The 72089-nt window shown below is 42.3% G+C and overlaps 1 protein-coding gene across 3 annotated transcripts; it reads left to right on the top strand.

The window, feature by feature from the left end:
* The first annotated feature begins 13883 nt into the window (after positions 1–13883).
* Positions 13884–69809, top strand: Znf451 (zinc finger protein 451). Of its 3 annotated transcripts, XM_052192845.1 has the most exons (15): positions 13884–14116; positions 14639–14722; positions 23162–23242; positions 41516–41638; positions 43867–43978; positions 44585–44735; positions 45475–45601; positions 47667–47820; positions 48797–48944; positions 50167–51752; positions 55454–55594; positions 57505–57635; positions 58264–58450; positions 62208–62273; positions 69069–69809. In XM_052192845.1, exons 1-15 carry the CDS (start codon positions 14096–14098, stop codon positions 69113–69115), a joined length of 3159 nt encoding a protein of 1052 aa, XP_052048805.1. In that variant the 5' UTR covers positions 13884–14095; the 3' UTR covers positions 69116–69809. The 3 variants fall into 3 exon arrangements, with proteins under 3 accessions (XP_052048805.1, XP_052048806.1, XP_052048807.1); XM_052192846.1 differs by lacking the exon at positions 58264–58450; XM_052192847.1 differs by lacking the exons at positions 41516–41638; positions 43867–43978; positions 44585–44735; ... (7 more) ...; positions 62208–62273; positions 69069–69809 and adding an exon at positions 24946–37614.
* The last annotated feature ends 2280 nt before the right edge of the window (positions 69810–72089 follow it).

Here is a 72089-nt window from a genome sequence, read left to right as displayed (position 1 = left end):
AATGACATAGTTATAACTTAGGGAATATGTTTTAGTGGCTAATTCAACCCGTGAGAATCCTCATGATAGGAGGAGAGAGCCCTTTCCCATTGGAGTCTCTAGACCTCCATATGTGCATCATAGTACACAAACAATATACAAACACAAAACAAAAGATTACATAGTTACCTTTATGAGTGCTGTGGTTTTGTACATAGACTGAGTTGATACTTTAATGTATGCCTGGTTTACTAGCAACATATTGTATTTTTGTTTTGTTTTGTTTTGTTTTTTTAAGATTTATTTATTATATGTAAGTAACACTGTAGCTCTCTTCAGACACACCAGAAGAGGGCGTCAGATCACTTTACGGATGGTTGTGAGCCACCATGTGGTTGCTGGGATTTGAACTCAGTACCTTTGGAAGAGCAGTCAGTGCTCTTAACCGCTGAGCCATCTCTCCAGCCCAACACATTGCATTTTTATCTACATGAGAAAATGTCTCTATAATTCTTGAAAGGAGTTTTGTCGAGGGTTGACTTTGTTTGTCTTCAATGGAGTCCCAAGTGGCCCAGGCCGGTGTAGATTCACAACAAATTTGAGGCTGGCTTTGAACTCATTATCTTCCCAACTCATTTCCAAATTCTGGGATTGCTGGCATGAGCCACCATACCTGGTTTAGGATTTAGATACATGATTTAAAAAAAAAAAAACATTAGGTTTATTTGTTTTTATTTTATGGTATTTGAGTGTTCATTTGCATGTATGTATGTATGTATGCACACCGTGTACATGCCTGGTGTCTCTGGAGATCACAAGAGAATGTCAGATACCCCAGAAGTGGAGTTATAGATGGTTATAAACCACTATGTGGATGCTGGAAACCAAACCCAAGTCCTTCACAAGAGCAATGAGTGCTCCCAACCACTGAGCCTTAGGATCATGATTCTTGGTTCCACTTGTGTTTTACTTTCTAAAAGTTATAATTACTCATATTTGTCAGAACACCATCCAAGAATAGAATGATGTGAGGAGAGTTCTTAGTGCTTGTGAGAACACACCAAGACAGTTGGAAGTTGCCATTCAAGCTTTCAAGGGAGGGAAACAGCCAATAGCCATACAGAGTTGCCACACCTCTGAACCACAAAATGTCCCAATAACCCCATTTACACAGTACTAATGGCATTCTTTTCTTGGTAGTAACCAACAGCTGTCTAAAAAGACAGTTCAACAGTAGGGGAATCTAGTCAACTTCCTAGGACAAAGGAAGTCATCAGTCTTAGAAGAGATTGCTCCCATTGCTGCCCCTTTACTAAACCAGCATAATTCACAACTGCATTCTGAATATTTATGCTTACACCCATAGTTTCCTGGCTGGTTTTATGTGTCAACTTGACACAGGCTGGAGTTATCACAGAGAAAAGAGCTTCAGTTGGGGAAGTGCCTCCACTAGATCCAGCTGTGGGGCATTTTCTCAATTAGAGGTCAAGTGGGAAGGGCCCCTTGTGGGTGGTGCCATCCCTAGGTAGTCTTGAGTTCTATAAGAGAGCAGGCTGAGCAAGCCAGGGGAAGCAAGCCAGTAAGAAACACCCCTCCATGGCCTCTGTGTTAGCTCCTGCTTCCTGACCTGCTTGAGTACCAGTCCTGACTTCCTTTGGTGATGAACAGCAATGTGGAAGTGTAAGCTGAATAAACCCTTTCCTCCCCAACTTGCTTCTTGGTCATGATGTTTGTGCAGGAATAGAAACTCTAAGACACATAGTTAAACCCATGAGTATAGCTCACACTCTCAATCAAAGAAAACTACAACAGATAAAGACCATTACAGAGAAACCACAACTGGCCAAAATATATAGCACACCCGATCTTCTGTTGTCCACTCACAACCAATATATCTACAACATGGCTCTAGCACCCAAGGCCAAGGGAACATCATGTAAGATGGGGTAGAAAGTTGTAAGAGTCGGAAATCCAGGGAATCTGTGAGACTGTATCCATGGAAATAACAGGGAAACTTCACCTAGGGCACACCAACAATATGGCAGCCTAGACAAGACCTGAGAAATTACAGCACCAATAGACATACTAACATGGAAGGGGGAGATCTCTCAAAACCCCACCCATAGAAGAAGAGCTACCTTCAATTAAGGCATGCTGACAGCAGCACAAATAGTTGTGTGCAGGGATGAGCCCCTTAATTTGCTATCCAATTCCAAGTGGTCAGCCTGCCCGCACGCACATACACACTAAGCACTAAGCAAACAAACAAGGTATATTTCTATATTCAGCTGTCTATGTAACAGTAACAAAGAAAGCGATCATAATCTCAAGAGGGATTGGGGTAGGGTGGGGGTGTATACAAGTGTATAGGAGGGGTTGGGGAGGATAAAGGAAAAAGGTGGAGTTAAAAATAAAACAAAGAGTTAAAAAATTATTTGGTGACAGAAATAAAGTAGAACCTGGTCTTACGGGGACCTTAGCACCATTTGGCTCCAAGACCCCTTCTTCATGTCTGATCTATTTCAATACAAATGCTCTGGGTCCATTCCATCAACTCTGGCCAAACAATGAGTGTCTTGTCCAGTCTACAGTACTGGGCATGCTCTCTTTTCTCCTCTTTGACCCTCCTACTCGAAAACAAGCAATTTACTCTCGGTCCCAGCTCTTCTTTTGTGTCTGAGAGAGTGATTACTGGGTTAGCATGCACAGATTTGCTCTTGCTGTATCTGTGTCTCTTCTGCTTTTGCCTGCACTGATACAGTTTTACTATTCAAGGTCGCTGGAAGGTTACATTCTGCAACTCCCCAAGTCAGGAAAAGCCAGAATAAAAATCTATTTTTAAAAAAAAAAAAAGGCATTTTGAAGAAATTCAAGCAAAAATAAAATCTGCCTGGAGTGGCAATAGATGGAACCTGGTAATTAATAATGCATGGTTGGGTAATCTTAATTTCTTATACTAGTTTGTAATTTGGACTTAGTTTTATTTCAAATAATTTGATATTTGTTGCTTTGTCATGACATTATGAAATTATGTCATGAAGGAAATGAAATAAAGGGGAATTAGCAAGTAGGAAAATTTTTAAGAGGATATATATTTGGTGGGGAATGTTGCAATATGAGACTTTTTGAGATAAGAATTATGTGTGGCAAAATAAGGTTTTATCCTAGGGTAAAATGATTAGGTTTTTCCAACACAAAAAAGGAAAGGTGAAGGCCAAATCAGGATGCTTAAGTGCATTGCAGAAAGTACAAATAAGGCATAAAAGGGTTGTAGAGAATGAAGTTAAGAGATTATATGCGTATACATACACTATATACACACATATAATAGTTATAAGTATTTATGTATATAATATATTAAATTTTATTAAAATTCCTAAAGTCAAAATTCAGTGCACAGATATAAACCTAGAATAAAATCCTCTGTTAAAAATAACAGGTTTATTATCCACTCCACTGCTTCCTGGAGGCCTTGAGGTAATCCTGTGAGCCTGATCTCCAGTAGAAACCCCCAAAGAGCCAGTCTTCCTGCCTATCCACCAGTTTCCACAACCACCATACTACCAAGGGAACACATAGCATCCCGTGGGCCAGGCCTCGCATAGAGATCCCCTCAGAGATGATTAATCATCCATCAGCCACTCTAACCACTATCCTGCCCCTGGGGACTGTGTGGGGTCCTGTGAACCAGACCCCAAGTAGGAACTCCTAGAGCCAATATACTCACTCACCAGCCATCCCATTAACCAGGATACTAGGAAAGAACATGGTATTCTGTACTTCCAGTGGTGGTTAGAAGATTTCAGCCTGATTTCTACCCAACTCACATCTACTAGAAGATGCTATGGTGTCCTATGCCCCACCTCCAATGATCCCTATCCACTCTCACTGTAACCACAGCCCCTGACACCCAAGGACCAGTTTGTAGAAACCTGGGAGCCCTCCACAGATTTCTAATGATTGGAGCAAGCATCTTCTAGCCTCAGAAAGCTTGCATCTGGACTCAGAAGTTACATCTATTCATAGCTGATCTGAAACCACTTCTGAAATCCCATTTACACATCAACAGAGAGTTGCCCCAAGACATATTAAGCATGATAATAATATTAATATTAAGCATGATTCAGCTGGCCACTCAATTAACAAATAACAGCAAAGATACAAACATCTGCTCAAAAAAGGTGAGACTAGATATCTATATGAAGGCATACCACCAATGACCCAACTCCAGATGCTTAGGTCATATAGCAAAAGTGCAATGTGAGTAACCTAAACAATATTATCCTCCAAGACTAGTAACTTGTAATATTCAATGGGAAAAGTCACTTAGTTGATGTACAAGACAATGACTTCAAAATAGCATATATAAATATTAAATATTTTCAAGGAACTCAAAGAAAATGTTCCAGAGTACAGTATATAAAGAAGTATACAAACAATTGAATAAAATAAAACAAATTCAAGATGTGAAAATAGATTTTAATAAAGAGACAGAATTGTTGAAGAAAAACTGAACTGAAACAAAATTAAAAAATCTAGGAAATCTAGAATAATCTAGGAAATAAAATATAATACTCAGAAAAGTCTCAATTGACTGAATCGAGTGGAAGAGAAAATATCAAGTTTTGAAGACAAGATAGAGGAACTGGATCACCTCATCAGAGAAAATGTAAAATCAAAAAAGCAAACAAATAACAAAACAGAACTGTAATGTACGAGAACTCTAGAACACCATAAAAAACTATGGATCATAACCATTGAAGCAGGAGAAGAGACTGTGGTCAAGTGCACAGAAATATTTTCAACAACATTATAAAAGAGAACTTCCCTAATCTAAAGAATGACATGTCTATCAAGTTTCAAGAAGCATAGAGAACACCAGATAGACTAGGCCAAAAAAGAAATACACTACATCACAAATTAATCAAAACACTAATGTACAGAACAAAGGAAGGATATTGAAAGTGGCAGAAAAGTCGCATATAAAGGCAAGTCCATGAGAACAGCATCTGACTTTTTCAATGGAGACTTTCAAAAAAAAAAAAAAAAAAACAGAAGGGCCCTGATGTTTTCCAAGTTCTTAAAAGCTAGAGATACTAAGCCAAACTATTATATCTAACAAAACTGTCAACAGTTGCAGTTGAAGGAGGAAGAAAAACAATAAAAACAGATTTAAGAACTTTATACTACTAAGCCAGTTCTATAGAGGATACTAGAAGGAATACTTCAGTCTGAAGAGAAGTTTTTTTTTAAAGATTTATTTATTTATTATATGTAAGTACACCGTAGTTGTCTTCAGACACTCCAGAAGAGGGGTCAGATCTCATTACGGATGGTTGTGAGCCACCATGTGGTTGCTGGGATTTGAACTCAGGACCTTCAGGAGAGCAGTCAGTGTTCTTAATCACTGAGCCATCTCACCAGCCCTTAAGAGAAGTTTTAACACTCCCACACCAGCACAGAGAATACCTAAAATTGCAGAACAGTAATGCAAAAGAGGTATAAGAAAATACCACCACCACAACAAAATAACAGTATGGTAGTTTATAAGAATTGCCCCAATAGATTCATGTTTGAATGCTGAGTCTGCAGTTGATGGAACTATTTGAGAAGGAGTAAGAGAGGTGGCTGTGCTGGAAGATGTCTGACCTTGATGGAGGAGATGTGTCACAGGGGGTAGGCTTTAAGGTTTCAGAAGCCCAATACTATTCCATTTGCTCTCTGCCTCTTAGTTTTTGTCTTAACATGTAAGCTCTCGGCTACTGCTCTAGGGCCATGGCTGCCTACCGTCATGCTCTTGGCCTGCGATGATGGTTATGAACTTATTCTCTGAAACTGTAAGTAAGCCCCCCAATTAAGTGCTTTGTTGTATAAATTGCTTTGGTCGTGGTGTCTCTTCACAGCAAATAGAAAAGTAACTAAGACAACCAATAACTAATGTACATTGTTCAATAACTATTCTCAATATTGATGGTCTCAATTCTCCAATAAAGACACATATACCGATAGCTTGGGTTAAAAATGGAATCCATCACTTTGGTGCCTCCATGAAAGACATTTCACCATCAAAAATAGATACTACCTTAGAGTAAAAGAACGAGAAAAAGATGTCTTTCTAGGAAATGGAATTAAGACACTGAGAAAATTCATATGATAAGAACTTACTTTAAAAACCTGTATTCTACAAAATTGAAAAATAAAAAAAGAAATGAATGGATTTATGGCTCTCTATGACCTTCCAAAGAAAAATCAAGCCAAACTAAATAATATTAGTAGATCCATAATAATCAATGAGCTATGCCAGGTGGTGGTGGTGGCGGCGCACGCCTTTAATCCCAGCACTTGGGAGGCAGAGGCAGGCGGATTTCTGAGTTCGAGGGTAGCCTGGTCTACAGAGTGAGTTCCAGGACAGCCAGGACTATACAGAGAAACCCTGTCTCAAAAAACAAAACAAAACAAAATAATAATCAATGACATAGAAACCATAATTTAAAATCTTCTAGATAAAAACACCTCAGACCAGATGGATAAAGAAATGAATTCAAGTAGACCTTCAAAGAAGTACTAAACCCAACACTCCTCAAATTATTCCATAAAACAGAAGAGGAGGGAACAATTCCAAATTCTTTTTGAAGCCAGTATTACCATGATACCAAGATCAGACAAAGATCCAACAAATAAAATAATATGAAATTATGAGACAATTTCTCTAATGAACACCCCCCATGTTGGGAACCAGAGAGCTTGGCTCAACACCCCCAGCTGAGCTGTTTGCACAAGTTTCTTGAGAGCAAAACATCCTGTGGCTTAGCTTGATTCCTGCCTTCCTGCCCGGTGTGGTACGGACTTCCCAGGTGCCTGACCTATGACTATAATTGTTTTTTTCCTGTTCCCTTCCCTGGCCTCTAGTATATATATTGCTGGTCTCTCAGTAAAGCTTTGGCATGCTCTTTGCAGAATGACCCATGTCTGTGCTTTTTGTTAATCCCCCAGGCCTATGCCCGATACTCGGTGCATGTGCCATGGCAGGCGGGTGCTGTCACCCCCCAGTATCATGCTAATTGCAGAAGAACTTAAAGCATTTCTACTAAAATTGTAAACAAAGCACAGGTGTCTACTCACCCCACTCCTATCCTTACCTACAGCAACAAGGAGATAAAGAAGAGATATTTAACAAAGGAAGAACTCAAAGCCTCCTTATTTGATGTTTTGATTCTATATGATGATTCTATACATAAAAGACCCTAAAGACTCTACCTGAAAACTCCTACAGCTGATAAACACGCTCAGCAAGTAGCAAGATTCAAAATGAATACAAAAAAATCAGTAGCCTTCCTATGTGTTAACAACAAACACTCTAAGCCGGGCAGTGGTGGTGCACGCCTGTAATCCCAGCACTCTGGGAGGCAGAGGCAGGCAGATTTCTGAGTTTGAAGCCAGCCTGGTCTACCGAGTGAGTTCCAGGACAGCCAGGGCTATACAGAGAAACCCTGTCTCAAAAAAAACCAAATCCAAAACCAACAACAAACACTCTGAGAAAGAAATCATGCAAACAGTCCATAAATAATTGCCTCAGAAAAAATCTTGGAACAAATCTGATCAAGGAATTTAAAGTCTTGTGAAACTTTAAGACACTGAAGAATGAAATTGACAAAGATATCAGAGATGGAAAGACCTGTGCTCATAGAATCATGATTCATAGTGTGAAAGTCTGCAGACACCAAACCCAGACACTACTGCTGATGCCAAGAAGTCCTTACTGACAGGAGCCCAGTATAGCTGTCTCCTAAGAGGTTCTGACAGAGCCTGATCAATACCTTGGACTGAGCTCTCAGACCCTAGTGGGGAAGTTAGGGCAAGGACTATAGGAGCTAAAGGGGTTTGCAACCTCATAGGAAGAACAACAATATCAACCAACCAGACCCACCCCCCAGAGTGCCCAGAGACTAAAACACCAACCAAAGAGTACACAGAGGTGGGAGTGTGGTGGAGCATGGCTCCAGCTGGATATGTAGCAGAGGATTGCCTTATCTGGCATCACTGGGAGGGGAGCAACTTGGTCCTGTGGAGACTTGATGACCCAGGATAGGTGAACACTAGGCTGCTGAGGCAGAAGTAGGTGGGCAGGTGGGGGGCACTCTCTTAGAGGCAAGGGGGAGGGAGGAAGAGATAGGGGGCTTGTGGAGGAGAAACTGGGAAGGGGCATAACATTTGAAATGTAAATAAATATAATGACCAATAGGAAAAAAACCTTAAACTGAGTTAAAAAACAAATATGTTTAATCAAGATAATTATGTTTTCATTGAAATTTGTTAGGTTTTTATCTACTAAGGAAAAATGAATCAGGATTTATTTATAAGCCTATTAATTTGTCTAAATGTGACATAAAAGTTAAAACTAATAGACTGGGCACTTTTTCTGGGCACTCAACAAAGCTGGAGACACAAGTCAGTGAGGACAGGGTCAAAACAACAGCCAAAATGTTGGTCTTTGCCCACTAATGTGACCCTGAATCCAGAGGACAATGGGATCGTTCTAAATGTGTTCTGTAATAATGGTTAATAAATTAACCAGATAATACAATTCTTAATAAAAACCTCTTAACTAAGCTGGGCATGGTGGTGCATGACTTTAATCCTAGCACTCAAGAGGCAGAGGCAGAGAGATCACTGTGAATTCAAGACCAGCTTGGTCTACAAAGGGAGTTCCAGGACAGAGGGCTATTTTAAGAGAAACCATGTCTTGAAAAACAAAACAAAGCAAAAAACTCCAGAACCTAATAATAATAATAATAATAATAATCAATAATAATAATAATAACTACTCTCTGTACTGGCTGGTTTTGTGTGTCAACTTGACACAGGATGGAGTTATCACAGAGAAAGGAGCTTCAGTTGAGAAATGCCTCCATGAGATCCAGCTGTGGGGCATTTTCTCAGTTAGTGATCAAGTGGGGAGGGCCCCTTGTGGGTGGTGCCATCCCTGGGCTGGTGGTCCTGGGTTCTATAAGAGAGCAGGCTGAGCAAACCAGGGGAAAAAGCCAGTAAGTAGCATCCCTCCATGGCCTCTGCATCAGCTCCTGCTTCCTGACCTGCTTGAGTTCCAGTCCTGACTTCCTTTAGTGATGAACAGCAATGTGGAAGTGTAAGCTCAATAAACCCTTTCCTCCCCAACTTGCTTCTTGGTCATGACGTTTGTGCAGGAATAGAAACCCTGACTAACACACCTTCCTAACTAGAGTGGCCATGGAGACACCAGAAACAGCCATTGAAGGAAAAATGTTCTCTGTCATTCCTGAAAGAAGCCATAGTCAGCAAGGCTGACCTGTGTATGTAAATATCTGGCAAGGTTAAAAATAAAGGAACCAAGGAGCGCCCCATGAATTTCTAAGAGTCTTGGCTGACCTTAGTGGTCAAAGGGTTGAAAATGGGTGATTTTTTTTTTTTTTACAGCCTCTAGGATCTTGAACATCTGACAAAAAAGAACCTAAAAATAAAATAATAATAGTATAAAACAAAACTCTACTAACTACTACCTAGATTACTACTACTATTATTACTACTACTACCTAGATTACTACTGACCTGATTTAGCTCGGGGACATGGAACAACCAAGGACCTGTGAGACAGTCAATTAGGTGACCAGCTTTGGTGACTTTAAAATGCCAATCCACACAATTCCTGTCTTCACCTGTACAGGATATAATTCTATTTTCCAAAAAACTCCTCTCAGGAAAATACACAAGAGCCACATTGTGCCACATTGGGGCAACAAATGGGTCACGTTTCTACTTCCTCTTCAACTCCACAAGTCAACTCCTTAGTACATCTATAAACCCCTTAATGGTAAAGAGCCACCATTGCTTGTGCCCCACCAATCAATTGCTTTCCTAATGATGGTAACAATCTCTTCTGCAAAACAACTCCATCACCAGCAGGTCTGTCATACCCATCCCCAGGCTCAACCTATACTGCTTGTACAGTAGCCGCCATCTTTGAAACATATGTCGTAAGTACCCCTGCAAGTCTCAGCCTCCACTGATCTTATGCAAAACAGTCTCCCATCTAGATTCTCTCCTGCCTCATGAAGACACCTTGAAAAAAAAAAGTCCCCTGTCCTCCTTATGGTGTAATCAGTTTCTGCCTTCTTTCTGTATCCCCTGGTGAGCCTACTTTCCCCTCACTCCAGGCTTGCTGGTGTTCGCCTGTTCTCATCTCTAGATCGACAATCATTTAGACGTGCCTGGCATAGTTGTGACTCCTAATCCCTGTAGGAAAACTTATCTTGTTCTACACATTCCAACCTTACCTCCTTAAATCAATAAGCAGGTTCATTTTTGGCACAATAAAAGAAACTCAACCTCAAATCATCAGGCAGACTGTATATCGGCTTGCCTCTCTCGGACTGGATCCTGGGACATTGTGATGTGTTTTCTGACCCACCAAGGCATTCAGTAAGGTATGCACAGCAGCATTCCATTATCAAATAAATATAGAATATATAGATAATCAAATAGATTATCAAATAGGTATATATAGAATTGGGCTCGAGTAGGCCTTGAAGGCACAAGCAAGTTATGTGAAGAAGTGGGTCTAGTGCCAATGCTTTCTGTTCCTGTTAATGATGCCAAGTATACAACCTCATGGGGTGTGTCTATGACTGGTTAACTGGGGAAGAGAAGACTAGGGCCTAGTTTACTGATGGTCCTGCCTGTTATTCAGGCCCCACCCAGAAGTGGACAGTTGCAGCATTACAACCCACTTCTGGGACAACCCTGAAAAACACCAGTGAAGGTTATACTCATAGTGCGCAGAACTTTGGGCAGTACATGTGGTCATATGCTTTGTTTAGAGAAGGAGAAATGGCCAGATGTGTGATTGTTTAGTGATTTCTGGGATATAGTCACTGATGCGCTGGATGGTCAGGGACTTGGAAAGAGCATGATTGGAAAAGTAGTGAGAAAGACATCCGGGGAAGAAGTATGTGGACAGTTCTCTCCAAATGGGCAGAGGATGTGGAGACATTGGTGTCCCGTGTAAATGTCAGTCATCAAAAGGTGACTTTAGCCAAGGATGATCTCAGTTATCAAATAGAGCCCTGTTCTGAGGACAGTTAGCTTCTTTCTGCAGCCATCTCTGCCATTACCCCATGTTGCCCTGGTGGCAAGCTGGGGATTATGCATGGGGTCTCTAATATGGACTTGCGGTCACCAAGGCTGATCGGGCTACTAGGTCTTCCTTCCACCAGTAGAGAGTGACAGAGGCACAGACCTAGCACCATCCCCAGGTGGCATTTCCTTGGTGGCAGGCTGACTTCATCAGACCACTTCCTCCATGGAAAGGAAAACACTCTATCCTTAGTGGAGTAGATGCTTATTCTGGTTACGGATTTGTCTTTCTTGCAAGTTAGGTTTCTGCCAAAACTACCATCTAGGGTCTTACAGATGTCTTATCCACTGCCATGGTGTTACACAGTGTAACAATTTAAATTATCCCATATTTATACCAATAAAGACATGGGAAGCATAAAACCTGCTAGCTCAGAGAGGTAACTTTATTTTTTGAACTATATTCAAAACATTTATTTACAAGCCCGATTCTACAATTAAACTGCTGGCTCTTCAGAAATCCTTCTATCTGTGTCATTCTTCCTAGTCAGTCTACCTTTTTCTTCAGCTCCTCCAAACCCAAGAGAGCTAGCTCTCTTTCCTAGAATACCAGTTTACCTGTGTCCTGCCAGCTGTTTCTCTGTTGTTCCTGCAAACCCAATCTCTGACCCAGGAGGTGAGGAGGGGGATGGGGAGGGAGAGGGCTCTATCAGAGGTCCAATTGCTTATATAAAGTCTCTAGCTCCTCCCCTAAACCCTATATTCAAGCACTGTCAGTAAGTGCTGGACCATTTCCCCTTCAGGGGGGTGGGGCAGTTCAAGGCTATCCAGCTGACTTTGCCTCAGGCCAGAGAGCAAAGACCTCCCCTGAGCAATTTGCCTTAAAACAGGCAGGAACTCTGCATTCTTTAGCATTCTTTTTTGTTTTGTTTTGTTTTTCGAGACAGGGTTTCTCTGTGTAGCCCTGGCTGTCCGGGAACCCACTCTGTAGACCGGGCTGGCCTCGAACTCAGAAATCCGCCTGAGTGCTGAGATTACAGGTGTGTGCCACCAACGGCCAGGCTATTCTTTAGCACTCTTATCTAAGGAGGCTTTTAGGGACACGCCCAAACTGCCGCTCTTCAGGACTCACCTAACTGCAACTGACAGGAAATAACATATTTAAGCTTTTATAAGGTGCTAGCAATTAGCTTTTCTATGTACAATTATTAAATACCCTGTAACAACGTAGTATTGGCTTCTAACCAAGAAACTCACTTCACAGCCAGAGAAGTGTGACAATGGGCCCACAATCTTAGAATCCGATGGTCTTATAATATTCTACGCTATCTTGGAAGAACACAGAGCCACAGTAGCCAGGAGGGCTGGAATAAGGTTTCCCAGAGAGCAGATACTTGCTTTGAACCAGCATCCAATATGCACTGCAGTATCTCTCATAGCAAGCAATGGGTCCAGGAATCAAGGGGTGGAAACAGGAATAGTTCCATTCACTATCACCCTAGTGACTTACTAGGGCAATTTTTGCTTTTTGTCCCACAAGTTTGCCTAGCCTAGAAGTTTTGGTTACAGATGAAGAGAGCTCCCTCCTGGAGCCTCAACAAACAATTCACAGAGGCTCAGATTTCCCTCTGGCCACAGCTTTGGGTTTCTGATGCCCTTCAACTTCCTCTGGCAATCTGGATCAATAACCCCACCCAACTGTTATTTTTAGAAGTTCGGTTTTATTTTTAAAGATCTATTTATTATATGTAAGTACACTGTAGCTGTCTTCAGACACACCAGAAGAGGTCATCAGATCTCATTACAGATGGTTGTGAGCCACCATGTGGTTGCTGGGACTTGAACTCCAGACCTCTGGAAGTGCAGTCAGTGCTCTTAACCGCGGAGCCATCTCTCCAGCCAGGCAGGAACTGGAGAATATCTTGAAAAGTTACATTATTTTACCACTGTTCTAGGATTTCGTGATGAAAGGAAGTCAGGCTTTAGCAGCTTTTACTTTTCTGATGAACCCTGGAGTCCAGCTTTACCCCTTGGTCCTCTCTCTGGTCCTTTAGCAGAGACTGAATACTTCCTTGCACTGGGAGATAGACAGAAGACATGTGAGAGATTGAATAGCTCAAGGGCGTTAGGTCTTGGACTTCATCTAAATCTACCGTCCTTCCTTCCTTCCCTAAGGCCTGAAACAAAGACCACTAGTTTTGCTTTCATAGCAATATAACCACTAAAGGTCTGAAAGGGTTAACTGACATTACCAGGTCTGTTTTCCAGTGGTTTTCTTGCGCCCACACCTCTGTGTCCTACTGTCCAAGTAATTAACCTATCAACTCAACCTAGCCTGAAAAGACTAGCAGCAGCCCTCTGGGACCTAATCAGTAACGCTTTAGTTTACAGGAAACATGTGCAGTCTGGTAACCTGTGGACAACAAGGAAGCCACTTTGTGAGGTTTCTGCAAGAATTAATGACCTCTCAGGAACGCCATATATACACTCTTGCCCCTGCCACCATTGCCAAGATCTAACTGGGAGGAAAAAGTCTTCCATGTTTTCATCCGCTTCGCTTGTTGCCAGTGGAGCTCTTTCCCTGTCAGCGTCTCTCAAGCTAAAGGCGTCAGCGGAATGAGATTTCGCGAGGACTCAAAACTACATCGAGATCCTCACTACCTTCTCCCGCCATCTTCCGGAGAAGCAGGTGAGCGCTGAGCTCCAGGTCTTCGCCAGTTTTCTCCACCACGCGGTCCTCGGCATCGAGGCGCGCGGAAACTACAACTCCCAGAATCCCTTGCGGGGCGGGAGGAAGGCGGGGAGCGTACAAAGCGGCGCTGGAAGCTAGCGGCAGTGAGGCCGCGCCTGGGGTCCGGCAGCTCGGCGTTCCCGCGGCCTGAGGCGTCAGCTGCGTGGGCGCTCACGCAGGGCGGGTCGCACGGCGCCAGGCTAGAGGCAAGTCGTGGCGGCGGCGTCGGGAACAGCAGCGGCGGCGGGAGCGTGGTGCTGACAGGCCGTGGGAGAAATGGGAGACCCAGGGCCGGAGGTGAGTGGTGGCGGACCGGGCCTTGGCTCCACCGAGCTCGACCCCGAAGGGTTCGGTTTGTCTTCTCAGCTTCGGACCTCAGCCGGGCCGCGGCCTCGGGCGAGTGCGGGGCCTGCGGGCCTGGTGCACGTCTGCGTGGAGTCCTCAACAATGGCGGTCCGGCCGCCCCCAGCCCCTGGCCGCTCCAGCTGCCGCCGCAGCAGCAGCCCGAGGGTGAGAGGGGATTGGAGGCAGGCTGGCCTTGTATTTGTAGCCTGCATCCCCGATCCTGGAGGTTTAGAGCCTACATCCTGCACCTAGAGGAGGCGGGGAGGGGAATTATGGCAGCTCGACTGGGAGGCTAGGTCCCTGCGGCTCCAATACGCCCTAGCAAACCCGGCCTCCTCCTTGCTGGGTTTGAGCTTAATCCTGCTGCTTCCCCCTCTGGGGCTTTTGTCTTAACTCGTTCCTTTTGGGGAGAATTTCTTCCAGCGATCGATCGCGTGACTGAATAGATAAGCGTGTTTTGGCTTTTGTTTATAGATAATAGAATCTGTCCCACCAGCTGGGCCGGAGGCTTCAGAGTCAACCGCGGATGAAAACGAAGATGACATTCAGTTTGTTAGTGTAAGTAGAGACTGACAATCGCTGTTCGCCGGAGTGAAAGTGTGGTAAGCCTTTGTATGATTAAGCTCCGCCGGGCAGGCAGTCATCACTCAACAGATAGTCTTGAATGGCCGCACACTAATGCAGGGGACCTTTACCTGAAGGGATACCTCAGTTCTTGCCTGAAGGGAATACCTGAACGAATGCCGCAGGCATTAGAACTGTTTGCACTCCCTGCAGGAGCACCTCCCAGGGCTTAGCTTAACGTCTGTACACAAATGAAGACACACAGGGCTAGTTAATGCCAGGAGTTAGGAAGTAAGGCTTGGAAAGAACGTTGTTTCTTAGTGTGATGTATCTAATAGCTGAGGATTTCCCTAACTTCTGAGGTCATCCTGTTACCGCATAGAACAATTGTTGGTCACAATGAGGAGGCCTGTGTCACCTGGAGCACTGCTATGTTTTTCTAAGTTTGCTCTGTCGGGGGCAGTAGTTCTCCCCGCACTGAGTGGAACCTGTAAGATCAGGGCCCCCTCCAGATCCGTTGAATCAGAAATCCAGGCTGGAGATCCGTTGAATCAGAATCCAGACTGGAGCCTAGGTATTATTATTTTGAAATACAATGAGAGACATTGGAATCTCCCAGCTAGTCCTAAAGTGATGGTGAGAGGGAAGAGAAACAGCTTTGGGTGGTTTTCACTAATAGTGGCTAAGTTTGTGTATCAGTTCTTCTTAAGTAGTATGTAGCATCCCTGCTTTTTAAAGCTTTCCTGAAATGCTGTAGCTAGCTGAGCTTGGCATTAAAGCTTTTATTGGTCAGCCCATGTGAGTTCATTGAGGTTGGGACCAACTGTAGGCTAGTGCTTATTGAAGAGCATCTTCCCCAACGTTGAGCCATTTGGGTGTGGTGTGTTAGTGGGGTTGGGAAGGGAGTCCTTTATAAAATCATCTTCTTGGCAGTTTTCCCATTGGAGTCTTGTCTTTTTCATTTTGAACTTTGAGGATCTAGAGTTAGACTTGGTGATACAGTGTATCTTGACCCTTTCTTCCTAATAGAATAGAGTGTTTTAGAGAAAGGAGAATGTTGGTAGTTAGTACCCTCTAAGAAACAGGTATGTTAAAGGTTTTTATGACTCCTTAAGACAGTTATTTTGGATTGTTCATGAATCACGTGTATATTTGAAAAACAGAATATTGACCTTGATGTTTCATGCAGACAGTAGGAATAACTCTTAATCATTATGCAATGTAGCCTTTTGAGAAACTGATAGAATATGGAGAGAATAAGATTCAAAAATTTGGTTGTATAGCTTGTGAAATAAAATACCACAATAATTTGTAACCAAGTTAATTCAGGTGTCTGTTGATCTGAGTTTTAAAAGTAATATTTAAATTTTATTTTAAGCATAAAGGTAGGTCTATCTTTTCATCAAGAATGTATAATCTATAAAACTGCCTATGTGTAAGGGCTATCACTTAAAGATAATTAGTGATAGCTTACTTTTAAGATATATTTAGAGTCCTAGCACTGGGGAGGTTATGGTAGAAGGATCCTGATTGGAAGGCAGGCTGAGCTTCACTTGGGAAGTTCTAGACCTGCTGTGTTCTATATAGTGAAACCTTATCCAATGAACAACACTGCTGTGCCAGTGCAGCAAACATCCTGAGACAGAAGCTTGTGCTCTTTGTAACGCATTCTGTCCCTCTGGTAGTTCCTGTCTAGTCAGGATGAAAACCTGGTTTCTGCTCGAGTTGGCCAGATACAAGCTACAGTATAATATAACTTCTTGGTTTACTTGGTTCTGATTGTTAGCTTATAATTTATAACAAAATTATTTGTATAACAGAGTTATGCAAGAGTAAACTACCATTGGACAAGAGATTTTCTGTATCTCACAAATGTAGGCTGAAGCCAGACAGCATGCTGAGAGGAGTAATATAGATAGAATCCTTTTAATTTTCATTGGAATATGCAGCGAAATCCATAGTTCATAGGGGCCCTAGATTTTTGCAAGGGTAATAAATTTAAGGTGGATTTATATGTATGACTGTTTTACCTATATGTATGTATACATAAGATACATAGGTGTATATCACACGCATGCCTGGTGCTCAATGGAGACCCAAACAGGGTCCCTGATCCCCCAAGAATGGTTATAAATGGCTGTGAGCCACAGTGTGGTTGTTAGGGCCCATATGTGACCCACCAGGTGGATTCTAGAAACACAATCTAGGTTTTCTGTAAGAGCAACAAGCGGTCTTAAATGTTAAACCATCTCTCCAGTCCTCTCAAAGTGATACATTTTTATAGTTATTTATTTTATGGTTGGTTTTTATTGTCAACATAAACTAGAGTCACCTAGGAAGAAGGAACCTCAGTTGGGGAATTGTCTAGATTGGATTGGCCTGTGGGCTTTTCTCTAGGGCATTCTTTTGATTGCTGATTGGTGTAGAAGGCCCAGTCCAGTCTGAGGATAAAAAGCTAGTGTGTGAGCCAGAGAGAGCGCACGTGCGGATGCCCGGTAAGCAGTGGTCCTTCTCCCTTCCTGCTTTGACTCCCTCAGCTGGGCTGTGACCTAGAAGTATAAGATGAACTAAACCCTTTCCTCTCCAAATTGATTTTGGTGATGATGTTTCAAATTATAGCAACAGGACGGCAAATTAGGACAGTGGCTAAATCAAGAAAGAAAACAACGTAGCACAGATAAGAACTCTGCCTCTTAATTACATTTTCTGTTTAGTAATGTGCACCCTTTATTCAACATGTGTCTCATGTTTTCTTTTGAAATGGAACATTTTTTATTACAATTTTTTACTTCCAAAATTTTTTGAGCTAAGTAACTGCTAACAGTGTGTAGTTCACAATGGCACTTTAGATATAAAGGCATGCAAACTGGTGGGAGCCTATCATCTAACCTGAGTACCTGTGTTGAATATTAATAATTCTCACTGCAGTGAAAGGATGCATGTAGAAGCATCATTGAAAAGATAATATGTTTAACTTACTTGTGTGCACGTGTGTGTGCATGTTACTTTGTCATGTGCATAGGTGCAGAGTCCAGAAAAAGGGGTGTTTACACTCTCGGAGCTGGATTTACAGGTGGTATTGAGTCACTAACGTGGGTGCTGGGAGCTGAACTCGAGACCCCTGGAAGAACAGTATAAGTTCTTAGCCATTGAGCCGTCTCTCCAGTTGACCAAAAGCATCTTTTTTTTTTTTTTTTTTTTTTTTTTTTGGTTTTTCGAGACAGGGTTTCTCTGTGTAGCTCTGGTTGTCCTATAGACCAGGCTGGCCTCGAACTCAGAAATCCACCTGCCTCTGCCTCCCAAGTGCTGGGATTACAGGCGTGCGCCACCACTGCCCAGCCAAAAGCATCTTTTAACTAGTTTTCTTAGCTACGTATAAATAATTCATGAAGCAGCAATATTGAAGATTATTATGTGTGAAGCCATGCGTTCTTAATGTTAGACCTACATACTTGATTGAAAGACATCCTATCCTTAGGTGTTTTGGTGCAGCAAGGAGATTGGAGGAGTAGGAAAATGACTCCAATAGGAATTTGTTTTTATAAAAGCAAAGGAAAATAAATGGATGAATGGTCTAGGGAAATGGCTTAGTGAGTGATGGCACTTGACCAAAATTCTGTCCTTGGAACCCAAAATCCCAGTGTGTGGGAGGCAGAGGCAGGCGGATTTCTGAATCCGAGGCCAGCCTGATCTTCTCTACAGAGTTCCAGGACAGCCAAGGCTACACAGAGAAATCCTTTAGCAAGTTAATAAATGAAACAGGTGTGATGGGAAGCGACGCTCACAGGGCAAGGAACCTGTGCAGCAGCAGAGACGAGAGCCTGCAGAGGTGAGAGGTGCTGGGTGCTCCCTCTGACTGCCGCCTGCTCACACAGGGCCCAACAGGCGAGGACCTTGTAGTTTATTAGTGTATGGTAGCTGGTTGTCTGAATTGAGTTTTGGGGGGTAGGGCTTGACTTTAGGGTCCTCTATTTACTAGTCCGCTTCTGTATCCCCAGATATTTGAGTGTTTAAAATGGCATTTTGAACGGAAAGAAAAGAAAGGTGAAAGAGAGGTGAAAGAACTGCAGTCCGTGTGACTTTGGGGAAGGAGGGGCTTTCAAGGTGGGAGAAAGATGTGACGCAGATCTCAGAATGTGGTAATTTGAACCAAAGAATAGGCCGTTGGAAATCATTGAAAGTTTTGAACTCTGGCAGGGCTGTGCAAGATCCCCCCTGGCTTTTTTCTTTGAAGTAAAACACTTGTGAGTGGTATTTTAATGTATTTACATCTTTTTCTAAATAAAAAGGTTGGAGGTTTTCATTTTTAGAATTGGCATTTTAATTAAAGGAATGCAAATGGTTTATCACATTAAAAGCATATATTCTAAAACTTAGACTATTCCCCCGTGTTTCTAAATGTGCTCTGCATGAGCCTCTGCGGCTGAATGGTAATGGCACTTGGGGCATTTTGAGTTGAATCCTTTGTTATTGTGTAAGAGGAGATGAGGCTGATTCACTAGTTGGTGTGTAAGGGGAGGATCATGTGTCTTTGTACTTAATGCACATATGGTGGTCATTATACATACAGTGGTAAAATGTTAGAGGAAGGAGATCATTGTTTTCATGTTTGTATTATGAACATTACTTCTTGGGGAATTGGTAATCCACTTGATTGGGCAGCATTATGAAATATTCATAAATCAGGCAATAGTAGGTTTTTTGTTAATGATTTTTGGTTTTTACTGAATGAAGGACCACATTAACTTGAAAAGTTAAGTAATAAGCAAGTGTCTTTAAAAATTTGATTAATACTTTGAAGTACCTCTGAATTATAGTGACTGCACAAGCAGTTATGTGTGTGCCTCTCAGTCTTATTGTCTGTAAACTAGTGTGACTCAGTGATTGAGAATCTCTGAGAAGCAGTTAAGGAAATGGGAAGCCTCAGTAGAGAGCCTGGGGTGCGGCTCAGTGAATGCCATCGGTTGGGAGTAGAACAAGGGGGGGATTCCTCAAATTCAGTATGGTAGCAGAGTTACAAGTAAGGAAAGTTGGTCTTGGTGAGGGCCTGAAATCCAAGCCCTTGGGGTGATTGACAGTAGTTATTGCTATAAACAATACACAGAGAATTCCTGGTCAGTCTGGTCATGGTAGGGAGTGAGATCCTATCTTAAGACAAAGACCAAGCCAGGATATTGTGGTTCATACCTGTAATCAGCCCTCAAGAGACTGAGGCAGGAGGATTAATGCATTCTGTATCTGCAGTGAATACTTGTTGAGCGTGCACTCTGTGTGTGTTCCTTTGGCATGCTCATAAGTATTTTTCCTCTCATTTTCTAATGCCCTCTGTATCAATTACTTTCTCACTGCTGTGGCCAAATACTTCGGAAAGAAGCAGCTTCCAGAATGAAGGTTTTATTTTAGCTCACAGTTCACAATTGAGAGGAAAACATGGTGGCAGAAATGGAGAAGTTGGTCTGTATCCACAGGCAGGAAGCAGAGTTGGTATTCCGCTCCTTTTACCAGCCCATGGACTACTGATGCTCAGAGGAGGGGTGGGGCTTCTCAGTCCTGTCAGTAAAAAAAAAAAAAAAAATCAACATTTGTATCACACTTTTCTTGTATCATTCTGTTACTTTTAAGTCAGTAAAAAATAAGTAAATAAATAAATCTCACCTTTATTTTGTTTTTTTCTCTTCTGGTTATTCACCTTTGTCCTAATTACTATAAATCATATGAGATTATTTTTATAATTCAGCAGCAGTTGCATGTCAGTGAAGTGATTGAGTAGTAAAGTTCTAGTAATCTGGTTTTATCTGTTTCCATTCATGGCCATCCTATATATATTTATTTCTATTTTAAAAATTGTTAAATTTATGTTTAAGCTAGCATTTTGCTAGGGCTGGTCTTGGTAACTCTTGCCTCTGCCTCCTGAATGCTAGGATTATAGATGTATACTACCACGCTTACCATGTTAGCGTTAAGTCTGTTTATTTCCCTAGTACTAGGGCTTGGCCCTCAGGGCCTTGTGCGGGTTGAACACTACCACTAGGCTACACTACCAGTCTTTGCAGGCTGCTCTCTAGTCCTGGCCTGAACTTGTCTTACAGGCCTGTACTGCTCACAGTCAGTTTTTTACTTTTTGTTTCTTTTTTCTCTTGAGATGGTTCTGTAGTATCAAGCTGGCTTGCCGGTACCTAAATATTGTAACTTGGCTAGCCTAGAACTAACTATCCTGCCTCTCCAGGACTGGGATTATAGATGTATGCCAAGACCAGCTTCCATTTTCATTACTCATTTATGGAAATTCTGGCCCTGCCTCGTGTACTTCTGATTACTTGGGGACTTTTTTGATTTACTATTTCGTGTGTAGACTTAAATTTCTAAAGGCCAGGCTAGATGACACACCACTGTAATGCCTGTGGTCTCCGTACTGGGGGTGGGGGGGGTGCCGCAGAGGGCCACTGTGACCTTGAGGACAGAATGGGGTGCATAAAGTTCCAGGCCAGCCCAGGCTACATAGACCATATGTTAGAAACGGAGAACCAGCAAAGTGAAATACAATAATACCTCTTAACAAGTTTCTAAGTAACGTTGAGGAATCCGAGTTATGATTACACCAATAGTAAAAGCAGTTACATTTTCATCTTTTCTAGTTCTTGACTGTGTGATGGGACAGTATCAGAACCAAGGGTAGGTTTTAGTTTTAAAGAAGATGGATGCTACTTGTGGCTGGCTCTGTGGACCACCTGATTTTTGCTATTCTTTCTTTTTCTTTTTTCCTCTTGAACTTTCATCTTAACAGCTTGAACAAAAGTCCCAGTTCCTTTAATACATTTCATGGTCTCAGATTTTTGCTCACTGGTTTCATCTTGATGTCTGGCTCACTATCCAGAAGGATGGTAGTTTCTGGTTTGTTAAAACCTAAGAGAGAAAGCAGGGCAGTGGTGCTGTAATCCCAGCACTCTGGGAGGCAGAGGCAGGTGGATTTCTGAGTTCAAGGCTAGCCTGGTCTACAGAGTGAGCTCCAGGACAACCAGGGCTATACAGAGAAACCCTGTCTCAAAAAAACCAAAAAAAAAAAAAAAAAAAAAAAAACCTTAGAGAGGCTATCTGGAAGAAGAGAATCAGGAACTAGCTGATCTGTCTCTAACAGCTGTCCTTCTCCATTCTAGGAAACCTTAACATCAGTGGTGTTTTCTCAGTTGTCCCTGGCCTACTTTGTTTCCAGTACACTGGATTTTACATTAAGACAAGGGCTCACTTGGTACCCAGCCTGGCCTTGAACATCTTTGCTAACCCCCAGTGCTGACAACATAGGCACATTTCAGTCATATCTTACTTAGATTTTAGGGGGAGTTTTTATTATTGTTTCTGGTTTCTGTTTTTACTTTGCTCTTTCTGCCCTTTTTTTTACTGTATAGTTTATGTACTCACTAAACACATTAGCATTTTTCCTTGAAATATCTTTACGGATTGTACTTGTAGGTAACTTACTGTCTGTCTAGTCTTGGTGCACAGTGCTTTTGCCCACATGCAGCAGTAGCCTTTGGGGTGGGGTGGGGTGAGCGTCTACTCTCCGATCTCACGCCTAAATGTTACAGGCCTGCATGTCCAGTTGTTGGCCAGGCACCTTTGTATACCACTGGTGCTTAATACAAGTATATTTTTAGTTACTTGAGCTTCTTTGATTCCTTGGTTGTTTGGTTTTGGTTCTTTGGGATAAGATCGTTGTGCCTAGAGTGTCTCGGGCGCGCTTCTCTCTGATTACCGCAGTGCTGGCTGGGCTTTGCCGTGTGTCTACTCATACATCTGCATAGTCTTCTATGGCTTTCCTATAGTCAGAAGTCATTCTTGTCATGTTATTAATTTTCCTTTGCCTGTAGAATGAGATCTGAGCTTTTAAGCCTGATGTAAGACTAGGAAGAAGATTGAGAATAATTTGGGTTTGATGTTTTACTCTCGAAGCTAAGTTGCTGGTCAGAGATCTCCAAGTTTTGATCTGTAACTCAGGTGTGCACAGATTTGGATGTCTTAATAAACTGTTGATACATCGTTGTTGAAGTGAACTGGGTCATAGTATCTGTGGCCCTAGGGGCTGTAATTTAACTTTTTTTCTCTTTTTAAAGATTTTGTCTTACTTTGCAGGCCAGAGTGGTCTGGTCCGTGCTGTGCAATAGCTAACCCAGCTGGTCTTGAACTTGTAGTCCACCTGCCTCAGCTACTAAACTGTTGAGCACACAACACGCACCACCATGCTTGATTCAGGCAGCTTCTTAAAAACCATATGCATTCTAAATAGTGTTCTTTATCTGTGATGGTTTGTGTTTGTGTTTCTCCTGCTGTTTATGTGTCTGCCTTCTTAGATCCAGTCCCAACAGAATACACTGCTTAAAATGACAGTTTGCTTTAAATGATGCTCATGATATGCATTTCCTCAATTTTTTTTTGTAGGAAGGACCCTTAAGACCCGTTCTTGAATATATCGATCTAGTCAGCAGTGATGATGAAGAGCCTAGTACCTCTTACAGTGAAGTAAGTACATCCTGTTTGATTTCATCTTTTTCTGTGGTGTCAGTGAAGAGGCCTGTAGTGTCTGAAGAGCGAGGAGAGCAGTAATGGCGTGTTTTAGAGCACAGCTGCTCTACAGAATGCTCGCTGCTCTTCAGGATGGGCCAGCGCAAGGAGCGCCACGAGTCTTTTGCCTCTAGCAGTTTTTACTTAACTTTTGTAGGAAACTATAAACACTGGAAAGTAATAACTGATTTAAGGGAATATAATAAAAAGTGCAAGCGTTTTGTTTACCCCACCTTCCCTTTCCTGTAATCATCCAGTACCTATAGAACTGATTTTTTTTTTTTTAATACTTTTTGAATTATGTGGCCATAGAAAATGATGATTCTTGGGAGAAAGTGTGTGTGAAGATACTTTAGGAAAAGGAGTGTGGAGCCTTAGCTGAGCAGTGGCTCCAGTCTTCCTTCCTTTTGGCCTTTTCTCTCCTCCGTTCTTAGACCCGGTGCATGTGACTTGCTATGTAGGACTGACTTGAACATCAGTGCCTTACCGTGGGAGTTGAATTCCTTGAGCCCCTTGTGGCAGGGTTGGTTTCCATTTGTTCCTGACTTACCCCACGTTTCTGCTGATGGGCTTTTCTTGACAGATCAGAGAACTCCTGGCTCTTGCTCATGGTGCCCAGGAGCCTTCTTGTTCCAGGCTTTGGGACTTGAGACTTGGGTGTGTGATTAGTGTACCTCGGCTTGAGGCTTACCCTTCACTGTCTAGCTCAGGGCCATGCTAGCTCATTTTGTTTTTGCAGTTCAAAAGAGATCAAGTCCTACCTCACAGGGTTGTTGTGAGGATGAAATAAAGTAACAAATATGGAAATTCATTAACAACAAAGTATAAAGTAGATAGGTACAATTGGAAGTTTATTCATGGATAGTTAATAATGATTTTTAAAGAAATTTAAAATGGCCCCAACTGAAGGAGTTTTAAAAGGGTTTTTTTTTTTCCATTTCTGTAGGACTTTGTTCAAGTTTTCTCTGCCATTATTTTCTTCCATTTGCTGCCCTTTCTATATTGAGTAGGTCTTTTCTTTTGTTAGTTGTTATTACAGTAGCTTCACCTTAGCATCTTCCTGTAGCCTGACATCAGGCAGCAGACTAGGATAGTACTACTTTAAACTGAGGTTTGTTTGTGTGGCATGAATGTGCGCGCGTGTGCGTGCATGCAAGTGTATATGCAGGTACACATGTGTGCGAGCATGTGAGGGCCACAGGCTGACTCAGCGCTTTTGAGTTGTTCTTTAGTGAGTTTGTGGATTTGCTTGTGGGTCCCCCCTCTAAGCCCCCAGTGCTAGAATTACAGATTGGCAGCTGTGTGCCGAGCTTTTATGTGGGGACTGAGGATCTAAACCCAGGCCTTGATATTTGCGCGACAACACTTTGCATACTGAATCATCTCTCTAGCCCCCAAAGAATCTTATTTTTAATCATAATTTTTTTAAGAGTCCAACATTAATATGTATAGTTTCTATGGGGTTGAGGGTAATAAATCCTGTGTGTTTGACTTCTCTTATCTTTGGCCGGTCTATAGTGGATTGTTTCTGCCATTCTTATGTGTAATAATATAAAGATTGAATTCTACTTACTGGACATGCATCTCTGCACTTGAAAGTTAACATATTAAAAGCATATTTCTTTTCTTCCTCGGTTTTCTTGTTCATGTGGATAACCCAGAGAATGCCTGAATCTAAAGTATCATCCTCTGAGAACCATCGCCCAGAGATGTGCTCTAGCTGCAGTGTTCCTCTTCCCATGGGAGACAGCAGCTCCTCCTCTGGGAGTTGTGCCAACAGTCCGCAAAGGATAGTTTCTCAACCTTCTTCTGTTGAGAACCCTTTGGAGAACCAGAAAAATGATCACAATAATTCCAATGTTAGTGTCTCTGAAAAAGAGACACTTAAATCACAAAGTAATCAGACTCTGCCTTCGGCATCACTTCTGGTCCCCCAGGAGTCTTTGGCTGTTTCTGAGGTCAAAGAGGATTTACCTAGCACGATGTCTTCAACTTCACAGAGTGGACAGGATGCCATCCTGTATCTTCAGACACAAGTGGCTGAGATGTCCCGAGTCATACGTGATCTACAGTCCAGGAGTTGTTTTAGATTTCATCATTCTAGGCCAAGCGAGAGCTCGTCAGTTCCTTGGGATATCTCCAGCTCTAAGGAGGACAATTTATCTACAGTTGAAGAGGAGGCTGACTGCAAATCTCCATCAGCTGATGACAAAGGGCAGCCAACTGACCCCATGCAGTCTAGTTTCACGGGTCTTTTGAAGAGAATGGAACAAAGGGGTGTTATAAAGAGGGTGACGATCCAGTCTGAAGCCGAAACCTGTGAGGGCAAGCCTGATTGGATGACTGCTAAAAAACGCTTGGTTCCTCCGCTGCATCCACTTTTGAGAATTGCTACCACTGAAGTTTTTAAAGACCCTGCTGATTGTCATCCTTCTTCCTTCATGGGACATAGGGTTTATCCTGTGGCCAAGGACACATCTCCTTTCCAGCCAAATCCACCAGCTGAGGGACCCATCATAGATGTATTAGAACATAGCAAAAGAGGGAACACAACATCTCCTTTAGACTCTACCTCAAAAGAAATGGAGGTCATGGGTTGCAGGTTCTACCATGCTGCTTCCATTGCAGCCCGGGCTGCTAGCTACATGGCCTATATGACTCAGTATCAACGTAAACTCTGGGAAGACATGGAAGACCTGGTTCATGACCCAGAGTTTGATCGTGGGAAAGCAAGATGTATAATATCTGATGGCATGGATGCAGGACTTTGGCAGCTCTGTACCACTAGGGACATAATGGACTCTGTAGTCAGAGTTATGGCCATGGCAGTAGACTATAGAAGACAGGCCTGGCTTCGACTAACATCTCTTACAAAGAAAACCCAGGAGAAGATCTTACACTTGCCCTTTGATGGTACATCTCTTTTTGGACAAGATGTGAATGCTATTGTTGCAGAAGACAATAGTATTAAAGAAAATGAATATAAGGATCACAATAAATACTATACTCAGCATCGGTACTTTTATAGTCATGATCAGAAAGCACATTATCACAACAGAGGGTACTCCAAAGGGGATTGGTACAAACCCCGGAATCACCCCTATAGATACAGAAAAAAAGGAGACTCCCCAGAACGACATGGGTATAAGAACTAATGCTCTGACTCTGGATATTTAGCAGATTAGCCTTCCAAGATCCTATTTTACCTGTTCTTCCCAGGTTGAAGGTCATCTCAAAAAACAAGGAGAACATGTCTGGAATAATAACACCTTATGTTTGAGTTCTAGACATTCAGAATGAAGTATATATAAAAAGACTTAAGCTTTATTGGCCAAATGGAGACTTTGTTCTAAGGAGTGTTGGATAGAGGTTTACACAGTATTTTTGGTCCAAACTAAGTCCAGAGAAGTGTACTCAGGAATCTTCTGGAATTAAAAGAAAATACATAGATTGATGATGCCCCAGGAAACTCTTGTTGGTAAACTGAGGACTAGCAGAGTTTTGGATCTGTAAACAATTTGCTACTAGATGAGTGTGTCCTAAGACTGAAGTGTAAAGCCTTCATCGTTGCTTCTGGAACTTCAGGCTTCAGCTTGATGGGTCATCAACAAACAATAGCTCTGTTACATACAGTGCCGATGCTAAGATGATCAGCTCACCATAGCCCATACTATTACCAAGCTCTGTGAGACTTCAGAATTAGTCTTGAAGCTATGTGTCTGCTGGAATTCATTAAAAATTTTGCCAAATCCAGTGTACTTATAACTGAGGTGATTAAATGTCACAGGTCTACTTTTGGACTCAATATGGAAAAAAATATGAAAAAAAAATATCTGTAACATCACTGTAGAAAAGACAAACTGTCTTCATCCTGGCTATGATGGGCTACCACACTATCAGTACTCCTAATGCTGCATGTGAGGTAGCCTCAGTGCCATCAGTTCTACTAGTCTTTGAGTTACCAAGCTCTCACATGAACCACCCGTGAGACTCAGGCATAGAAGCCTCTCTAATGTGGGCCTTTCAGTGAGATGGCCTTAAGCCTGTCTTCTAAGCAGTTGGTTCTTTTGAGCTTGATAATGTGTTACATTCTTAGAATAGACAAATGCATCATCGTGGCCCTGGAAATACAGGATATTATTTCTATCATCCAGGCATGCAAATGTGAACTCATTAAGAGCAAGAATTTCAAACATGCCTGACAATCTCATCTCTCTTGAAATAAAGGGGGATCCTATTAGTCTAGACTTCATTGTGAATCCTTGAGATATAAAGTGTGACTGGGTGTTTTCAAGATACATCGCTGTTTCTGGATATCTAGATAATAATACCTTTTATTGGCGTTCTTAAAAGGCTGGAATCAAGACTTCAGTGACATGTTCTTGGTTAAGTGGTTAATTTGTCATGTAATCTAATCGGACTCAATCTGAGATGACTTAACATTTTGTTCCCAATAATTCCATCTTTTTGGAGCTGGCAGCAGATACCTCAATTATATTAATGTCCCACAGTATCATCTCTTTAATCTCAAGGCAATGGCTGTATGATAAACCAGCCCCTATGTCCCTGTCTTCACAGCATGACTTAAAGTAGAGAAAATGTCAAGTTTGAGGAGGTGTGAACACTCAACCTAATGTAACTTGGCAGCCAAAATAGAATTTTTAACGGATGTAATTCTGTGACCTCTTGGTCACAAATTGGTCAAACAATCTGCTTTTTCTTAATTTTTAATCTGCTTGATTAAAATGTTTTAGGTATACTATTAATGGAATATAGCACTGTCTTAAGGGTTTATGTGGTTTCTGTTTATCATAGTGGTTGACCTTTTCTGTGATGCTCACCCTTTGTAATTCACTAGAAAACTTCCTACTTTCATACCCACATTCAGCAGCCTACTTACCTTACATTTCTTCTGTTTTGTTTTTGAGACAGGTCTTAGCACATACACCCAGCAGGCCTGGAACTTGATAGATAAGTAGACCAGGCTGGCCTTGAACCCATAGAGATGCTTGTCTCTGCCTCCTGAGTGCTGGAAGTAAAGGCATGTGCTACTAGACCAGACTGTTGCTTTTCATCTGTGCCATATAGATCGAAGGCACGAGTTTCCCGCCTTGGAAGGTGTTACTTTGTCAGATAATTTTAGGGTCTGTATTAGTCCTGTTTGTTTTATTTGTAGACCAAACCTGAACTAGTTTTTAATCAAGATCATTTAGCAAATTTAACTAAATTGTATCTAGAGTTAATATTTACTTAATAAGTTAATATTGTCCACAAAATTTTACTTTGTCTTTCTTAGGTTCCTACCAGGGGTCTCTAAAATGTCTCTCAGACAAAGTCCAGAAAAACAGACTTTTGTAGCTTGTATTCAGTGCTGTACAAAGGGTAGACTTTAGCCCATAACTAGCAGTGCTCTTTCCTCTGAGGGCAGGGTAGCTACCCAGACTTTACTGGGGCAAGTTGGCCTGTGGCTTTGTACAGCTTGTTTGCTCTGCATTCTGCCCTGAATTAGATGATACTATGATGCTTGGAGACGTGTTCTCGGAAACTGTTTTGACACGTCCACCTAATTTATTCATACCAATCCCTGCTTCATAGTAAATGGCAACAGAAAAGCACATAAAATTTAGCACTTTAATAATTTTGACATTATTGTACAGCTCTTAAGTATTTTCAGGACAGCACTACTCTCGTCTTAGTTGTTTATGTTGTTCATTAATGAAGTAAAAGTAACATTGCTTGACCACTAATTGATGAACCCAAGCAACTCCAAAGAATTGTGTTTTTCTGAAAGTGAAAAATGTCGGGAAATCACCAAATTGGTGATCAAACAGACCACCTAATAGAAGTGCTTGGCACTGAGTCGGTGTGGGCAATTGCGGTAGTGTAGGAATGCTTAGCTCTAGTTGACTCGGTAATACTCCAGTATCCTTTTCCTGTTGCTCTCTCTCTCTTTTTACTCTGGCATATTGGAACGATGACGGTGTAAATGTCAAAGGTGGTCCTTGATCTAGGGAGACACTCCAGTAGACGCCCCGTAGAAGATAGTGAGATTTACCCAGATGCATATTTAGATTGTGTCTGCCCTATGCAGAGCCTGCATCAGAATTCCTGTTAGGTTGACTTTTGAGTGAGACACTTGCTTTTCTAGATACCTTGAAGAGTTAATTTAATGATTTAGTTTCCTTTCATTCAAAATGTTGTTTCTTGACTAGATATAAAATGTATTTGGAGATAATATGATTTTTTGTAGTTATTATATATAGAGAAATACTATTTCCGTTTATTGTTATATAAAGTGCCTTTTTAAATTTTATTCTTATGTTTAAGACCTAACCTATGATGTGGTATTTATGTGACTTCTGTACAGTAATTTACTCTTAGTTTATTATCTTTATTATCTGTACAATTGCACTATTTAAATGTACTCCTTCTGAATGCTAACTTGTCTTTTTTGTAACACTGTTACTAATTTCAGAAGGTATAGAAGAAATTTCCCTCTTAACATCACAGAAGTTCTTTTTAGGTTTTAGTGGTTGGTTCTGTTTTCTAGACTTAAAAGCAGCTCTTCTTTTTCTTTGCATGTTGTAGATTTTTCTGACTGACTCATCTGTCTCGCATCTAACCTTGTTCATAGCCATAGCAACACTACTTATATCTGCTACATGGATGTGTTTCCTGGGACAAAAGAAGCAAGGACATTAAAAGAGTGAAGTTGTTGGCACTGTATATTTATAAATTGTAGTCTGTGGCAGCTTCCTTATCAGTATAATCACTCCCCCCCCCCCCTTTAAAACTGGCAGCTTCTTTATCAGTATAATTGCATTTATTTACTTAGCCTTCAAAATGCCATTTTGAGGACAGCATATACTCTTTCAGCCTACTTTACTGCATTATACCTAAGTGACCTGACTGTAGTGTCCTTAAGGGCCTGATACATCCAGGATATATACCTCTCAGGTATTGTAAGCAAGGAGGTTGAAAAGACAGAGTCCAGAATTCCCTCTCGCTGTAGAATTGGATACTGATAAGGGTGAACGTAGAGGCTAGCAACACATTCATTGTTCTTGAAGTTCATTGGGATTCTGCTGAAGGCTTGAAATTGTGGGTTAGATCTCTTTACAAGTAGAAGATTGCAATAACAAAACCCTTTTTCTTTAATGTGAGGCATATTTTTGCCCCAGTCTTTGTACTGTCTAGTTCCTGTTTTTTGGAATTTACCCTTATGTACTTAATGTTGGTGGCTAGACCGATACCTGATTGTCACTGTGGGCACATCTTATGCATGTCATTCAATTGGCCAGATTGGTTCTGTATGGTTTTTAGTGGATATAAAAACTAGTCAGTCCTTCTCACTTAAATTTTAAAGGAGGAAGTTACCAGTAAGTAAATGTTGATTACTGTATTGAATGCAAATCTTTCTTTTCATATTTAACAAGTTTTATAAACCATGAAAATGTATGGCGTTTCCCTTCCTGAATGATTTTTGAGAATGCTGTTTTATTAAATCCTTTTTCTCTTATTACTGGAGCCCCATTTTTGTACTCCTGTGTCATTATTTATTTTACTTTATTATAATGCACTTTTGTAACGTTTAGAACATTGAGATCTTACTACTGGAGCCTGTGTTCATTTCCTGTAGGATATAGAGGTGGTCTCAGTTCAGTGTGTCTTGAGTGGGCTTTTATGTAGCCGCCCCAGCTGCCCCAGACATGGTTTTCATGTCTCCCCTGGGGCCAGGCATTTCAGGGGTGTGGCATCATGCTAGGCCTTTAGTCCTGCCCTCTTGGTGGTGATTTTGATCTGTCTTTCCCGAGAACCTCTTTCCAAAAGGAAGTCTGGTTTTCTTTTAATCTTGCTGATGTTGATATTTTTAACTCTACCATTATACACTTAACAGAAATATTATGTGTGTGTTTTTCTGTACAGTACAGTACTTGGGGGGGAGGATATATGTCTGCGTATAGTGTGTGTACATAGCATGTGGAGACCAGAGGTTAATGTCAGGTGATTTCTTTATATACTTGATATGGTTTTTGTTTGTTTGGGGTTTTTTTGTTGTTGTTGTTTATTTAAGACAGGGTCATTATTACTGAGCAGTGAGTTCACAGGGTTGGTTGGCTAGTCTGGTGAGCCAGGGAGGGATTTCCTACCCCTCATCCTGGATTACAGACACACACTGCTGCACCCTGTATTTCCGTGGATGCTGCAGTGATTGGGGCCTCACACTTAGGTGGTCAGCACTTTAGCTTTGGAGCCATTTCCCCACCTCTTCCTTGCTTGCCTGTTCAAGTTTCCCTCTCCCCATCACCCCTCCCTCTCTCTTTTTTTCCCCAACCACCCCACCAATCCTATTTCACGGTCCTAAATGCTGGAATTTCAAGTGTGAGCCACTATGTCCTACCATCCAAGCCTTTGATATGAATTTGTATATTTAAATGTCATTTAATTTGTATGTTTAATAGTCATAGGCATTTGTGATAGGAATGTTTTTAGTTTTCCCTAAAATCCTTAAAAATATACAGGGGCTAGGAATATGGCTCAGAGGGGATAGTACTTGCCTAATGTACAGAAAGCCCTGGGCTCAAAGCATAACCAGGAATGGTGATGCATGTCTGTAATGCCTAAATGTCTGACATGCCTAAATGATGCACTTAGTATGTAGGTGTAGGAGGATCAGAAGTTCAAGGTCATCCTTAGCTATACAGTGCATTCATGGTCCTCATAGTCTACATGAGACCTTGTCTCAAAAGGAAAGAAAAAAATCGTATAGCCAGTCCAGTCTCAGAAGTGATCTCTGACTATTGAACTATATTTTTTAATATCTCATTTTAATGACATTTTCTTAGTTCAAATGTATTTATTTTTGTCAGTTTTGTTGGTTTTGTCTTTTGATACAAAGTCTCTATAATCTCAAGGCAAGTCCACCTCACTTTCCCAAGTCCTGGGGTTAAAGGAGTGAGCCATTGTGTAGTCTTCACAGATGCATTCTGTATATACTAATATGTATAGCCCTGTTATTAGCCCTGTTATTTTGCTCAATCTTTGGGTTTTAAGGGTTTGGTTTTTTTTATTTTTTATTTTATTTTTTTTAGGGAGCTATTGCTGATGGTATATTTAGGGTATCTGAGGTCAGAGTTCTCTGGTTTCTCTCAGAACTTTGAAGACCTCAGGTTTTGTTTTCCAGTATTATAGTATTTCTGCTAGCCTTGACTCCTCTCTTTGGTATAAATAAATGTTGTATGTTTGGTGATTTTTCATCTTGTTTTTACTGCAAATGTCTCAAGTGTTGCAGTTAGAGGCTCTCTTAGTCCTTTCACAAGGCTGTCTTCTCACATGCTCCTCTCCCATGAGCTGTGTCCCGTGCCTGTTGTTTTTCATTACCTGTAAGAGTGACTCACAGCATTCCCTTGGAAGGGACAGTTAGAACTCCCGCTTATGTCTGTGATAGCTGATTCACTCCTTGGGTTTAATGCAGTTTATGTGCTTATGTTGGCTTAACGGCAAGTTGCAGTCTCTGAGTTAGTGAGGCAGCATTGCCCGGAATAGTGGTGGGATGAAATGACCCGAGTCTAAGCACAAGTTGTATTCTTGTTACTCTGTGGGGTGGGTGGGTGTGTACATATGTGGTCTCATTGTATATCACCCAGGCTGGTTTAGGACTTGGGGTCCTAAGTCCTTCCTAGGACTTAGGACTTCTAACACTTCCTGCTTCAAGTCCTGGGATTCTAAGTCTTGTTTGAAAACCGTTTGATTGTTAGCGAGGTGTGGCGGCCTTGAATTCCTAGCTTCTGGAGGCAGAAGCAGGTAGATCTGAGTGGCCAGCTTGGTCCACATGACCTGTTCCAGGGCAACCAAGGCTACATAGTGAAATGCTGTTTCAAGAAAAAGTAGAAAACCAACAATAATAAAATACTTTTTGGTTGTGGCAGTTTTCCTGTTTGGAATGCAGCCCATTCCTTATTAAGTAAAATACAGTTAATATGTAAATAGCCTCATTCAGATTTTTAGCACAGAATTGTGTGTGTTGATATTTCTTTTTTTTTAATTTTATTTATTTTTATGAATGTGAGTACATTGTCGTTCTCTTCAGACAAACCTGAAGAGGGTATTGGATCCCATTGTAGATAGTTGTGAGTCACATGTGGTTTCTAGGAATTGAACTCAGGACCTCTGGAAGAGCAGTCATTGCTCTTAACCACTGAGCCATCTCTCCAGTCCCTTAATATTTCTTGAATGACCTGAAATAGCTCTGTGTGTTGTGAATGGTTGGATCACCTTCAACTTAATTGCGTTAATTGTCAGCTTCCTGTCTGGGAAGAAAGGTAAGGAGAGGATGTATCTGTGTGTACTAAGCATTCTCTCCTCACACCTCCATCTCTGCAGCTGTGGACATGGACCTTGAGTCATTAAGTGATGTGTTTAAGTGCTGTGCCTCCTTGACGTAGACTCTTCTCCCCCCAGGCTCAGGTCATGTGCTGCCATGTCTTTGTAGACACATCTTTTTCTATCTATGGCTGTCCATGCACACTTGGCACTTGTCAGATGAGCCACATCCTCTTCACTCTCCACTGAGGTGGCCTTGTTCTGGACTAAGGCTGTTCTTGCAGTGCTCACGGCCTCTGTTCAACAAAGTACTCATAGTCCACTCCCTTAACTGGTTGATCTGGTCATAGTTCTTTCTGCCCAGAACTATGGGCATTTTTGTTTAGTGAAACAAAGGTAGAATGGTGCAGAGGATTGATTTTTATGACACTAAAGGTACTGGCCTCAGTGCTAGCAAGTCTTCTAACACTGTTTCAGCCTTAGTTTCTCTACTTTAGTGCACTGTGTGTGGTGGCACATGCCTTCACTGGCCAGCACTGGGAAGCAGACTCAGGCTGGCCCACACAGCGGGTTACAGGACAGCTAGAGCTATACAGAAAGACCTTGTTCCAAAATAAATAAATATAAAGTAATAACTGCAATACTTTGAAAAACACTAAAGCCTAATGCAGACTTAATTTTATAACTAATTTTGATGTTCCACATTCTTAGATTTTTCTATGAATGGGATAATATTGGGTATAAATGGATGAAAACTTTTTAAGATTTCTTATATGCATGCCATGTATTTTGATCCTATCTCCCGCCCCCCTTCTGAACCTCTCCCCACCCCCACCCACCCAATGGCTCTTTAAAGACATTTCCCACTGTGTGAGGCCATCCATGGGCTTTGGCAGCCCACCATTAGTCAGCCTTTATACCTACTGTGTGCAGGCAAGGGCCAAGAAAGGGCTGGGGCTACTGAGAGTTGGTTGTAGCCTCACCTGGGACCCTGTCTCAATACTAAAAGCAAGAGAGAACTAGGTATTGTCTTGATCGAGACAGATGCCAGTGCACTGTAGAAACTATTTCATTCAGAGGAAAACCTGTGCTGATATTGGATGGGAAGGTCAGCTGGAGAGTCAAGGCTTTTCTACCAGCTGTCTCACCTGGGCTTTGGGGATGTTAGTGTAGTTGGTCTGCTGGAGAAACGACCATTCCTTTAGGTGGAAGAGCTGACCCATGGGTGAGATGGCCTGGAGTGTGCCTGGCTTCAGGATTGTTAAGAGCAGCTGTTAGGCAGAAATGGAGGAGGGAGGTTACACTGCAGAAAGGATAAGTTAGGCATGAAAATAGTTCGGTCCTTATGACACAAAATGGTGTTTGAAGGAGGTTTTGGAAGTACTCTGTCTTCTATGGACATCCAAAACAACTTAAGCTCAAAGGAAGATCTTAGCATTGCCTTTGCAGCCTAGGGCAGTGAAAATCATGAGAAAGAATTTAGGGCTATTGGAGAGGAAGCACTGGAGACAAACAATGTGGTTGTCCATCTTGGCTACAGCTGCACAGGGCCCTTCAGCCAGCACCTTCCTCAGAGCAGCTGCACGTGGCTAATAGCTCTTAGTGTTGACTTAGGAAGTTTCCAGGTAGACAGCTTTGTAAGACTGCTTAATTGACATCTGTGGGTGTTTTAGAGGAACTGTAAACCTGGTGCCAGTGGTCATTCTGGAAGCCCCAACCACTTTTTACCAACTGCTTTCTTTTTCCTTTTTATTTTTACTTTTCCCTGATACAGGATCTCGTGTAGCCCATGCTGACTTTGAACACACTGTATAGCTGAGGATGATCTAGACTTTTTTTAAATTCTGCCTCCACTTCTTGAGTGTTAGGGTTACAGACATGAGCAACCATGCTTGGTTGATGCCGTGCTGACTCAAACCTGGGCTTGGTTCATGGCAGACAAGCAGGTAAGCACCTTACCAGTTCATACATTCCAAGCCTTTTCCTTTTTGAGACAGGGTCCGCTCTATAGCCCAGGCTAACCTTAGATCTGCCGTGATCCTTCCACTTCAGCCTCCTGATGTGGGAATCACTGGCAAGTAATTGTGCCTGGCTAGGCACGCTCTCTTTTTCCCTCGAGTTCCTCCCTGGCTTGCTTTCTCCCAGTCCTCCCTTTCTCTGTTAGAGGCATCACAGTGGCACTCGTGGTTGAGCAGGAACTCTCCTTTATCACAATTCTACATATTCAAAGGTAGTTAGGAATTCCTCCTTAATCCCAAAGTTGTGTATACTGAACATACACATGTGTTTCCTGTGCTAAGAGGGTCTGTCATTAGAAAAAAGATGATAGAAAGATACTAATAGTTTGCTCAAAAGACAGATTGGCTCTTATTTAACAGGTTTGACGGTCCCAGCTTCCTTAGTGGTATACAGAACAGAATGGGGTACTTCTGCATGTTTGTTTTGACAGTGTTTATATAAAGTAGATAATCTGTGGACTTTGTATTTGTGAACAACCGGAGTGTGAGGGGAATGGCTTTGTAAAAAGAGGGTTCTTGGTTTCAGACTTAACCCTGGGAATTGTGAATATATATTGTACCGCATTGTGTTTATCTCCTGCTCTATCTGTATTTAATATAAAATTCTTGAGAAAACTTGATGCCTTTCAAACTGTTTCTTTGGGATGAGGCTTAACTCATAAATTGAGCAAAGGGGGCTTCTTGTCTCCAGAACTTTGGTGTTAGAAACCAACCTTGGAGCTTTAGAATGGTAGCGATAAAAGCTTTGAATTGTTGACACCTTTGTTTCAGAAAATCCTCCCAATCTCCTGTGATAGTCGGGTGTTAATACAGACCGGGTGACAATCAGAAAGATGTGCCAGAATAGGCTGTGTACTCATGAGAAGAGGGAGGAAGGGGAGACTACTTATGAGAGCAGGAGAGAGCGAGAGAGAGAGAGAGAGAGAGAGAGAGAGAGAGGGAGAGAGAGAGAGGGAGAGAGCGCGCAGGAGGAAGGTGGCAGTTGTACAGAGACAGGCTGAAGGGAAGAGACAAGCTGGACACAGGTGAAGAGAGAAGGAACCAGAAGATTAGAACAGACTGTCAGGTTAGTTTGAGGCCAAGCAGAACAATTCAAGAGAGGCGGAGAGAGAGAAGCCAGATTGAATCAGTCAGCCATAATCCAGAAAGAACAAGAAAGGGTGAACTTATTCAGCAGGAAGTGTCAAGGCTAGAAGCTTCCAGAATTAGGTCTGGGTTAGCAGACAGAGGCAGTAAGCCTCAGAGACAGTTCAGGTGAATAAAATACTTTTACACTAGAGCTGGGAGTTGGAGACTTAACGAGGAGATCGTAATAGGAACCAGTCTCTTTAAAGACAAACGTATACTAGAAAGACACATATTTAAGTAAACAAAAATAATACTAATCGGTGTGGCCACATAGGTTTTGGTTTAAAATGACAATGGTACTTGGTCTCAAAACTGAAAATATTTTCTCTAAATGAGCCAGTGAGCCAATCTTCTCTCTGTAAGTCACTTATCTTTAATTCTTAGTTTTTCATATACTCTTGTATCACCCAGGTTGGTATCCAAGGCGTAGTCTCAAGACAAGTTTCTCACCACTTCTCAAGTAGCTGGGACTACAGGCATGTGCACCTACACCAGACTCAATGCGCTGCTGTCGAATGTGGGGAGTTGTTTTAATCCAACCATTTTACCTTAAGGGTATTTCCAAACAGTAAATGATTAAGAGCTTTAACACAGTCTGCCTTTATCTACTCTTGATCATTAGTAGGTTTGGTACCAATTCTAAAGCATGTACTGCTTGTAGGAAACTGAGGGAATAGAGAAGGAGGAGACTAACCAAATAGAAGGCGTGGTGGCGCTCGCCTGGAATCCCAACACTCTGGGAGGCAGAGGCAGGCGGGTTTCTGAGTTCAAGGCCAGCCTGGTCTACAGAGTGAGCTCCAGGACAGCCAGGGCTATACAGAGAAACCCTGTTTCAAAAAAAAAAAAAAAAAAAAAAAAGGAGGAGGAGGACTAACCAAATAGAACCTTCCTAGATTTTACCCTTTGTGATTATTTACACACATATATATGTATGTGATAACAAAGATTAAAATGTAATAGCATGACTATTGATCCATAGGGTTTGTAACAGTTCATTGGCTAGTCTAATGCTTGTACTTTATTGCAGTTTACATACATAGCAGGTCACAATCTCTAGCAGTGTGTCAGGTTCTGATAGTTCTAGGGAATCCTTGTACATTAAATTGGATAAACATTTTGGTGAAATTGTTGTCAGAATGGTAGAATTTTCACTGGAGATTAATTATTAATGAGTTTCTTGCCATCTGAATTTAAGTTTATAATCTGAACTGGTTTCTGCTGAAAAGGTAGGTTATTATCAGCAATAAAAAGGATAATGTAGGTACTTTTGTCGCAAAACTTAAAATTTTAATGTAGATGTCATAAAAGAGTCCTCTTTGTCTGCTCCCCAAGTTATACCCCATTTGTAGATTTGCAGATTTACATTGAAGGATAAATGTTCTGTTATTTTAGTGCTATCAGTGATCTCAGAGACAAATGCTAATTAATCACACTCCACTCTTTTTATTGTTTTTCAAGATAGGGTTTCTCTTTGTAGCCCTGAGTGTCCTGAAACTTGCTTTGTAGACTAGGCTGCCCTCAGCCTCAGAGATCTGCCTGCTTCAGCCTCCTGAGTGCTGGGCACATGCCACTACCACCTGCTTCTGCCCTGGGCTGGCTCCTAATGTAGCCTGTTCTATTCTCAGACTCACTGTGTAGCCAAAACTGACCTTGGATTCTAGGTCTTCCCACCTTTGTCTCTGAAGTGCTAGGATTGCAGGCTTTCTTTAAAAGTTAGTTAACCTGCCATCTGTCTGTGCTTAAACTTCATGGACAAAAATAAGAATAGTAAGGTTTAACTAGTGTCCTAAATTTGATTGCCTTTCTAGGGTACCCAGAATACTTTGTACATGTTCAATCAAGTTTAAGAGAAAAAAGTCAGATATGGTGACTCAGACCTGAAATCCTAGCACTTGGCAAGTGAGGCAGATGAATCAGGAATTTAGAGTCATCCTTGACTACGTAGGGAAGTTGACAGCCTAGCCTATAGCAGACCCTCTTAGAATCAACAGTACGTAAGAAAGTCTAAGAATTTTATAGCAGCTAAACATGCGGCTGCCTTTTAACCTCCTGGCTTTGCACTGTCGCTTTGTTAGTTCTATGCAGTTCTGAATATGAAAGAAATAAGAGTGGTCAGAAATACATTTAAGCCCATTTGTCAGGCTGAAGTAGAAAGATTGACGGTTTGAGGCCACCTTGGGCAACACAGTGATAGTGTGTCTCAAAATGAGGAAAGAGAGCATGGATGTCGCTTAGGTGGTGGGGCACTTGCTGAGAACATGGGGCCTTTAATCCCTAGTACTAGGGAGGGGGTGTGTTGCTGCTTACCTAACTGCTCAGTGGAACCTCCCTCAGGGTTTCCTGGGTTATCTCACCACTCCACAGAGTCCTCTCATTTCGATAGGACTGTGTATCTTACACAGAAGTCAGTCCAAAGTGACCATGGCAAGTATTTCAAGATGGATGCTTCTAGAGGTGCTCTAGCTGCTAATGTTTGAAATAGAACTCAAAACTATTATCCTTACGTGGATTCAGAACTACTTAGTTTAGTGTGGCCTTAGTAAGTCGATGGCAAGCCAAGCCTTGTATATGTTCAGTCACAAGGATTGTATTCTGTGTCTGTGACTTTACTAAATCACAGTAGCATTTGGGTATTAGTGAACGGCAAACATTTCTAGTCCTAAGAATTGTGGCCCATTTTTTACCTTAGGTTTATAGGAAACCTTTAAGAACTTGCATCTGATCTGAAATGTATTCACTGTCTGCTCACTACTATACACTGTACCCCTCACTACTATACATTTTTTCTGAGGTTGGGCTTGACACCTTTTCTCATTGCCATAACACGGCAGCTACAGGAAAGGCTTGTTTGGCACACAAGTTGAAGGCACAGTCCTAACCGGAAGGGCTGGAGACATCTGTGTAGACACATGCAGGGGTGTGTTTCCAGGGGCATTCCAAATCCATGCAAGTCTACACTGAAGAGTAAAGTACCTCAGATGTTAATAAGCTAATGCAGAGTTTTCTTTCCCTGGCATTCTGATCATTTAAAATTTGGATCTGTGTTCTTTGAGTCCTTGGACTAGCTACTGTGCTGCAGTACAGAATAGGATTGCCTGTGGTCCCTGGGCCAACTTTGTAACCGGTGTTTCCAGTGTCAGTGTGCTCTCCTGGATGCGCAGAAGAGTATGATCCAATGAGGTCCAGTGGCTGCCCCTCAACTGTACCTGTGCGGTTAGTGGTCCTGGGAGAATGGTGACATCACCCATGCCTGGCTTCAGTCAGCAGCTTGCCTTGTTGTGTTCTGTGATTCTGGTTGGGTAAGGGCTGGACCATTGTGCCCTGCCTTCAGTCTTGGCTGGCTCTTCTGATCCTCAAACAGGAGATGTGTGATAGGTTGGTGATAACAACAACAGCAATAATAATACAATACAAAATACAGTACAAAGGCAAGAGAGGAGAGATTGGGAAGGAAAAGGGGTGAGGAGGAATATGGAGAGGGTGACGAGACAGGCTGGGGTGACTGTGCATCCTTAGGAAAGTGTTTTTAAAAGAAGGTGGAAGAAATCGCCCTCTGACTTCTGTGTTAGCAAGTCTCCCCTGCCTCCCCTTTGTTACCGCCCTCTTACTCGCTTCCCTCCCACCGGCCTCGGCCTGGCCTCAGCCCTGGGGATTGAACTGAGGGCCTGTGCTGCTAGGTAAGCATCATCGCTGAGCCCAGCCCTTACTTAGCAAGAATATGTTTCTTCATTCTTTACTTTTAATGTGTATATCTCTTTATTTAAGGAAAGATTTCTTATAAACAACATATAATTGGATCTTGCTTTCATTTTTTTAAAAAAATATCTATTTATTTTTACATCTATTTATTTTGCATGTGTGAGCTTGGTACCAAGAACATTTACCCACTGAGCTATCCCATGGCCCTCAATTTTTTTTTTCACGATATATGGACAATAACTTTTTTTTCTGTTTTTTGTTTTTTCGAGACGGTTTCTCTGTGTAGCCTTGGCTGTCCTGGAACTCACTTTGTAGACTAGGCTGGCCTCAAACTCAGAAATCTACCTGCCTCTGCCTCCCAAGTGCTGGGATTGAAGGCGTGCGCCACCACCTTCCAGCGACAATAACTCTTTTAATTGATGCATTTAGACTAACTATTGCCATACAGAGTGGTTAATGTAGTTGTGTTAATACCATATGTATTTTTTTTACTGTTTATTGCCTTTCTTTTGTCTTTTTTATTGCCAATTTGTGTTTTCTCATTTTTTTCCCATTTGTAGTTTTAATTGAGAGAGAGAGAGAGAGTGTGTGTGTGTGTGTGTGTGCGCGCGCGCGCTTTGATGTGTACAGATAGTCTGCCTGCATGTGTGTCTCTATACCACTAGCATTCTTGATGCCCTTGGAGGTGAGAAGAGGGCACTGATGCGTGGACCTGGAGTCACAGTTGTGAGCTACCACATGGTGCTGGGAATCAGACCAGGGAGAGCAGCAGTGCTCTCAACCGCTGTGCAGTTTCTCCAGCCCCTTAGCTGAGTGTGCTATTGGATTCTATTTTACTCTTCTGTTAGCATATCAATTACAAAATACTACAGTAAAATACAGAATATACTCTGGAGTCAAAGACAGGACCCCCTCCAACATACACACACATCAAGATTTTTAGAACTCTAGCAAATAAATGGTTCTTGAATGCAGTAACTACCCGGTAAGTGAATGTTTATTGGCTGTGTGCTAATTTTGTATTAAATGGAATGAAAATTGTTCTGTTTTGTTTGTACTGTAGAACTTTAAATGCAAAGACTATATAGATCATCAGAAGGATAAAGTTGCTTTAACATTGGCCCGCCTGGCCCGTCATGTTGAAGTGGAAAAACAACAAAAAGAAGAGAAGAACAGGGCATTCAGGGTATGTGTGTGTTTTAATCGAGAATTATTAATGTATAGAATTGTTTATAATAAAGATATAAAGATATCTCCAAAAAAGAAAGAAAAACTTAAATAGAATTTTTGAGGAATTCTAGTGAGTGATTATTCTACTTAACCACATCCAGAAAAACCTTCTAATTATTTTTAGTGTTTGTGAGTTTCTGGTATTTTATAATTTGTATGTGCATATGCATGCCTATGGGGAAGAGATGTTGCCCTTGGCCCATCCTCCTTTTGTTTGGAGACAAGGTCTGTTACTGGCCTGGAGCTCACAGGCCAGGCTAGGCGGTTGGGTAGTGTGCTGCAAGGATTCACCTGCCCACCTCGCTAGGGTGGCTTGGATGCAGGGCTGGCCTATGGTGATTGGACACGGGTGGCTCAGGTCCCGGCGCTTGAGGCACAGGACTCACTGAGTCATCCCTCCGGCCCTCGACACAGTTATTACTAAAGAAGATTTTGTATAATGATTAGTTAGTAAGAAACTGGTGATTTGTGAAGTTGAGACATTTGCTTTGTGTTACGAAAGCTCACATTAGTACATTAGGGTTTTAGAAGTTCTGTATGATAGATATTTTAAAAATATATTAAAGCCAGTGTCACTATGCTTACACGACTATAGAAAATTTAAGTATGTACATGTCAGCATTTTTGAGAATTCTTTATGGCTGTACTTTGGAACAATGTTTTATAAATTATGTTCAGAAAAAGCAGGTTGGAGAAGCAGGTTGGAGCAACTTAGATTTCATGTCTGTTCAGCATCAAGGAAGTCAGGACAGGAACTCACACAGGGCAGGAAGCCAGAGACAGGAACTGCTTCAGAGCCCTTGGAGGGTGCTGTTTACCGACTTACTCCTTGTGGCTGGCTCAGCCTGCTTTTTTGTTTGTTTGTTTTGTGGTTTTTTTCGTTTGTTTGTTTTTTGGATTTGTTTTTTTCGAGCTAGGGTTTGTCTGTGTAGCCCTGGCTGTCCGGGAACTCACTCTGTAGACCAGGCTGGCTTCGAACTCAGAAATCCACCTGCCTCTGCCTCCCAGAATGCTGGGATTGCAGGCGTGCACTGCCACCACCCGGCTTCAGCCTGCTTTTCTATAGAACCCAAGGACCACCAGCCCAGGGATGACCATATTGAAAATGGGATGGGCCCTTCCCATCAATCACTAAGAAAATGCCTATAGCTGGATCTTATGGAGGGAGACATTTTCTCAATTGAGGTTCCCTCCTGTCTGATGACTCTACCTTGTGTCAGGTTGAGTATAAATTTATCCTGCACACCCTTTCTTTTGGAAAAGTATATTATATGGCTAAATAAGTCCTGAAAAATCTAGATCTCTCTTTAATTATCATACTCAATACAGTAAGTGCTGCACAATAGTTATGACATTATATTGTTTAGATAATAAGAAGAAAGTTAATACATGTCAGCACAGAAGCAGAGTTTTCAGAAAATACTGATAAATAGTTGGTCACATACATATTAAATGTGTATAGGAAGAGCTAAATGCATATCCATCTTTTCAGGAGTTACAAGCTACTTATTTGTACATGGATTTTTGTAAATGGAGCTTTTTTATGTTTAAATAACGTGTTGGATGCTGCTGTGCTTGTTCACATGTGACTGCTCTGACGCCACAGCAGCAGGGAGAGAGGTAGTGGAGACTGCACACAGAGCAAGCCAAACACTCTGTTCTATGGCTCTGTTCAAAGTGTAGGCCAGCTCTCAGTGTAGGTGCTGACAGACACTATGCTACTCTGTAGTGAATGCTACTGAGAGCCTAATATCATTTTAAAGATGGAAATAATCCTGTTTTCATTCCAGTATCACCTAAATAATGATCAGTTAGCTTTTGTCTTTTCTGATATGGTTTACATTTTGAGCTGACTCCTTCCTTTGACTCTTAGTGTTTAATACCATTTGGTGACCTGCAGATGTGTGCTCTTGCACCAAGTGTTTGTGCTGGGAACTACCTCCGTGTTGTTGGAGAGTAAGTACGTAGCAACCTCGAGCACAAGTACCTGTGGGCTCAGCATCGTCGTACAGGACGTAAAACTTTATTTTGACACATGTATAATCTTTGGTAAAAATATTTAGTAGATGTGGAGCTCTTGGGATAAAGAGTATTCAATATTTTCTGATCACTCATACATCAGGATCTTTACATTCAAAAAACAGTGTTATCATAAATCAACTGAATTTTTTTTCTTGTCTTTAGGAAAAACTTGATTTTCAGCACGCTCACGGTTTACAAGAATTGGAATTTATCCAAGGGCATTCAGAAACAGAAGCAGCAAAACAGTGTGTGGACCAGTGGCTAAAAATGTCAGGTATTCATTAGAGATCACAATTCAGTTCTTGAGCTTCTTGGGAGGTACAAAGTATGTGGGCGTAATTCCATTGGTATGAACATGGACGGACAGATGGACAGCCAGGTGCATGTATTGAAGTTTTGATTCCTGGAACTCACATCAACAATGCATTTGTTTGAAATCCTGCTGCTGTGGAAACAAGACAGGAGAGTCCCCAAGGCTCACTAGCCTGCCAGCCTAGTCTGCTCAGTAAGCCCAGGCCAGGGGCACCTTGCTTCCCCAAAGCTATACACTTAAAGGACACACAGACACATGTTTAGTTTAAGTCACTAATACCACTGTTCTCCAGTGTCCTGCTTTGCCCTTGACTTCTTTGGCCCCTGAGCTCTTTAGATATTTATTAGAAGTTAGTTCAACCATTTGAAGAGTTTCAATAAGAACTCAATAAGAATTCAAGGGAAAGAGCCTTTCCAAGTTATATGAACAAGGGAGCTTGACTGTGTTTGAGCCTTAGATCTGGGACGGCTCCTTGGTGCTTTGCTCATTCCGACCATTGTGTTACTCTGATGACCAGTCCAGCGCACAGTTCTCTGAATTAGTAACCTAGGAATTTATGTTATGTAGGACTCAGAACAAGGGCAGTCAATTCTGGAACAAAAAGATCATTCCAAAGTGGAGGCAGAATGTGGAGGTCTGAGAAGCCAATTTTGTGTCCTATAATGCACTGTAACAAGGAATTTGACAATGGGCACCTTCTGTTGGGACATTTGAAAAGGTAAGTAGGGCACTCTGGATTCAAAGGTTAAAGCTTAGACATCTAGGCGTGGAGAGCCAACCCAAGGTCTCACTGTTTTGTGCTACAAAAGCTCACATTAGTACAAAGGGCTTTACAAGTTCTGTATGATAGATACTTTAAAAATATATTAAAGCCAGTGCCTCTATGCTTACACGACTATAGAAAATTTATAGAAACAGTCCTCAGTAATTTTGTTAATTGAAATGTGATAAACCTTTACCACCGTGGTTTTAGCTTAATATTTGAAACTCAGTTTGTTTTGTACTATTTTGATATCTTATTTATAATTTATATTTAGGTCTTCTAGAAAATTGAGTAAGATTCTAGATTGCTTTTCAGGATAAAAGTGCAGTTGGAATAGTTGTATAGAAATCCAGCCTATAAATGTAAATTGCAGGAGACGGTGCCTTTGTAGTCTGTGGTACATAAGCTAACATGGCCTTCTAAAGCAGCCACTCTAAGTCAGTCTTCCCAGTGAAGTAAGTGCTCTGCTCTGGCCCGTTTTACTGATTTGCTGAGTTTCTTTCATGAGTAAGCAGAGGGTTTTGTAGCCTCCCTTTCAGATAGCCGAAAGATGGGGCTTCTAGCTATTCTCCTTCATGGGGGTCTGCAGGAGACACCCATGCTCATGTGCCTGTGTGCTCATGTGTCAGCTTCACAAGCAAGGCCAACCGGTTATGTCCTGGGACTGGATCCTCTGACGCTCCTTCTCTCGTAGGTTTGATCACTCCCCTTGCGACCCCACCATTACCTTACACGGACCTCTGGCCAATGTGTTTGCATGTGCGGTGTGCTATGAACACTTTGTTACTCAACAGCAGTACAAGGACCATCTTCTCTCCAGGGTAAGAGCGGCTCGGGGTGGACGTTCTCCCTAGAGAGCAGTGGGGCTGTGTAGGTTTGGGCTCTTTCTTCATGTTGCTGTTAATCTTGCAATCACAAATGATATACATAGAGAAAAGCATTTAATTATTGAATATAAAAGGACTTGGGGTACTGTGTTACTTAGGACAGTTAAGCTTAATAGCTAAACTCCAGCAGTCCTACAGATTACCATCAAACTTCAGTGGCATTGATATTTGAAATAATCTTACTCAACATGCTCATGATTTCAGTCACATAAATTGCATCTTACTCTATTAAAAATTATTTTAATTCAGTGTGTGTGCACATGCATGTACTCACAGAATTCAGGATAAAAGGTATTGGACCCCCCTAGAGATGGAGCTACAGGTGGTTGTGAGCTGTGCAGTATTGGTGCAAGAACAAAGTTCTCTCTTACCCCAGGGCGGGGTCTACAGCCCTCACAGTCAGGTGGTTCTCTCCTTCCCACTTTACACAGCTTCCAGGGGTCAAGCTCAGTATCACTGTCCCTTGTGTGGTGTAACTTACTGTATATTCTATTTCCTATTCCTTCTCCCAGGTTTTAGACAATTCTTGCAAATCTGCCACTTTTGTAGTAGATACAGTATAATAATATTTTATGTAGCATTTTACAGTTTTTACTGCTCACTATAATTGAAAACCAGTTTTTACTTTGGATCTGCTTATAATTTGGAATTGAACTAAAAATGTTTTGTTTGCTTAAGGTTCTTAAAATAGATCCTTTTTTTGGTTTTTTTTTTTTTTTTTTTTTGGTTTTTCAAGACAGGGTTTCTCTAGAATTTTTTTTTTTAAGTTTCTTAAATTAGAAATTTGTAGATTGCTTTATAGTTCTTATCATGTGCTTCAGAATGTCCTCCTAGATTTTTGTCCCATGTGGCATTGATGAAGTTAAACCTGATGAAGGGGGTGTGTGTGAGGAGCAGTGAAGAGTGTAGGCACGGAGTTAGCTGTACATCTCCGATTTGTCGCTTTCAGGGGTGACTTGTTATGAGCTGTGATGGCAGCGGTGATCCCTGATGAGAACGTACCTCCTGGGGTTGTCGTAGGACAGCTCAGACAAACACGCTCAGCATCTGTCTCAGTGTTTCCTGTCCTCCCTCTTGGGTCTTGTAAGCACTGTACAGTTGGCTAAGTGTCTGGTCTTACTGGTACCACCTTTAAGACATAGTATACATTTAAGATAATTACTGGGCTGGAGAGATGGCTCAGTGGTTAAGAGTATTGACTGCTCTTCCAGAGGTCTGGAGTTCAACTTCCAGCAACTACATAGGCTCACACTCATCTGTACTGCCCTCTTCTGGTGTGTCTGAAGACAGCTACAGTGTACTCATAAATAAAAAACTAAATTAACCTTAAGATAGATCTTTTTTTTTTTTTTTTATAAAAAAATAACCTTAAAATAGATCTTTAAAACTGTTATTACCTCAAGGACAGTTAGTAGGAAGGTAAATTTATAGCAAGCACACATACCCATTCATACAAATGTACAACGTTTTTTTTTAGGGTAGAGAAGGCTCTAAACCACATTTGGAAACTTAGATGCCACAGAAAACATGTAACCAGGCATGGAGGTGCATACCTGTGCACTCTAATCAGTCTGTGTTCTGTGGTGGAATTTATGTGTTAATACAGTACCATGCGTGACTGTCAGAAACAAGAAGTGAAGTGTATAGGGCATGAATGACCTTTAATTCGAAAGAAAGATGCCTATAATTTGATATTGAGAGAAAAGTTATATTTACCTGTGGTATCTTGCTTATGGTAGAAATTGTATCATTCACACTTGGAAACGTCAAAAACTGGTATGAAATTTTCCAAATAAATAAAGTTTAAGTTTTAAAATTAGTTTTTAGAAAGTGTATTGAATATTGATTTAGTTGTAACATTGGTACATGTATTATTTTTCCAAATAATAAATTGGAAATTGTAAAGTTTTTTTTTGTTTGTTTGTTTGTTTGTTTGTTTTTTACTGTGCTCATTTGCAAACTGATTTTAGTAGTGACCTGGCTTTCCCTTTTATTGTAGACAGCTGCCGCTGATGGACATAGCAGTAGCCTTCTTCCTCAGATTATTCAGTGTTTTGCTTGTCCACATTGCTTTCTTCTGTTTAGCACCAAGGATGAGTGTTTGAAGCACATGTCTGCAAAGAGTCATTTCCGTCAGATCTTTAAACTGGGTGGTATGTTAATATATTGCTGCTAAAATTCTGTAAATGAGTTACATCTCTGCAAACATACCTTTTTTTTTTTTTATTCAATATATTCTTTATTTACATTTCAAGTGATTTTTTCCCTTTCCTGGATCCTCCTCCCCCCCAAAAGTCCCATAAGCCCTCTTCCCTCCCCCTGTTCCCCCATCCATCCCTTCCCACTTCCCTGTTCTGGTATTCCCCTACACTGCTGCACTGAGCCTTTCCAGAACCGGGGGCCACTCCTTCCTTCTTCTTAGGCATCATTTGATATGTGAATTGTGGCTTGGGTATTCCAAGCTTCAGGCTAATATCCGTTTATCAATGAGTACATACCATGAATGTTCTTTTGAGACTGGGTTACCTCACTTAGGTTGATGTTCTCCAGTTCTATCCATTTGTCTAAGAACTTCATGAATTCATTGTTCCTAATGGCTGAATAGTACTCCATTGTGTATATATACCACATTTTCTGTATCCACTTATACCTTTCAGAATACTCTTCTAAGTTAGCTATACTTCTCAGTTTAGAATCATAAAAATGAAATGTTTTTATTTAAATTCTTAATTTTTCAAAAATGTTTATTAGTATCATTGAGTATGTTTTAAACCCCTCTTCCTTCTTTTTAGACAAGGTCTTACTTTGTAGCTCTTAGTGATTTGTCTTTTTTCAGCCCTCCTGAGTGATGGGATTGAAGGCATGCTCCACCTCCATCCAGCTATGTCTCGTCTAGATGAGGAATGAAAAGAAATTTGAGTGGGAAAGCACTTATTCAGAACAGTGTTTTTGTTACATCTGGGAGGTCTGGAAATTGGATCGGGGGCACTCTTTGTATTTAAGTCTAAAAAATGGTCTCCCGTACATGTTCACTTGACTGATGGCTTCAGGAAGGCAAGGGGGAGAGAGACTGGCTCCCCTGCGTTCAGATTACTTTGCAATTTGTGGTTCGATTCATTTACCTTTCAGATGATAAGGGGACGGCTCGCCCGATATCATTTCCATCTTTTGCAAAGAAGCGTTTGGTGTCTCTGTGCAAAGACGTTCCGTTTCAGGTGAAGTGTGTGGCCTGCCGCCAGACTCTGCGTTCCCACATGGAGATCACTGCCCACTTCAGGTTGGTATGGCTCCAGTCTTCGGCTGTCTAAGGAACTCCTGGTGACGCCTTCAGGAGGGGACAGGCTCGGCACCTATCTTCTCTTCCGTGTTGATAGAATTTTAAATAAGGCTGTACAAATGTAGCATAATGAGAGAAATGAGAGGCACGGGGATGCAGAAGGGTAGCCTGAGGCAGGGTCCTTACATGGGAGTCAGCTTCAGACTGTCCAGCCTATCGCTATAGTGTTCTTAATGAAAATTGTTCTTTAGCAGAAAAGAAATGTGAATAGGACATACTCCTGACATAAGTTAGACAATTATTAAGAAATAGTTCTGGGAGTTGTGGTGCCTACCTATAACCCTAGGTAGGTATAGGAGGTATAGGTATGTAGGCTGCAGAAGAAGGGTCACAGTTCAAGCCAGCCTCGATTACATGGTGAAATTCCATCCAACAAAATGGATGAGCTAGGTGGTCAGTGTTTAAGAGCATATTATGGCTGCTCTTACAGAAAACCTGGGCATAATTCCCAGCACCACATGGCAACTCGGCACTGTCTGACCCCTCCAGTTGCAGGGTCCAGATAACTCTCAAAACTCTGGGCCCAAAGGAAGTATACAGATATGCAGGCAAAACACCCATACTTGTTAAATAAATAAATACAGTTAAGTAAGTTAATTTAAAAAAAACTTATAATGAAGCCAGAAAATGGCAACAAAGAATGAAATATTGGGCTGGGGATGTGGCTCAGGGGTTAAAAGCACCGACTGCTCTTCCAGAGGTCCTGAGTTCAATTCCCAGCCACCACACGGTAGCTCACAACCATCTGGAATGGGATCTGATTCCCTCTTCTGGTGTGTCTGAAGACAGCTACATTGTACTCTCATACATGAAATAAATAATTCTTTTTTTAAAAAAGTAGAATATTATCTAGAAGTTTATAGTAGTCATTCACATATTTGAATGAACTTGTGAACCTAATTTGCTTCAAGGCTCTGATATCAGTTCATTTGATACTGATTGATATTTTCTGAAATTTGCCTTCATATTTTGAATCTTCTAATTCTACTTTTAACTCTTGTATGTGGTTGAGAAAAATAAAATAGGGGTAATATAAAAGTAAGGTGATAGAGTAACTGCGTCATTGAAAAGATCTTTTAGTTCTTATTTATATTGTTATTTTAAAATTCTTGTCATACAAAGCAGAGAAAACTTACAACTTTTTTTTTTAAACCCAAATTAGGGTTCGTTGTCGAAATGCTGGACCTGTAGCTATAGCTGAGAAAAGCATTACTCAGGTTGCAAAAGAATTCATAGTAAGAGGTTATTGTTTAGATTGCAACCAGGTCTTTATGGATGAAGCCAGCACCCAAAGTCACAAGGATTCAGGACACAAAATTACACTTGCGAACTCAGTGGAAGAATCTGTCTTGCTGTATTGCCACATCAGTGAAGGGAGTAGGCCTCCTTGTGATTTACATTTATTCAGTCAACCAAAAATTTCATCACTTAAGCGAATTCTGTCTATTAAAGAGTCCAGTGTGGAGGATTGTGTCATTCCAACAAAGAAAGTGAACCTAGGTGTTGAAAGCCTCGGAGGTCCAACTCGTGTGCAGAAGCCGAGTTCAGCAGTCACAGCCTGGTTTTGTGAATGCAGTCGGCGGTTTCCAAGTGAAGATGCGGTGGAAAAGCATGTGTTCTCGGCAAACACAATGTGTTACAAGTGTGTGGTCTGTGGAAAAGTTTGTGAAGATTCAGGGGTCATGCGTTTACACATGAGCCGGTTTCATGGAGGGGCGCATTTAAATAACTTTCTATTTTGGTGTCGGACGTGCAAAAAGGAGTTAGTAAAGAAAGATGTCATCATGGCTCACGTCACCGAGTTCCATCGTGGGCATAGGTATTTCTATGAGATGGAGGAGGTAGAGGAGGAGGCCATGTCGTCGTCCTCTGCGGAGAGCCATCCCAATGCTGACAGACCGCCTTCCCCCATTGCTGTCGTTGACCCCTGCCCGGCACAGAGTCCCCCCAGGGGCAGGTGGCAGTGCCGCATCTGTGAGGACATGTTCGATTCCCAGGAGGGTGTGAAGCAGCACTGCATGTCCTTGACGAGCCACCGCTTTCACAGATACAGCTGTGCCCACTGCAGAAAGACTTTCCATAAAGTGGAAACTCTGTCCCGGCATTGCCAGGACGAGCATGACAGTGAGGTCAGGATGAAGTACTTCTGTGGGCTGTGTGATCTCATTTTTAACAAGGAAGATGCATTTCTGAGTCACTATAAGGAACAGCACAGCATAGATTATGTGTTTGTGTCAGAAAAAACAAAAACCTCAATTAAAACAGAAGATGATTTTAAAATAGTCGAGACCAGTGATTTATTAAGCTGTGGTTGTCATGAGAGCTACCTCTGTAAAGTCAACAGGAAGGAAGACTACGACCAATGCCTTCAGACCATGCTGGAGAAAGGAAAGCTGTGGTTTCGCTGCAGCGCATGCTCAGCCACAGCACAGAACGCGGCCGACATTCATGCTCACGTCTCTGAAGCGCACAGAAAAGAGAAAAGCGACGAGGAGCAGCCATATGTGATCAAGTGTGGCGTCTGCACCAAAGCATTCCAAAACACCGAGGGCGCTCAGCAGCACTTCCACAGGAAGCACGCCGCCTTCCAGAAGCCCGCCACGACCCATGGCGGAGCCGACAGAAGCAGCACGGGCCAGCTTGCTGCTAGTGTCTCACACACTGAGAAAAACCCGAAACAGGCGAGCCACCAGAAACACCCCGATGTAGAAAGGGGCGCTGAGCACGACGTGCGCTGCCAGAACATAGGTACGGCTGTATAGCAGGGCAGGCTTAGCACACTCACACTTGAATGCGCACGTGTGCCTCTGTGTGTGTGTGTGTGTGTGTGTGTGTGTGTGTGTGTGTACCCACCAGGGAAAGCTGAGTGAGTGCTGACATCAGAAGTATTGCTGATGGCGGCAGCCATGTGCACTTTCAGGGATTTGTGCTTGTGCTATCTTTAAATAATAGAGTAGATCTCTTTATGTTTACAAAGAAATGAGAGTTCTGAGAAATGACAGGTCATAGTACTCTTTCTAAAAGATTTGAGTGTTATTCTGAACCTTAAAATCATATTTCCCTCAAAATATGAATGTTCGTTAAAAAGCAGATTCTTTCCCTTTGTGTGTGAATGTGTTTATGTGCATCTTTGTGTGCTGTGCTTAGTTTTGTGTATGCTAAGCAAACACACTATCTGAATTCCTTTTGTGTCTCTTCAGTCTTGTTCTTGTTTCTTTGTTTTTAATTTAAAAAAGTTGGGTCTTTAGCGATGGCTCAGTGGTTAAGAGCTGGCTGCTCTTCCAGAGGGCCCAGCTTTGATTCTCAGCACCCACACAGCAGCTCACACCTCTCTATAACTCCAGTTTTAGGGGACTTGACACCTTCCCACAGACACACATGCAGGCAAAACACCAAGGAACAGCAAGTAAAAATACATAATTTAAGTCAGTTTTAAAGTTTAAATTTCTGTATGCTTTGCTTCTGCTTTGTTAAGACCAGGTCTCACATTAGCGGAGGCTGGCCTGGAGCTTACTTTGCAGCCAGGATGCTCTAGAAATTGTGCTGGTTCTTCTGCCTCTTGAGTGCTGGCATTACAGTCATGAGACTGTATTTCAATTGTTTAAACAGGAGAAATGGTAAATGTAGTGTATGATGACTTTGTGATAAAGCTTTGTAATAAATAATTGAAACAGTGGCTCCAGGTGGTGGTCACTAGAACTGAGGCGGGGAGTTGAGGCGCGTTCCTCTTTACACTTCCTTTAATTTTTCCCTCCATTTGATTATTAAGTAAATAGAATAGTGCTTTGATTTATTTAAAAGTTTAACTAGTTTTCACTAGATAAAATAAGTCTGTAGACTTTCAGATATTAACCTGGTAAACCGTAGAAGGTAAAGCAGAAACAGTGAGGAAAAAGTTGGCAGATAGAATAAGGTTTCTGAGGTTCTTTTTAAAAATCATTTGTGTTTATAAAGTAGCATTTTGGTAATATCTCAAGTAATAGTTTTCAACATTTGCCATAGTCTGTCCACCTAATGGAGGGCCTGCAGAGCCCTCTGCAGTGGGCCTATACCTAGAATCTCCTGGTGTCAGCTGAGGAACAAGGAGCCCCTTGGTTCTTGCCCCTGCTACAGCACCTGCTGGACTCCACGATGTTTATCTGGTGTAGAGCATCTTCCCCCAGCCTCTCCTGGGGATGCACAGCCACTGCTGGGCCAAGAGCTAGATAGGCTCAGAACTGGCTGGCGGCCTGTGTGGAGGAAGCTGAGGCCGGCAGGCTGGGGCTCTGGTTAGTCTTTGGATCTTTTGTGTGGAGACTACTGTCACACTCTTGGGCTCCCATCTCAGGCTTCGGACTATGGTTGTGTGACACCACACCAGACTACAGACCATTGACTTCACGGTTTGCTCTGTAGCACACATGGGTCTTGATGCTTAGTTATGAGTGTTCAGTGAGAAAGCATTATCTCTTTCTTGGTCTCATTAATTCTAGTTCCAAAAAAGTTCAACAGTGGCCCCAGTGTTTTATGTTCTTTTATGTACTTTTCTTTCAGTTTTCTCATTCCTTTGGGGGAATGTGCATCTAAATCTAAGGTTTTTAAGAACCTGAAGATGTAACATGGCTTGGAAATAGGAGCATGTTGTGGGAAATATTTAAAAAAGAACCCGCCACGTTCCTGTGCATACCATAGCTGCAAGGCAAGCAACCAGCAGACTGCAGAGCTCAGGCAGGCTTCAGGTCTCCTTGCCTGGGAGCTGTTCCTGATGGTTTCTAACACTGTGTCCCTAGCTCCTGGTCCACCGGCCCGCCCTCTTCCCAGCCCCACCCCCACCCACTTCCGCTCCATTCCAGGTAGAAACAGGACTCTTAATGCTTAGTTGGCCAATTAGATTTATGTATATTATAATCACAATTACAAGATGCCAATACGGTAAAAGCCTTAGCCCAATAGTTTGAACCTTATGAAACACACAGAAAAAACGTCTGAAACCATTTCTCCGACCTCGAGCCTTCCTCCCCATCGACGTCAGCCTTAAAGGCCTGGGACAAAGTAGCAGAATCAGGGAAAAGACTTGAACCATTTACGCAAGTCATACAAGGTCCACAAGAAACCTTTCCTGAATTTTTACAAAGGCCAACCTCAGCTGAGGAAAGGAGGATTTCAGATTCCGCAGCAAGGAAGGAACTGTGATCATGATATACATAAATGTAATTGGCCGGGATATACCGTTATAACCCGTCAGTGTTACTTTTAAGGAGCAGTTGCCCTTGCCTGGTGCAGGAGACCTGAGGGCCTGCGTGAGCTCTGCGGTCTGCTGGTTGCTTGCCTCACCACCGTCTTGGCAGGCATGGGAACTTGGCGAGTTCTTTTTTAAATAGTTCCTGTAACAGGAGCGGATGGTGGTAATACATTGAAGAGGCCTCTCTTAGTCCTAGTAGATACTATTCATTTAAAAATATTCCAAGGCTTTGCATGGAAACCACTAGAAGCAGTAAGGCCTTATCATGGTGGAAAAGCTTGAAAGTGGGGTTGCATAAGAAGGGAAGTATGGGAGATGGAAGGAGAACTGAGGGAACCGAGAGAGTCTGCCAGCACCTGTTTCCAGCACCCGTGGGATCAGGCTTTGAAGTTCCCTTAGTCTCTTGGATGTTTGATCCTCAAGCCAGAGAGCTGCTAATAAACCCATCCAGATTTATTAGTGAAAAGCAGATTCTCATGACAAAGAGCATTCTTGGTAAATAACCTTGAAAATTATGTCTGCCTGGCTGCCCTCAAACCGTGGTCTTCCACCCTGCTTCAGCCGTGTTGGGTTCAGGTGTGTGCTTTACCTTGTACTTTGTTTGCTTTACACATTCCCTTTGAACCTTCCAGATGGAACATTAGGACCTCATTTGAAGGTTGTAACTGTGCATTGTATTAGTCTACCAGGTTATTTTTGTGTCTGTGTTGGCATAAGTTCACAAGTCTTTTCATGCACACTGAATATTTATGGATAGTGAAATTTTATTTAGTTTTAAAATTTGAACTTCTATTTGCCCTAGTACTTTAATTTGTTAAAAATAACTATTTTCAATAAAAAATTTTTATGACTCTTTAAAAAGAAAACCTTAGCCAGTTATGGTAGTGCATGCCTGCAGTCTAGGCACCAGGATGTGAAGGCAGAAGAGGCGTAAGTTCAAGGCCAGCCTTGATAGATAGCAGAGTGAACTTAAGTCCATTCTGGGCTTAAAAAGATCCTGTCTCAAATCAAAACACAAAGGCCTCACAGCCAAGGGAAGAGAGAGATGGTCACGTGTGGAGTGTCCTAAATACTACCTGGCTTAAGTAGAAACGGTTCTGAAAGATTGGATTCCTTGACAAAGTTTCAGCAGAGATGGGCAGTAGGAACAATGAGCAGTTTTGCATATATCTTTTACGATTCTTACTGCATTCATATTAATGGGTTTTTTTGTTGTTGTTTTTCTTAGAGGAGGAAGTTGAGCTTCCAGACGTGGACTACCTGCGAACCATGACTCATATAGTCTTTGTAGATTTTGATAACTGGTCGAACTTTTTTGGTCATCTACCTGGGCATCTTAATCAAGGAACATTTATTTGGGGCTTTCAAGGTATGGTTAAGAAGGAAAGAATTGGGGGTGCCTCTTCTGAGAACGTGATTCACTTAAAAAGTATCCTTTGAGCCTTCCCGAATAGAATATGAGAACACAGAGTCTGATTACTGTGCACTACTCTGCTAGGTTCCTTGTTTACATTTATTTTACCTCTTCTGTGTGTGGAGGTCGGAGAACAATCTGGGAATGATTCTCTTCCTACATTATGTAGGTTTCAGGGGTCATTCTTAGGCCATTAGCCTTGGTGACAAGCACCTTTAAAAACAAAATTTAAGGAAGCAGGCTGGGAAGCTTGTGTTTGTTACAGGGTCACTAGAAAGCAGAGTTAACTCTTGAACTGTGTTCTCGTAGCTATGGGGGTATCATGATTTTCAGTATGCTGTAGTCGCCTCTTTAGTTCATTGTTGCTGTTTATGAAGTACCACCTCACTACATACTTCTGTAAACCACCAGCCAGACTTTGGGAAAGAAGTCTGTGATTTACTGAGGTTTAGTGTAGTATCTGATGCATTATTAGAGGAAATAGCTTAAAAAGGTAAGGATTGGCATTAAAGATGAAACTTACTGATCTGGATAAGTTAGCCAGTCTAATGTTTTATTATGTCTAGTTCTGCTGTCATACTTTCTAATTTTTAAAAATTCTTGATAATATCATGTATGTGTGTGCATGTGTGCATGTATATACATACACATGTATAGTCATGTTCACCCCCATTGCGATCTCATGTCTCCCCTGAACTCCTTCTTCACAGAATTTCCTCCTTCTGTTTTCATGTCTGTCTCTTGCTGGCATGAGTGTGAGTGAGAGGTTGTTTAGTATTAGCACTGACTACAGCACTAAAGCCAGTGACTGTCTCCAGCAGCTGTGAGCTCGTCACCCATCCATTGTGGAAGGTGGATGGGCCCACCTTGTGCAAGTCATCACAGTGCCATCCATTGTGGAAGGTGGACGGGCCCACCTTGTGCAAGTCATCACAGTTGCTTGAGTTCACAGTTGTGGTGGCCGTGCCATACCCTGAGGATTCAGCGCCTCTTACGTTTTTCTGCTCCCTCTTTCATTGGTCCCTGGGCGTTGGAGGGAGTTAGGACTGAGCATTCAACAGCAGTTACTGCAGCACCCTGACTTCTCAAGAGTCTAATTTGGCTTTTGCCCACGCAAGAGAATTCTGCCTGCGGAGGACGGAGAGCAAGAGCAGCACTACTGTGGACACAAGCATAAGTGTCAGAATGTGTGCTCATTTGTTCTCAGCACCTGCCTTGGAATTTATGTAGCATGACACCATTTGAAGAATGGTCACTCTCCTTATGAGCTTCCAAGAAAAGTTATTTTTTATGCATATGTGTGTTTTGCCTTTTTGGATGCTGTGCCCATGCTGCTAGTGCTCATGGAGATGTATCAGATTCCCTGGACGAGTTCTAGACTGTTGTGAGCTACCTGTGGGCCCTGGGAATCAAACCCCTGTTCTCTGGAAGAGCAGCCAGTACACTCAACCATGGAGACATCTCTCCACCCCTCACCCTGTGAACTTCTACATGTGTAGGCAGATTAAAGGAAGTCAGTGTCTGTTCCCAAGATTGCAATGCGCCACGATGGCGATGCCTCTTCCAGGACTGAGACAGTATGTGCTGTAGCTGTAGGCTTTGTTAGCTGACCTCTTGGTCATCCTGTCTCCACCCTGCATGTGCGTGACCCACCAGGCCTGGTTTATGGGCTGCTAGAGTCGGCCCCAGGCTCTGTGTCCTAGGCATCTGCTCTGAGTGAGTCAGATCTGTTGGCCAGTTGTCTGTCACACGTGTAATTTAGTACTCTCAAGAAGAAAAACAGAGGCTCCGGTTTACTGTGATAAGGTCTCAGTTGCTTTGTTCCTTGCCTGACTATTGTTTATGTTGTTTTCTAAAATGAATAGGGGGAAACACCAATTGGAAGCCTCCTCTCAGCTGTAAGGTCTATAATTACTTGAACAGGATTGGATGCTTCTTTCTTCATCCTCGCTGTAGTAAAAGAAAAGATGCTGCTGATTTTGCCATATGTATGCATGTAAGTACGGGTTTACTGAAGACCTGATGCATTTGGGTGTTTTGGATTTTTAACACAAGCTTATGTTAGTCAAGATGATCCTGTACTTGCTATGTGTAATATACTTTTACATTTAATATCTGAAATTGAGAGGCACTGGATTAATCACTGTTATGCTAGACGGAATTTGCATTTACATCTGTCTCCACCAGTCACCTAGTGAAACTACTGAGGCAGGACTCACTTTATATTACGTCTTCTGTGTGGCGTTTCTGTGTCACTCAGATCATGTGAGTGAATGCTTCTGCAAATGTGTCACCTCTGCTTCAGCCTCAGGAGATTCCTTCTTCCTTTGATTGAGTCATCCAGTTCACCTGAGTATGTTCCTGTGAGGGCTGAAGGAGGTGGCCGTTAGGTCCCCTCCATGCAGGCTCCTTGGTGCTTGTCGGTCGCTTGCTGCCCTTTGCTGCCTCAGTCGGCTGTCCTGTAATTGTTGATGTCTTACTTTTGACTTTTGATTGCCATGTGTCAACTATGAAGGCTGGCTAGAGACTCAGTACCATTCTAGATATGTGCTCCTTGTGAAGTAGATGTTACTGGATTTAAACCCTTGCAGAGTTCTTACAATGTGCTGTTTGTTCCAACTTAGGCTGGCCGTCTAGATGAACAACTGCCCAAACAAATTCCTTTCACCATCCTCTCGGGAGACCAGGGCTTTCTGGAGCTAGAGAATCAATTTAAGAAGACCCAGAGGCCAGCTCATATACTGAACCCTCACCACTTAGAGGGAGACATGATGTGTGCCTTGTTAAATAGCATATCTGATACTACCAAAGGTATGCAGCTGCCGTCACAGTGCAAACCACCCAAGAGGAGGAGATTTCACTGCTGAGAAAACCAATAAACTGCTGTCTGCTAGTGAACTGCTGTCGCTTCCTAAGCCTTTGTGCTCTCATCCGCCTGTCTTGCTTGTCCTTTCTTCTATACTTACATCTTGTTTGTTTGCTTTGAACAGGATCTGTTATAGCCCAGGCTAGCCTTGAACTTCTGTCTGGAAGAAGCTGATATAGCAGAGGCTAGCCTTGAACACCTAATCCTCCTGTCTCTCGCTCCCAAGTGCTGAAAATCTAGCCTGATGCCATCATACCTGGTATTCCTTTCATTCTTTAGTGTTTCAGAATGAGGATTAATCACACTAATTTTCCACAGCCTTTTTTTATTCTAATAGATAAAATCAGCTTCCACTTGTATAAAATATGTACTAATGTCATAAAACATATTAAAGCTCAAATTCAGATTTTTAGAAAGTGGAGCATATAGTCTGCCACCTGAATACATTCAGTTTTGTCCAAAAAAAGAGATGTTAATAGATAAACAAGAAAGCAATACCCAGAAGAAAGGTGTGTTTAAGAGGTCGGCTCTGACACAGCGGCAGCTGGTGAGCCTGTGAGTCCTGGGGAGGAGCTGGGGGCCTCCTGCGCAATTGCTCTGCTTCCTGCCGATCCGTCCACCTCGGAGTTTGCCCACGGTTAGCAGTTCCGTTTCACTGCCCAGTATTTGAAAAAGAAAGTAGTTTGGGTTTTCCTAATTTCTGACATGAAAGAAGAGACTATAAGAATAATATTTAAATGTTCTAATATACAGCTGTAGTGAGTCACACTTGGTCCTTCTAGCAGTTTAGAGACTGAAGCAGGAGGATAACTATCAGCTGTAGGACACCATGGGCTCTGGTTATAAAGTGAGACTCTGTTTATAAAGGTAACCCTCCCCCTCCAAAAAAAAGACCCTAATAATGAGACACATGAGACCTGTCTCAAATTTAAAAAAAAAATGATTTGAAGATTTTAGCGGATAGCCTCAGTGACAGGAAGCTAGCTACTTCTCAGAGTGTTATTAGATGGCTTAGCATTTCTCAATTCTGTTTTCTTTTATTATATATGAACCTATATTTTTAGTAAAAACTCACAATGAAGAATGTGACTCTGATCAGCAATTACAATGGATTTGTTTCTACAAATTATGATTTTATTCACCCTCCTGCTCCCTTTTTGATTTTTAAAATAGTCTCTTACGGCGCATGGCTTTGAGACCCAGGTACCCTCGCCTCCCCCTCTGAAGTACAGGATGCAGGGCCATGCGCCACCAGGCTTAGCACTCAGCTGGAGCTTAGGCGCCGTGGCACAGGTGGCACATGGCTATTCGCCACCCCAGGGAGGCAGAGCCAAAGAGAATTGGGAGTTCTCAGCCAGCTGTGACAAAAGGTCACAGTGTTCACACAAGATTGTGAAGGAAAGTGAATTCTTTCCTGTTGTACCATGCCTCAGTTCTGAATATTTTCACCTACTCTGTAATTTTTTATTTTCATCACTTAATCAGAGATGCCCCACGGGCCTGTTTTAGTCCTTTTGTGTTTCATTCAGAAATCTTTAATGCAAGTTTCATGTTTCAGAGATGAACATAAGACTTGTCACCTAAGTTTTCAGTAAAATGGCTTTTATTGAGGGCATACTGTTTTACAACCAACATGCTGAAATTTTTTTATAGCCTTGTTCAAACATTTAGAATTTAGACACATTTAAATAATGTCTGATGTTTTTCATCACCCCCCCCCTTTTTTATATGCTATGGGTTAGATTATAAATTTTTAGGGGTGAGGAAGCAGTGATTTAGGAAGACTCTGTTACCTACCCATGGTCTCTGCTTGTCTTCTAATCAGTACCATCCTGCTTGTTAGAAAGCAGACTCCATAGAGGTATAGAGGTGGGATCTCTACTCACCCACATGCACTGTACACTAGTGGCTCTCGCCCGCCATGTGCTTTAAGAGTGAGGAGGAGATGTGTTTTGCTACAGAGCAGAGATGCTGCATTTTGTTTACATAAAGGTATAGATTAGATTTTCTCTTTTTGAATCGATAACTAAGAATTTTTGTTTATTTTTTCAGAAGATAAAAACTAGTGGTGAGAGTTCTAGTGCCTCAAAAAATAAAGTAGACCTGATGCTGAACACAGTCAGGAAAAGCATCAGCGTAGTAAATGCCCTAGCATCTCAGATCATATGTACGTAGCCTGCAGCTCTGAGCAGTGCAGTAGCCGCCCTGCCTGGCTGGCCACCACCTTACCTCTCTGTGGACCAGTGTCCGCTCTTGAGAATGAGAAGCAATGAGAAAGAGTTTGCCACAGATAATTGTTACCGGATACTTTGTAAACAGTCTGCTGTGTGGACTGACCTCAGACACTGCTGTGCGCATTTGGCTGTGGCGTTACTTTAAATGGGTAAGATCAGAGTATTAAGTGTAATTTGTGTCTGTAGAGCCAAAGATTCAGAGGCTTTGAAATCCGCCTTAAAACATGGATATCAAAGTTGCCCTGTGCAGTAAACATCCAGACCATCGAGGCAGTGTCATGCCCAAGGAATAGGCGTTACATTAAACAATTTTTGAGGTAAGTCAGATGGCCAGTCTGCCTCTTGCCTCCGAGTCTTTATACAAGTTATTTCTATTCAGAGGGCTGAAAGTAGAAGAGTGGTAATGATATTCTCAATTTGTACGGCCCGGTTGGTTGAGGCAGAAGAACCTGCTCTGCAAAGGTATGCCACACTTGGTTCAGACCGGCAGCTGCACTGCACGCAGTAGGACCTCCACCAGGAGGTGAAGCCCCGGGCTTGGTCTGGACTTCATACTGTAGGAACAGAACCTGTTGATACATCTTTTTTCTTTTGTAGTTTTGTTGTTGTGTTGTTCATTGGTTTTTCTTTTTTCCTCTCCCTTTGTTCTCTTTTAAAACAAAACTTCATTGCACCTCCTTACCTGTTTGCCCCATGAAGGTCGCAGAGCCGTCTTCCCTCTCCCTTCTCTGTCCTTAACGTCCATACTCCAGAGGCTGGATTTTGTTTTCAAAACTAAATAAAATGTTTCTCCAAGACGTTACTTTAAGTATTTAAAGCAATATGTTTAAATAGCGAACAAATTTCTGCAAAAACATATAATGAAATACAAAAATTTAATTACTCAAATTATTAGTAAAATCTTAATTTTTTGTATTTTTGTGTGTTTGCAAAAGTAAGTACTAGCTATGTTTAGTATTTTGACCTTAATTCAGTCCCTATTACATATTTGTGTGCTATGCATGTCTTTTTTACATACAGTTATATATTGACACATTGATACATGTTCATTTAAATTTTGTTTTAAAGTGATTAGCTGAATAAATAACAAGCCACTGGTTATACCAGATTTGATCCCCCTTCTCCCCCAATACCTGGTCAATTATTACAGTTTATAGAACCTGGAGGTTCATTATGAAAGCCATTTTGACACTGGGTGACTTGGTGCCCTGTGTTGCCATTGTCAGTTAAAGCTTTTGACTGCCCCTTTTAGCGATGAGTGCCTCTGGTTTGAAAATACAGTCATTAACAACAAGCCCTGCTGGGCTAGCAGCGGACACCACTGCATAAGCTTGGTATGAGAAAAATCTTTGAAAGTACGATCATTTGGCTAAGCATGGTGGTTCACACCTGGGGCAGGAGTTTGAAGCTGCATATGAAATGCAGGGCATGGGGTTTTCAGAGCTGTCTTTGCATTTCTGTCTTACAGAGTGTGACAGCGATGACAGCTCAGGCATGAAAGGCTCTCCAGCAGAGGGACTCAGGGCCACCGAGGGTAAGAGCGCATGCTTCCCCGCCACCCCAGGGTGTGGTGTCGGCTTTAACTCTTTGCCTTCACTGTCCCAGTATTATGTCTTCTACAAATGCTTCCTTCCGTAGGACGATTGAAAAGGAGACCTAGTTGTCAAAAACTGGATTGCAACCTTTATTCAAAAACCTATGACTGATTCCAGGATATGCCCATCAAAATTGTGAATTTTAATTACCCATATTTTGGGATGCTTGAGTTTTGTGAGTTTCTGTCTACCCTGGTCAATCTGCATTGTGTGAACTGGGTATATTTCAGAACCTCCCCTATTTTGTTATTTTTGCAATCCATTTTATAGTTAGAGCGTTGAATGTTTTTATGGTTCTTACTTTAGGGAAAGAATTATTGTTAAAAATTTCAAGTAACATGCTGGAGCCATAGCTCAGTTGGTAAAGTGCTTGCCCACTGTGCTGCATATGAAGCCAGATGTGGAGGTTAGCAGAGACAGGAGAATCAGACAGTTAAGGTCATCCTTGGTATCTAGTAATCTGGAAACTATTCTGGGTTACATGAGACTCTGTGTCAAACATTTAACAAATTAAAGACTCCAGAAGACGATCCCTAAAATTTTTCACTAGTAAATTATTATTTTTTGGCGGGGGGGGGGGGGGGGGGGGGGTTGGATTTGGTTTTTTTGAGACAGGGTTTCTCTGTATAGCCCTGGCTGTCCTGGAACTTACTCTGTAGACCAGGCTGGTCTCGAACTCAGAAATCTGCCTGCCTCTGCCTCCCAGAATGCTGGGATTGCAGGTGTGTGCCACCACCGCCCGGCTCACTAGTAAAATTTGAAATGCCAGCATTATGTCCGTGGACAATCAAAGGGGCGAGACAGTGTGATTTGTTTCCTGATGATGCCTTCTGTCCAGTATTCATCCCACAGTGTCCCCTGCCAATGCAGGATCCGATCCCTCCTCTTTCCTCTCATCACCTTTCTTTCCCTGGCCTCCACACTAGTGGTTCTCTCCTTTCCTGATGCTGCCACCATTTAATGCGTATGATTCCTCATGTTGTGATGACATCCAACCATAAGCTACTCCTTAGCTGTAATTTTGCTACTCTTATGAATTGTAAACACCGAGGCTCTTAGTCAGGCAGCCCCTGTGGAAGGGGCGTGTGGCACCCATCCGGTCATGACCCACAGGCTGAGAACTGCTACACTACACCATAAACAGTTCAGATGTCATCGCTGTTTGATTTACTGCTGTTGCTTTTGTCTTGTTTGGCTGAGATTGCTGCCTTTTACTCTAGGCAACCTTGCACTCACAGTCTTACTGCTTCAGCCTCCCTAACAGCTGAGAGGGCAGGTGAACACCATATACACAGATAGCTTTCTCTGGCTTTGAGCAGGGCTAGAGCTGCCATCTGTAGGGAGCTGCCACTGTAGCTTCCCAGGCGCACTGGAAACCGCTGTCTTCTCATCCCTCTGAGCTCCTGGATGGTGATGCTAAGGTCGTGCTTGTTTGTCTCTGCTTCACCAGAACCTAGCACAGCATGGGCAGTAATGACCACTTGTTGGATAGAAGAACTTACAGTAAGAACTTCAAGGTGTGTTAGATCCTCCAGGGCTTGTCTTCCTGCTCCTGGATAATTGCCACAACCTGTTTGAGACAAACTCAAAAAGTTAAGAATCCTTTTAAATTAATGTCTTCATCTTTCCCAACACTGTGTTTGACAGATGGTGTCAAAGGCAGGTAAATTTGCTTGTGGCTTTTGCTTTTGCTTTGTTGGGGTGAGCTAAGCTTTTCCCTGCTGTGTTGGTCGCTCTCTGTGAACCAGGATCAAATTCTGGCCACCCACACAGCCACACAGCATGCAATGGCTATGCAAACACTGCATCCAGTTGCCTGTTAGAGACTAATAGTGGGCAGGCCCTTCCTGCAAACTCTGCATCCAGTTGCCTGCGTTAGAGGCTATCTAATAGTCTCTAACTATTAGTCCCTTCCTGCACAGTTTGGTGTTTCTCTTCTTTTGCTGTTGATGGTGCTGGAGTGATAGAATGACGACCTCTGGGAATCAAGTGTTACCTTTTCCATTCTTGATACAGACACAGTAGGCAGTTAGTCACTTGATTTTTACAAACTAGTTTTGGAAAAACTATATTCCTAATGTGACCATTGGGTTTTTTTTGGACTGGTTTTTGACAGAAATTTTCCCAAATTCCAGAAACCTAAAGCCCACCTCTCCCTGGCACAGCTAGACTCCCTCCAGCTAGCCAGGTGTATGTCAAGCCTGTAGATCATTACTAAGTTAGTGGTGAAAGTTTCTTATGTGCTTTCCGAGTTTACATCCTGTCCAGGCACATGCATGGCTTTATAAACCCTTCTTACACCAGTCACTTTTGGGCGCCCTAATTTCCCAAAGAGACCCTGTTACTGAGTTTTCTTCCCAGGATTTAATGGTTGATTGTATGAGCAAAAACAATATCTTGTTGCAGTCTGTTTTGGGGTATCATTTCTGGCTTACAGCACGTCCCCCTGGCCCCAGAGCACGCTACATGCTTTGTCCTGAGGCTCTAAATTAGGGAAGCAGATGGATGGCTGCTCTCCATTAACATTTCAGGTAGCCATAGGTTAAAATAGTCCAACTAATTTGTAAGGTCTGCTGTGCTTTTTCTGAAATCTGGGTCCAGGATCCCATATTGAGAGCAGAGGCTGCTGTCTACCTAACAGTATTCCTGCTAGTCAGGGCACGGCTCGTGAGGATGGCAGTAAAAACCCCACAGTGCTCTCCTGTTCTTTAGCTGTCATCTTTCCTTCCTCCCTATTGCACAGTCAGCACTTACTGTTTTCTTACACCCTCAGCTTTCCCTCTGTTGATTTGCTGTGTGTGCGTGCGTGCCTGCGTGCGTGTTGGGGGATGGGAGTGCATCCCTGCATGCATGTGGCGGTCAGAGGACTCCTGTGGACTCCAGAAGGCAAAGCTCAGGCCATCAAGTGCCCACCACACCCACCAAGCCACCTCTCTGGGCCTCCCTTGGGACTTCTCCCTGTGTGTGTGTGTGTGTGTGTGTGTGTGTGTGTATGTGTGGTACTTTCCTATTTCATGGCTCTTCTTCCTTTTCACCCTCAGTCTACCCAGTCTGCAGTGCTGGCAGAGCAGAGCCTTAGCTGTTGATTCCCGAAGGTATTGTATGTGGCCTTCGGAGAGGAGTCTGGAGTCATCTTTTTAAATTTCTTTTTATGCATATTAGTGTTTTGTCTGTGCACCACTTGCATGCCCGGTGCCTGCAGATGCTACAAGAGTGTTTCAGATCCCCTGGAACTGGACCTGAGGTACTGGGAATGGAACCTGGATCCTCTGGAAGATCAGTCAGTGCTCTTAACCTCTGAGCTATCTTTAGTTCCAGAGTCCAGCCATCTTATATATACATAGATTGAAAAGGCAAAGCAATAAAGCTGTGAAGTTGACCCTGTGTCTGCAATTTTTTTCTTTCAGGGGTCAACTTTGTCTTGTTTCTACCTTTTCATGGCTTTCTGCTGCCTTGCAGGACTCCACTGATGCCTCTTTAAATTTCTATGTTAATAAGAGTCTGTATTAATCACTGTGTAGCCCAGGATGCACCCTGACTCAGGACAAGCCTGCCCCCTCCGTCTCCTGAGTCCTGGGGTGTAGGCATGCGCTTCTGCACCCAGATGACTTCACCTGCTGCCTGGTGCTTTTAACTTGCATAAGTTTGCTGTAGATCAGGGCTTATTTGTCTGTTCTTTTGCTATTCTTTTTATTGTAGTGTTTTGATTATTTGTCATGGGTCTCATTCCATAGGCTGTTCTCAGACATAAGAGCCCCCTGCCTCAGCCTCTTGAATGCTGATGTAGGGCTTTTCTACTATACTTCTACTGGGTTGTATTTACTCAACATTGTTTTAGAGATTCTCTGTAATGTAGGATGCTGTTCTGGTTTTTTTCTAAAATATGCAACATTTTATGTGTCTGCCACAACATCTGCCCATTATTGTTGACATTTGAGTTCTTTGTGTATTTTGACAGAAGTGATTCTCACGCCACACAGGATTCTTGGTGTGGTGTGTGTATGTGTGTGTCTTTGTGTCTCTGTGTCTGTGTATGAATCTTCTTATTTCCAGGAATATGAACCCAGGGCAGGAATTGCTGAGGTTGATTTGACATTATTAAAAACGTTTTCCAATGTGGTGCTGTCAGTTGCCACTAATTGTGACAACATGTCCTGTTTCTGCTTCTGCTGCTCTCAACCCACTGATTGATGAATCATCAAAGGGACTTGTTTGGTTTTGATTTTGTGCCTATGCTGTAGTCTAGGCAAGTCTGCAACTGCTGTGTTATCCAGGCTGGCTTGGAAGCTATGGCAGCCCTGCCTCGGTCTCCTGAGTGGGGTGAGAGGCACGAGCCACCACATGTAGTCATTTGGGCCTTTTATTATTCTTCTAATTCTTCTTCTTCTTCTTTTTTTTTTTTTTTTTGGTTTTTCAAGACAAGGTTTCTCTGTGTAGCCCTGGCTGTCCTGGAACTCACTCTGTAGACCAGGCTGGCCTCGAACTCAGAAATCTGCCTGCCTCTGCCTCCCGAGTGCTGGGATTACAGGCATGTGCCACCACATCCGGCGGACCTTTTATTCTTAACTAAGGTAATTGTGCTGGATGTAGGGCTGGCTGTCAGACGCAGGGCCTCATGCTTCTAGGACTACCACCCCCACCCCTCAGTGAGAAATGTTTCCTAACTACATAAATATTGTCTTTCCGGATGCCCTTTCAAGTATCTTTTTCTATTGGATCATCTTGTCATTTGTGGGTTAAATATCGCCCCTCCTCCACTTTTCCGGGCACTAGTCTCGAGGCAGGCAAATGTCCTCTCCCACTCTGGATTCTGATTGGCTTTTTGCTCATTGAATGGTCTGCCTCCATTTTCTGCTTTTGTTTGTTTTTGTTTTTAAAATGTATGTCTGTGCATCACGAGCATGCCTCATGCCTCTGGAAGTCAGGAGAGTGTCAGGTCCCCTGTTACTGGAGTCATGGATGGTGGTGAGTCCCGGCCAGATCCTTTGAAAGAGCAGCATAATCTCCTAATCACCGAGCGCCCTTCTCCCCTGCCTGGCGGCTTTGCTTGATGAACGTCGTTTCAGTTTACTTCTGTTACTGATCTTTACCATGATCTTGTGAGTTTTTCTTATATCATTAATATGTGTTTCCTTGCATTGTGTTGGCTTTTATAATTATCTCTCTAGTATATCAGGATTTTTTTAATTCCATAAAATAGAGATAAGTCTCTATTTTCCTACACAGCGTATTAGTTGATTTACCTCCATTTACTGAAGAGAGCATTTCCTTGTTACCTTTGTTGTAATCAGTTGCTGGTATGTGCATGGTTCTATGTCTGAGGCGGCGTTTTTGTCCTTTCGCTCAGCATCAGTAACACCACCTTCTTACTGTAAGTTTATATTTAAGTCTTAGAAAAGCCCATGATAGTCCTGCCCGCCTGATCTTAGCCTAAGCTTGGCCCAGTTGGAACACAGTGTGAGATGGTGAGATGCATCCTGTTCACTGCTGTACCCCCCCCCCAGCCCCCCTGTGTGAGTGCGAGTGTGCGAAAGCCGGAGGGCACTGTCCCATGGTCTTGTGTTTAATGTTTAGGAGACGGTGTCTTGCTGATCTGAGCTAAACTTGCCTTTTGGCTACACTGTCATTCTGTCTGCTTCCCAGTGCAAGGGCTGCACACTCATCCCATCATGCCCTCATTCTATATGGGTGTGGGGACGTCATCTCATCCTCATGCCTGTCACCGTAACATTACTCACCGAATCATCTCCTTGCCTCGAATTCAGTTAATAAAATAAATATTAGTCTCTCTCTCTCTCTCTCTCTCTCTCTCTCTCTCTCTCTCTCTCACACACACACACACACACACACCTTAGATGCCATGTGGCAGAGAGCTTCATTCTGGCTTAGATGCTACAAATCTAAGCTAATTTTCCCTGAGCTTTATTGAGGTGTGGTTGACAAGTAGAAAGCAAATTTAATAGTCGTTTCATTGTATGACCTTGCTGTTTCTCCCTCCCTCCCTTCCTCATTACCTCCCTTCACCCACCTCGTTCCTTTTGTGTGTTAAGACAGGATCAGTAGCCTTGGCTCGCCTGGGACATGCTGTGTAACCAGACTGGTCCTAAACTCAAGAGATCTGCCTATTTTTATTGGCTCGCTCTTTGTTGTCACCCCAACTCCACCAGATGGGGGGATGATATCTCACTGGTGTAGCCCTGGCTGCTGCGTCCCACAGAGCTCCTCCTGTCTCTGCCTCTCAAGGGCTGGTGTTAACGGCTTATGCCACTACATTTGGATTCTGTTTCTATAGGGTTGTATTTTCTTTAGTGTGTGTGTGTATGTATGTATGTATTATGTATGTATGCATGCATGTATGTATGTATGTGTGCCACTGCATGTGCCCCTGGAGGCCAAAGGACAGTTTGGGGTTGTTGCTTCTCTCCTACCGTGTGGGTCCAGGGAGTTGAGCTCTTGTCACCAGGCTTGGGGTCAGGTGCCTTAGCTCCTGAGCCATCCCACAGACCACTGTCTCTGTTTCTTGTGTGTATCATCCTGAATCTCTTAGGAAATACAGGTATTGGCCAGTGTTGAAGTAAGTAACATGTAAGTGCTATTTCAGAATACTCAGACCGTGTTCAGGAACTGTAGAGCATTGTCAGTTTGCTGCTTGGAAAGAAATGTGTTTATAAAACTCAGACAGCACACGATTAGCTGTGTGCCCTGTTTTAAAATCTTTTTTTTTTTTAATGCAGATGTGGAATTAGAAGAAGCTATTAGAAGAAGTCTTGAAGAAATGTAATTAAAGATATTACCACACAACATCAAGTGGCCTTGAAGAGACAGACTCAGGAAAATGCATTCTTTGTTTTCTAAAGGAGACTAGAAATCTACTAGGATAAATGTATAAAAAACATGTTTTGTTTTTTTCTATGTTCAGAATCTCATATTTGCTTTGTATTTTGTGCTATTATGTGAAAAATGAGTGGAAGGAACAGAAATATACCAGTGGAAACAAATCATATTCTAATAATGGGTGACACGTTTCTCCAACTACTTAGAGTTCATGCCTTTAGGTTACAGCCATTTTCCAGAAAGAAAAGCGTGTGTAAAGTTGTCTTTCCTTAGCATTGCATCTTTTTCTGTACTTTACAAATGACTGTTTTATTTTTTTAGGAATGAAAATGGATTTAAATAAAAGGTGCCATAAGTAGGATTTTTTTCCAGAAATTCTGTGTGTTATGTGACCCTAATGTATAATATACCTTGGAGATCACTGTTTATGATTATTAGAAGAAAGTGGTGGAATTGATCACAGAATCAGATTCACAGCAGCAAGGTTCCCTGTGTCCCTGTGCAGCCCTGTGCTTGCTCTGGTTACAGTTGCTACAATAAAAACGTCTTTAAAGCAGCTAAAATGAAACCTTTTTTATCCCTTTCAGACTTTTGTATGATTTGGAAGAGCAAAGTATAGAATTAAACTTATTTTACTATAAGTTTTTTTATATTCATGCAAACTTTTTAAATTGTTTTCTGATTTTTTTTGTAAATACTCTTTTAAAGAAATAATGTTAAAGTCTAGTCTATTCAGGAAAATTCTTAACTCTTTAAAACTTGAGCTTCATGCGGACTGTGGTTCTTCATTGAATTACACCTGGGACAGTACGCTTAGTTCTTAGGGGCCGGTGCTTCACTGGGAGTATAAACCTTGTGTCAGTGGAAGAAAAAGCATCTCATTACCTTGATGTGTAGGTTTCATGTTATCTGGGCAGAAATGTCATATAAAACTTTTGAGACATAATTTGTCAACATTAAATATATTTCTCTAGCTGGGCATACCTCTGATTCCAGTACTCAGCCTAAGGCAGGAGGACCACCCTGTGGTGAGAATCTGCCTCAAAAGGACCAAATAACAAATTTCTAAATAGGAAGCTTTTGTTTTTGTTAAAACAGAAAGACATGGCTTATTTGGTCTTTTCTCTGCAGCACTGGATAATTTAGTCTGAAGTCGACTGTCTGGTCTTTTCATGCTCCTTCCTCCAGCTCCCCCGGAGGAGCTAGCGAGCTCTAGCATGGCCTCTGACATCACCATCCTCTTGCACTTTCCGAGGAGGGCTCTACATGGGGGGGGGGGGGTTGTTGTTGTTTTGTTTTCTTTTTTTCTGAGACAGGGTTTCTCTGTGTAACTCTGGCTGTCCTGGAACTAACTTTGTAGACCAGGCTGGCCTCAAAACTCAGAAATCCGCCTGCCTCTGCCTCCCAAGTGCTGGGATTAAAAGTGGGTGCCACCACCGCCTGGCTTTTAGTAGATATTGTAACTTGAGGGTTTGTTATTCATATTGGAAAATCAATCAGACGGTTTATTTTTCTTCTGTTTTTGTTTTCTTGTTTTATTTATGTGAGTACATTGTTGCTGTCTTCAGACACATTAGAATAGGGCATCGCATCCCATTACAGATGATTGTGAGCCACCATGTGGTTGCTGGGAGTTGAACTCAGGACCTCTGGAAGAGCAGTCAGTCAGTGGTTTTAACTGCTGTCTCTCCAGCCCTTTTTTGTTCTTAAGTTGGTGTCACTGTGCACCCCAGGCTGCTTTGGCATTTTATGTTAAGGTATCAAGCAAGGCCATTACAGGTACGCCTCATACCTCAAACACACTGGCAGAAGCTTCCCTGCTAAGTAGCAAGAAGGGCATCCCTGAAAGACGCAGAGCTCACCCAGTGGATGCTGATAGTCTCTTAGGGAGCTTCTGGGCTAAGTGTGGCTCAGCGTGTACACAGCATGCACAGCATGTTGGGCTGTAATAGACAATAGCTGGACATTGTGGTTTAACAAGAAAGGGCTATCTCACTGAGCTTCCTAAGAAGAGGTAAGGTCACGACTGCTCACTAAATGATTTAAAATGTTTCAGAACTGCCTTGTAATCTAGACAGGAGTCATTGATGACAAAGTTGTAGATCACTATCACAGGTGTATTTGTAATATTGATGGTTTTTTTCACTCCATCATTAATTCATCTTTTCACAAGTTATTGTGAATCTACTATGTGACAGCAACTGAAGTACCTGAGATGTGACCGTGATCGTAAGCATCCCTGCTCCTCTACTGCTCAGACAGGGAGAGTAGGCCATATGGACAACATTAGATAATAAGTAATCAGATAAAACCGAAGAAGGGAGGGTAACATACAGGATTGGGACGGAGTTTACCTGCAGCTCTGGGCATCATCAAATGTGGGGCAGCATCTTGCTCTGCAGCCTAGGTTAGCCTCCAGCTTGCTGGGATTACAGATAGGCACCGCTGTGCTCAGCTTGGAAGACATTTTTAACATCCAGGAAAGATCTTGCTGACAGACGAACTTAAGCAAGCTTCGAAGGAGGCTAAGAGAAGCACACAGGATGGCCCCTGATGTCGTCCCATGCTGCCTTGTCTACGCTGATGAGCCACTGGAGGTTTCCGGGAGTTTTCGGTACAGTCTGCTGTGCTTTGAGTACTGTACTGAGGGTACGTGGGAGAGGCAAGCTGTATGCTGAGGGAGCAGATGGGCTCTGCAGTCATCCAGGTGAAGACGGACCAGACGATGGTGTATACTGGTGGAGTCAAGATGGATTCCAAAGGTAGAACTGGTACTGATTAATGGAGCCTATCTAGGATACCAGAGTGAAAGAGCCCGGGGTGATTCTAGGCTAGGTTCCCAGAAATTACCTGTTTTGCTGATTGTGAAGCCAAACTAGGCACAGCCAGGATGTAAAAGACAAAGATTTGCAACCAGCATG

This window comes from Apodemus sylvaticus, chromosome 9 (genome assembly GCF_947179515.1).
Source record: "Apodemus sylvaticus chromosome 9, mApoSyl1.1, whole genome shotgun sequence".
Lineage (NCBI taxonomy): Eukaryota > Metazoa > Chordata > Mammalia > Rodentia > Muridae > Apodemus > Apodemus sylvaticus.
Note: the sequence above shows the minus strand (reverse complement) of the source record. Positions and strands in the feature narration are given on the sequence as shown.

Bases quoted from the DNA above. Each gene is read 5' to 3' on its own strand.
- Znf451 (XM_052192845.1), top strand. From the start codon at position 14,096: ATGGGAGACCCAGGGCCGGAG. The intron at 23,243-41,515 runs GTAAGTACATCC...TTTGTACTGTAG, and splicing joins CTAGTACCTCTTACAGTGAA to AACTTTAAATGCAAAGACTA. The intron at 47,821-48,796 runs GTATGTTAATAT...TTTACCTTTCAG, and splicing joins TCAGATCTTTAAACTGGGTG to ATGATAAGGGGACGGCTCGC.